The 72,089-nt window shown below is 32.1% G+C and overlaps 4 protein-coding genes, 1 non-coding gene and 1 pseudogene across 5 annotated transcripts; 4 read left to right on the top strand and 2 right to left on the bottom strand.

Annotated features, from left to right (window-relative positions):
• Nucleotides 1-10,957: 10,957 nt before the first annotated feature.
• LOC112496294 (small nucleolar RNA R71) lies at nt 10,958-11,064 on the bottom strand. Its single transcript, XR_003062799.1, has one exon. It is a non-coding gene; the product is annotated as a small nucleolar RNA R71 (small nucleolar RNA).
• A 556-nt stretch (nt 11,065-11,620) lies between these two features.
• On the top strand, nt 11,621-12,807 carry LOC107174648 (uncharacterized). The gene is made up of 3 exons (XM_015525702.1): nt 11,621-12,194; nt 12,302-12,429; nt 12,517-12,807. Exons 1-3 carry the CDS (start codon nt 11,621-11,623, stop codon nt 12,805-12,807), a joined length of 993 nt encoding a protein of 330 aa, XP_015381188.1.
• Nucleotides 12,808-38,879: 26,072 nt separating this feature from the next.
• LOC102608884 (PTI1-like tyrosine-protein kinase 3) lies at nt 38,880-44,847 on the bottom strand (annotated as a pseudogene).
• A 1,845-nt stretch (nt 44,848-46,692) lies between these two features.
• Nucleotides 46,693-51,682, top strand: LOC102609083 (nucleosome assembly protein 1;2-like). Its single transcript, XM_052443689.1, has 15 exons — nt 46,693-46,856; nt 47,107-47,191; nt 47,294-47,355; nt 47,455-47,639; nt 47,795-47,918; nt 47,996-48,036; nt 48,268-48,352; nt 48,473-48,538; nt 49,077-49,169; nt 49,584-49,671; nt 49,774-49,835; nt 49,939-50,123; nt 50,236-50,344; nt 50,433-50,476; nt 50,964-51,682. Exons 2-15 carry the CDS (start codon nt 47,161-47,163, stop codon nt 51,058-51,060), a joined length of 1,272 nt encoding a protein of 423 aa, XP_052299649.1. The 5' UTR covers nt 46,693-46,856; nt 47,107-47,160; the 3' UTR covers nt 51,061-51,682.
• Nucleotides 51,683-54,276: 2,594 nt separating this feature from the next.
• LOC102610255 (thaumatin-like protein 1) lies at nt 54,277-55,230 on the top strand. Its single transcript, XM_006493492.3, has 2 exons — nt 54,277-54,442; nt 54,542-55,230. Exons 1-2 carry the CDS (start codon nt 54,388-54,390, stop codon nt 55,222-55,224), a joined length of 738 nt encoding a protein of 245 aa, XP_006493555.1. The 5' UTR covers nt 54,277-54,387; the 3' UTR covers nt 55,225-55,230.
• A 5,134-nt stretch (nt 55,231-60,364) lies between these two features.
• On the top strand, nt 60,365-62,277 carry LOC102609374 (thaumatin-like protein 1b). Its single transcript, XM_006493490.3, has 2 exons — nt 60,365-60,531; nt 61,235-62,277. The coding sequence occupies exons 1-2, from the start codon at nt 60,480-60,482 to the stop codon at nt 61,915-61,917; spliced, it is 735 nt and encodes a 244-aa protein (XP_006493553.1). The 5' UTR covers nt 60,365-60,479; the 3' UTR covers nt 61,918-62,277.
• Nucleotides 62,278-72,089: the final 9,812 nt, after the last annotated feature.

The raw sequence follows: 72,089 nt of genomic DNA, 5'->3' as shown, positions 1-72,089 counted from the left end.
TGTTGGAGTACGGGTTGTAATTCGATGGTTTTCTCATTACACCTATGGCATTGGCTTGATCTGAGTATGAGTCATGGTCATGTGGCTCTGTTGATTTAGCAGTCGAGAACGATGCTATTTGTCGAGAGAGACTTTCAACCATCTCCTTGACTTCTTTGATTCCCGAAGCTGACTCGCCAATGTGAACCTCATTCACTCCTTTAATTCTTTTAGTATTCCTGAGTGACCGACTCCATTGTTGGGAATTATCCGCTTGTCGCTGGAAGAATTCCCAAATCTCTGATGGACTTTTTGACATTAGCTCTCCTCCACTTGTTGCCATTAGCCATTCTTGCACATTCGGCAATAATCCCTCCAAAAAGTATTAGCATTGGTGCCATTTCTCGTACCCATGATGTGGACACTTCAAGAGTAGCCCATTGAATTGCTCCCATGTTTCGAAAAACTGCTCGTCTTCTCTCTGGGTAAACTCTAAAATTTCCCTGCGAATAGCATTGGTTTTATGCAGTGGGAAGTATTTATTAAAAAATTTAGTTACCATTTGTTCCCATGATGTGATGCTATTGGTAGGTAATGTATTAAGCCATGAACGAGTTCTATCTTTTAAAGAAAATGAGAATAGTCTAAGTTTAACATCATCATCTGAAAAATTCTCATATCTAAATGTTTGACAAACAGCATGAAAATCATTCAAATGATTATATGGGTCCTCATTTTCTAAGCCATAGAATGTGGGGAGACAATTTAGCACACTAGGTTTTAGTTCAAAACTCATAGCAACTACATTTGGGTATCTTATACATAATGTGCTCAAATTAGCTAAGAGACTAAAATAGTCCTTAAATGGCCTCTCCTGTAGTGCTTGTAAATCCATTTTATTTTTAACGTGTTTGTGTGTGCGCAATGTTTTTTCTAATTCAAGGTCTATAGGTTCAAGATTAAGTAATAATGACTTACGACCATGCATGCAAAGAACAAAAAATAAATGGGAACAAAACAAATAAAAATAAAGAAGAAAGAGAAATTACGTTACTAACCTTATCACGCTGTTAAAACCTTTCTATAAAAATACACAAAAACAAATACGTGAAATAAATTAACTAAAAAAAATTAGTAAGATAAACAAAAATTACAAAGAAGAAAAAAATAACTTGAAATTAAATTACAAAATTTTAAAGAAGAGAAAAAGAAAAGAAATACTAACCTTTAAATGCAGATTCACTTTTTTTTTTAATAAGAAAAAAATACAAGAAAAAAATAAAAGAAATTATTCACAAAAATTAATTTTACGAATTAAAATAACTTACCTCCCCGGCAATGGCGCCAAAAACTTATTGTGCAAATTTTATTGAACTTGCAAGTGCACGAATCTATTGTAGAATATATCAATGGTGACGAATGTCGATCCCACAAGGAGGTGGATTTTAATTATATATATAATTAATTTTGTATGAGGGTAATTGGATTTGTGTGAAAATTATTTGGATTATCCTAAAATTCGAATTAAGATGGCAAGAATAAATTGAAGTAAAAATCTATTAAATTAACGTACTTGGGTATCTGGATCCGTATCAACATGCACCATGGGCTAAATATTCCTTATTAATACCAATTAAATCATGAGGGGGGAATCCATACCTCATGAACCACACCCTAATCAATATGGTGCTAAGGGCTTATCGTGCCAAATAATAATAACCTTGTACTAGAGAGCCGGTGAAACCAAGGCGATATCTAGACAAGATTATTATTATTTGTCGACGAGAAGTCAAAACATCCACAAAAACTAGAGGGAAGAGAAAATAAATTTACCAAATAAAGCCCATGACACATGTTGAGGCTTCACCTTCAACCCAAGCTTGAAAGAAAATTAGCTACTCATAATTGAACCAGAGGCAAAATGGAAATTTATTAAAATACATAGAAAATACAAGATGGGAAGGAATTACAGAAAATGGATCCCAAAAATGGATTCAGAGATATCCAATTAGGGGGGGGGAGGCCTCCTTTTTATAGATACATTGAGTAAATCATGGCCATCGGATTAAAAACAGTTTGGACGTTCAGGATTGCACCACGTCATCAGTCAACAGTACGCGGTTTGACCACGCGGTTTGAACAGTACCACGATTTGACCTGGCTTGAACAGTGACGCGGTTTGGTTGAAAATAATCCTGTGTAATGCATGTACCGTACGCGAGATTTTTGGTCCACTGATATGCTGCCACGTCACCATCAATAGTACATAAGAATTTTAGTCCAACAGGATCGTGACACCTCATCAGTCAATGCCACATCATCGATCCGTCAATGTGAACAATGTCGTGAACAGTAACGTAAACAGTACCGTACATGTGAATAGTACTGTACATGTGAACAATGCCATTTTTCTTTTTATGTTCCTCCTAAGGTTTTCGACTGTCCTGAGTTCAAAAGTGATGTCCGTTTTGCCGTCTGATCTCTCGTTCATTGTGAAATGACTATGATGCCCCTAAAATACATAAAATACTTCATTATAATACAACACACATAATTAAATGACAAGAAATTTAAATACATAAAAGTAGGAATGTTAGTGGAACTTGAAGTGTAAAATGACAATTTTCTCCTTTATAAATATACATTTTCTAACACTCAACATCAACAAGACGCGGTTTGAATAGTAATGCGGTATGAACAGTGAGGCAGCTTGAGTATTGACGCGATTTGATTGTAAATAATTCCATGTATATGCATCTACCATACGCACGATTTTTTGTCCACTAACATGCTGCCACGTCACCGATCAACAGTACATAAGAATTTTAGTCCAATAGGATCGTGACACCTCATCGGTCAATGTCGTGTCATCGGTCAATGCCACATCATCGTTCCGTATATGTGAACAGTGTCGTGAACAGTAATATGGACAGTACCGTACATGTGAATAGTATCTTACATGTGAATTTTGTCATTTTTCCTTTTATGCTCCTTCTAAGGTTTTCGACTGTCTTGAGTTTAAAAGTGATGTCCGTTTTACTGTCTGATCTCTCGTTTATTGTGAAATGACCATGATGCCCCTCAAATACATAAAATACTTTATTATAATACAACACACATAATTAAATCACAAGAGACTTTAATACATAAAAGTTAGGGATGTTAGTGAGACTTGGAGTGTAAAATGGCAATTTTCTCCTTTATAAATATACACTTTCTAGCACTCAACAATGGACTCTATCAAGTTGAAGGTCTAAACACAGTCTGTCATTCAATTCAGTCTCATGCTTTGTTGTCTTCTAAATCTGTGTCTGTAGTCAACTCCAAGTTTAATCCTTTATCTATGTTTTCACAATGTATTGCAGCAAATGCAACACCTTCCTTTGCTGTAAACTCATTTTAAATCAATAAAGATGCCAAAATGGCCTTGTTTTCTCATTCTTCAAAATCCTTTGATTGCAATATTATGCACAAACTGTTGGGGCATCCAACAACTCATGCCTTAACACAAGTAATGAAAATCTTTGATCAAACATTCAATCTAAATAAACATGTCAGTATTGATTTTTGTAGTGCATGTCAATTTGGGAAAAGCCATATGCATCATTTTCCATCTGTAGACACAACCATAACAGAACCTTTAGAAATTATCCATGTAGACCTTTGGGGACTGATGTGCTCATAATTTATCTATTATTTTAATGCTTCCATAACTTAATTTTATGTTAAATTATATTTTATTATATTAATTTTGATCTTAATTTTTATATTTTGTCATTGTAGGAATATTAGGAATATTCATGAGAAATGAAGCTCAAAGAAGAAACAAATTGGAGTATAATGGAAATAATGTGGAAGCAAAAGGGAAAGAAATAAAAAGACAAATATGGCAAGCACGTGGGGAAGCATTAAAGAATTAATTGGCAATTTGAATGATTCACGTGATGGGCTTTGGCTTTGCAAATTGGCCAATTAATTGTACAAGTTAAGCATGCATGAACTAAAGTGGCGGTTGGGATTTTGTTTTCCTTTCCATGTGTTGGACAAAGACCAGCAAACAAACCAATCTCAATCCCCCAAGATCCACTCGACTTAGCCTTAATCAAAGAATCAAATAAGATCAACCAATGCTACGTAGAACAACTTATTAAAGAAAGAAAACAGAGAAACAATCATACACAATCAAATGCAAAATAGGTTAAGTGGTTCAGCCACCAAGTGACCTACATCCACTGTGAAGGAGAGAAAGAGCCTTTACTGATTCAGTGTTTACAAGATACAAGATGTCTCGAAAACTATCACACTCTTGAATTATCCAATAATGAAGCAAGGACAGCTTATATACACGCCTGAATTGCCCTAGAAACAACCCCCAGAAGCCAGCTCACCAGACCTGGGTTTGTTGCTAACAAAACCCAGAAATTTCCCACTGATCTTCACAGCATTAACAGTCTTTCAAACTGGTTTCAGTACACGTGTAAAAGCTTCACTCAAAATGCAGCCTTCTTCAGTCATTTAGGATAAGTAAAGCATGTGCAATATCACGTGCTCAACTTACTTATTTGGCTGATCCACCAGGCTCGTCATACGCCTCACCAGTGTCACAAAACCAACATATCATCCAGTTCAGAACATCTAAACTGACATGTCGTATTCAACTACAACTTCAAATTTACAGTTCACTTCTCAACATTCTCCACCTTGAGCCAAATCTGTTACTCCTCTTCCTTCTCTATCACCATATCCCTTGCAGCTTAGATCCTACAGACACCAGCTGAGTTCACACAGAACTCAAACTTGGCACCAGGTAGAGCTTTGGTTAACATTTCTACCACATTGTCATCAGTGTGTATTTTCACCAGTTTTACCACTCCTTTAGACACTTCCAGCCTGACAAAATGAAGTTTGATGTCAATGTGTTTGGTCTTCTCATGGTGTATCTGATTTTTGCTTAAACAGATAGCACTCTGACTATCACAGTGAACTATTATTTGCCTCTGTTCATCTCCAGGTCAGTCGCCATTCCTTTAAGCCAAATAGCTTCTTTAATTGCATCTGCTGCAGCAGTATACTCAGCCTCAGTTATTGACAGAGCAACAACATTCTGCAAAGAAGCTTTCCAACTTATAGTGCACCTACTCAGTCTGAACAAATATCCAGTCAATGACCTCCTCTTATCAAGGTCTCCAGCATAGTCTGAATCCACAAAACCTTCTACATTGATCTCATTCCTTCCATCAGTTCCATATATCAAACCATAGTTTATGGTGCCATTAAGGTACCTCAAAATCCACATCACAACCCTCCAATGTTCTTTCCCTGGATTTGCCATATATCTGCTTACTACACTCACTGCATAGGAAAAATCAGGTCTAGTCAAGACCATTGCATACATCAGACACCCTACTGCACTTGAATATGTAATTGAGCTAGCTTCAGATCTTTCAGCATCAATTTTTGGACACTGTTATGATGACAATCTGAAATGAGCTGGTAGTGGAGTTTGAACTGGCTTAGCTTTTCCCATTTCAAACCTCTCAAGCACTTTTCTGATGTAGTTCTGCTGTGATAGAATCAGGGTGCCATTCCTTCTATCTCTAATCAACTCAACACCAAGGATCTTCTTTGCCTCACCAAGATCCTTCATATCAAATGAACCCCTCAGCTGTTGTTTTAGTTTATTTATCTGATCCATATGTTTACATGCTATCAGCATGTCATCAACATATAGCAACAGATAAATCTCACTGTCATCTCCCACACCCTTATGATACACACAGCAATCAAAAGGGCACCTCTGAAAACTGTTTTCATGCATAAACCTGTCAAACCTCAAGTACCATTGTCTTGGGGATTGCTTAAGCCCATATAAGGATTTTCTGAGATGACATACATGATCAGGTTTTCTTGGATCTACATATCCTTCTGGTTGTTTCATCACAATCATTTCATTTAACTCACCATGAAGAAAAGCAGTCTTAACATCCATCTGCTTAAGATGCATGTTTTTTACTGCAACAAGTGCTAGTAAGATCCTTAAAGAGGTATGCCTTACTACAAGAGAGAAGATTTCTGTATAATCTACCCCTTTCTTTTGTGTGAAGCCTTTGGCTACAAGCCTGGCTTTTTATCTCTTTGGCTCAACTTCTGGTATACCATCTTTAACCTTGTAAACCCACTTACAGCCAACTACCTTCTTGTTTGGTGGTTTTTCAATTAAGGTCCAAGTGTGATTCTTGAATAGTGACTGCATCTCCTCATCCATAGCAGCCTTCCATTTTCCTGATTCATTTCCTTTTACAGCTTCTGAGTATGTTCTTGGTTCATCTGTGTCAAGTTCATGTGCTGATGTTAATGCAAATGCAATCAGGTCTGCATGTGCATATCTTTTAAGTGGTCTTATAACCCTTATTTCCCTGTCTCTTACAAGTTGATAACTCATGTCACCTTGGTCATCTTCAGATTCAGCCTCTGATTCAGACATATTCTTATCAGCTTCAGATTCTGATTCAACAATGGTCCTCCATTTTGCAGCTGTAGTTGATGACTCCACCTCAAACTGAGACTTGTGGTTCTCACTCATGGGGTAATTTGGTTCAGTCTTTGAGGCTTCTAAGTGTTTGCACACTTCAGCTTCATTGAAGACCACATCTCTGCTGATTATGGCTTTTGGTGGCTTGAAATCAGTGCACCAGAGTTTGTATCCCTTTACCCCTTCTGGATAGCCATTAAACACACCCTTAAGAGCTCTAGGTTCCAACTTCCCTTGCTTTGTGTGAGCATATGCAGGGCATCTAAATACCCTTAAGTTTGAATAGTCAGCTGGCTTACCTGTCCAAAGCTCAATTGGAGTTTTGAAGTTGATTCCAAAAGATGGACTCCTGTTAACAATGTAACAGGCAGTGGATAGGGTCTCTGCCCATAATGACATAGGTAGCCTTGATTGAATAAGCATGCACCTTACCTTATCAATCAAGGTTCTGTTCATCCTCTCAGCTAATCCATTTTGCTGAGGTGTATGTCTCACTGTTTTGTGCCTCACAACCCCATTTTCAGCATAAAAATCATCAAACCTTTTGTTGCAAAACTCTAACCCATTGTCAGTTCTCAACCTTCTAACTTTTCTGTTGGTTTGTGTTTTTACCAAGGTCTTCCAGATTTTGAATTTCTCAAAGGCATCATCCTTGGTTTTTAACACATAAACCCACACCATCCTTGAAAAGTCATCTATTAGAGACATGAAGTATCTAGCTCCACCTAAGGATGCTGTCTGTGTAGGTCCCCACAGATCAGCATGGATATAGTCTAGGGTTCCCTTTGAGTTATGGACTCTAGTACTGAATTTTACCTTTGAAGACTTGCCTAATACACATTCTTCACAAAACCTCAAAGTCTCTATTTTGTCCTTCCCTAAGACTCCCTGCTTTGACAGTTCCCTCAGCCCTCTTTCACTCATATGACCTAACCTTAAATGCCACATCATTGTTTTATCTAAACTCTAGTTTGAGACCCCAATAGCCCTTGTAACTGCTGTACCTTGAAGCACATACAGGCCATTGCTTAAACTTCCCTTCATTAATACCATTGACCCTTTCATCACCTTTAAGGTACCTGATTCCAGCTTAACAAGACAACCCATTTTATCTAACATGCCTAAGGAGATTAGATTCCTCTTCAGGTCAGGCACATGTCTTACATTAGCTAACTCGCTGGTCATACCATCTAACATTTTCAGTCTTATTATGCCCTTCCCAACTACTTTACAGATTGTATCATTCCCCATTACTACTACTTCTCCATCATAGACTTCATAGTAAAGGAACAAATTTTTATTGGGGCACATATGAAAGGAGCAACTAGAATCTAGAACCCAATTACCTCTGGTTTGGTCATCAGTCACAAGTAAAACTCCACCTGAGTCATATCCATCATATTCTTGACTTTCTGAAGCAACAGCAGCATCTCCAGTTTTCTCCCTTGTATCTTTTGGCTTATTTTTCTTTTCGGGGCAATCCTTCTTGAAATGGCCTTCCTTGTGGCAGTGGAAGCATTTCATGTTCTTGGACCTGGATTTGGATCTTTTCTTCTTGCCCTTGTTGCTCTCTTGAATCCCTTTTTGTGGCAGCCTTGGAGCTCAAAGTTTCCTTCACATCTACCATTGTAAGGGTCTGCCTCCCATACTTTAGTGTGTCAACCAGATGTTCAAAGGAGCTTGGTAATGAGCACAGCAAGATCATTGCTTTATCTTCATCATCAATCTTTACATTTATGTCCTCAAGATCAAGAATGATCTTATTGAAGGCATCAATGTGATCTGTTATTGATGACCCTTCTTCCATCTGTAATGTGTACAGTTTTTTCTTGGTGGCTAATCTCTTAGCCATTGATTTCTTGGTATATAAATCTTCAAGCTTCTTCCATAACCCTCCAGCTGTCTTCTCACCACCAACTTCTCTAAGTACTCCATCCCCCAGGCTCAAGATTATAGCACTATGAGCTCTATCCAGCACATCAAGTAGATCTTCAACAGAAACCTTTCTTGGCTTCTTTGAAGATGATTCCTCTGCAAGAGCTTCATCCAAACCTTGATGCACCAGCAGAGCTCTCATCTTGAGCCTCCACAGGTGAAAGTCATTTTCACCTGTGAATTTTTCCACCTCAAGCCTAACTGATCCCATTTCCAAGATTAAAGAAAGCAGTGACTGCTCTGATACCAATTTGTCAGACAAAAACCAGCAAACAAACCAATCTCAATCCCCCAAGATCCACTCGACTTAGCCTTAATCAAATAATCAAATAAGATCAACCAATGCTACGTAGAACAACTTATCAAAGAAAGAAAATAGAGAAACAATCATACACAATCAAATGCAAAATGGGTTAAGTGGTTTAGCCACCAAGTGACCTACATCCACTGTGAAGGAGAGAAAGAGCCTTTACTGATTCAGTGTTTACAAGATACAAGATGTCTTGAAAACTATCACACTCTTGAATTATCCAATAATGAAGCAAGAAATAGCTTATATACACGCCTGAATTGCCCTAGAAACAACCCCCAGAAGCCAGCTCACCAGACCTGGGTTTGTTGCTAACAAAATCCAGAAATTTCCTACTGATCTTAACAACATTAACAGTCTTTCAAACTAGTTTCAGTACACGTGTAAAAGCTTCACTCAAAACGCAGCCTTCTTCAGTCATTTAGGATAAGTAAAGCATGTGCAATATCACGTGCTTAACTTACTTATTTGGCTGATCCACCAGGCTCGTCATACGCCTCACCAGTGTCACAAAACCGACATATCATCCAGTTCAGAACATCTAAACTGACATGTCGTATTCAACTACAACTTCAGATTTGCAGTTCACTTCTCAACACCATGTGAGGATTTAGGGCGCATAATAAAAGCACTATAAAAGCTATACTTTCGGGAGAATTAAGGGAACAAGAAGGCAACCGCACAAGAAGAATTGAAGCCAAGAGAAAAAAAAAGAATAGAGCAGCAGCCGCAAGTCTTGAGCAAAAACTGAGAGTAGCAAGAACAATTTGGAGGAGGAGGAAGATGCATTAATTCTTGAGTTTTTCTTTCCCTCTTCTCTATTATCTTGCTTGAATGTTTCCAATTAAATTCATGAATTCTCTTTATATTCCCATGAGCTAATTTATTTTACTAGGGCTACGATGTCGCCTAACTATGAAGATTTAATTCCATAAATCTGAGTTATTTTTAATTTATTATTCCATGGTTGAATGTTCATTATTGTATTTAATGCTTTTAAATATATGGCCAATATTTAAATGATTTGAGGATACATAATGAGATCGAGAGGAGATTTATGTATTTTTGCTTTGTGTAATGGATGCCATGAATTGAACGAAAGACAGAGATGTGACAACATGATTTATGTAGTTTTTCTAAGAATTTCCATAGAGTTTAATGAATCTAAACATATTTAAATTCACATAGAGATATAGTGGGTTAATATGTGTAGGTATTTTTGATATTGCTCGAGAGAAGATATTGAATAGATTAGGGAAATTCACTGTCAACATGGGTAATAAATTTTAATAGTATAGATGAAGGATTAAATTGGATTGGTTACGGTGAAATCAGATGTCCTAGTGTCTTAATCTCTTGGTGATTTCTATTACTGCATGCATCTTTATTTAATTTTTAGTTATTTTATTCTATTTAATTTTAATTTTAATTCGCTTATTTGATTGTTCAAATAAATTAGGGTTAGAATAATTTCGATAACTAATAGGATATACAATCTCTATGGGACGATACTCTACTCTTTATTATATTACTTGTGCCGACTAGTACACTTGCTAATTTACGCATCAAGTTTTTGCCGCCATTCCTGGGGATTGTTTGGATTAGTATCGATACTAACTAACCTTAGTTTAATTTGAATTTTATTTTTATTGTTTTTTTATTTTTATTTTCGTTTTCTTGTTTAATTTTATGAGACGTTCAAGAAGTTTTGGTTTATTGCCTTTTGATCGAGAGATTGAACGTACGTGTAGAAGGCTTAATAGAGAAAGGAGAGAAGCTTTACAGGAGCAACAACTAATCATGGTTGATGAAGCATTACATGAAAATGAGGATGCGAGACCTTTAAGAGATTATGATGTGCTTATAGTTAATGGTGCTCGTTCAAGCATTGCACGCCCTGCCGTCAAGCCAATAATTTTGAAATTAAGCCAGCCATAATCCAGATGATTCAGACGTCAGTACAATTTGCTGGGATGCTAAATGATGATCCAAATGCTCATATTGTAAATTTCTTGGAAATTTGTGACACATTTAAGCAAAATGGTGTTTCAGACAATGTTATCAGGCTAAGGCTTTTTCCGTTCTCACTGACGGATAAAGCAAAAGAGTGGTTGAACTCACTCCCTGCTGGAACAATCACTACATGGGATGGTTTAGCACATAAGTTTTTAGCAAAGTACTTTCCTCCAGCAAGAACAGCCAAGTTGAGGAATGAAATCACAACCTTTGCTCAATTTGAGATTAAATCATTATATGAAGCGTAGGAGAGATACAAAGACCTACAAAGAAAATGCCCACATCATGGTCTACCAATTTGGCTTCAGGTACGAACATTTTACAACGGTTTGAGATCCAATACCAGAACAATGATTGATGCTGCAGCTGGAGGAACGTTAATGGGAAAAACACCAGAAGTAACTTATGAATTATTGGAAGAGATGGCATTTAATAATTACCACTGGTCTTCAAAGCGATCAATGGCAAGGAAAACTTTAGGAGCCCATAATATTGATGTTGTGACTGCTTTATCTGCGCAGATGACTACTTTATCTAATAAGTTAGAGCACCTAAATGTCAGTGCTATTCATACTCAAGTGTGTGAATTATGTGGAGGGAACTATACCAGTGTCAACTGCCAAGTTGGAAGTCCTTTTGTGTCGTCATCTGCTGAACAAGCTCATTATGTGTCGAACTTCCAGAGGCAACAAAATAACTTATATTTAAATACCTACAATCCTGGCTGGAGAAATCACCTGAATTTGTCATAGAACAACACTCAAAATGTATTGGCACCACCTCTAGGGTTCCAACCACAAGAAAAGAAGTCAAACTTAAAAGGTGCTCTTACCCAGCTTACAACAAATATGTCTCAATTCATGACCAAAACAGAGACAACTTTTCAGAATCAATCTGCATCAATTCAGAACCTCGAGGTACAAGTGGGTCAGATTGCAAACTTGCTATCCAGTAGACAATATGGCTCTCTTCCAAGCAACACCGAGACAAATTCAAAGGAGCAAGTTAATGTAATTATACTTCGGAGTGGTAAACAACTTGATGAGCTGCGAAAAGAAGCAAAGAAAGTTGATGAAGAACAAGTTGAAGACACCACCAAGGTTTTAAAGGCAGCAAGTTTAGAAATACCACAACCTCAACCAGCAACACCAGTCAAGGCCTATATTCCTCCAATCCCTTTTCTTCAACGTCTCCGGAAAAATACCATAGATAAGCAATTTTTAAAATTTCTTGATGTGTTTAAGAAATTGCATATTAACATTCCTTTTGCAGATGCTTTGGAACAAATGCCGCTTTATGCCAAATTTATGAAGGAAATATTATCCAACAAAAGGAAATTTGAGGAGCATGAAACAGTAATGTTGACTGAGGATTGCACCGCCATCTTGCAAAATAAATTGCCACCAAGGCTGAAAGATCCAGGTTGTTTTAATATTCCATGCATTATTGGAAATTGTTATTTTGATAAAGCTTTGTGTGATTTAGGTGCAAGCATTAATTTGATGTCTTTTCTATTTTCAAGAAATTAGGTTTGGGTGAACCTAAAGCAACAATTGTTACCCTACAATTGGCAGATATATCTATAAAATACCCAAGAGGCATAGTTGAGGATGTGCTTATGAAAGTTGACAAGTTTATATTCCCTGCAGATTTCATTGTCTTAGATATGGCCGAAGATATAGAGTTACCTCTCATTCTAGACCGACCATTCTTAGCTACATGAAGAGCTTTGATTGATGTTCAGGAAGGGAAATTGATTTTAAGAGTTCAAAATGAGCAAGCCATTTTCAATGTGTACACACATATCAAGTATCCAACTGAACTCAAAGATTGTTTTCAAGAAGACACCATGGATAGAAAAATGGCCAAATCATTGAAGGATAAGTATCTATCTGACCCTCCTGACATTTATACAATACATAAGCAGTCTATTAATGAAGATCCATTTCCTTATTTTCGTGGGAAGATGCCTAATTGCAAGAACTTTGTGCAAGGTCCATCCATATCATCTCCTTGCATCCACAAGCCTCCTTGAATGATCTCTCCAAAGACAGTCAGGCTAATGACTATAAATTAAGTGCTTCTTGGGAGGCAACCCAAACTTTCTAAACTTTATTATTGTCATTTTTTATTTTTCCTTATTTCTTCAGTCTTTTCTTTTACTTATTTTATTTTGTTTTAAGATTTTGCACAAGTTTGGGGGTCGATAAACATCAACTTTCCACATGCCTTTCAACGACTCAGCTACAACTTTACATCTTCAAGTGCAAAACCGGGGGAGTTTCTCTTTTCCTTTTCTTTTTCTTTACATTGAGGACAATGTTTATTTTAAGTTTGGGAATATTTGCCTTTCATTTTTTTTCATAAAAAAAAAATTTAATGCCTATGATAAGTATATGGTTGAAAATGAATATGGTTCTTAGAAAGGGATTAATATTGTCTTAGTTTATACTTGATTCTTGTGTTAGTTTCTTCTTGATTGTGATTCTTTAAATATCTTGGGCACTCATATCAATTCTTTTAGAATTTTGACTTGAGATTTGAGATTGATATAGCCTGAGTTGAGAATTTTAGATTGAGTAAATGATTCTACATTACTTAAGTTTACCCAGGCACCATAGTCAGAAATAGCTACCTATAACCCTTAAGAGTGAAACTATCATTAAGTAATTTGGGCTTATGTACCACCAGTATGTAGAGGATAATCTACCATGAGAAAAAGGCTATCTTAAGGGGTAGAGTGAAAGCTCTTGACTATGAAAAAAAATAAATAGAAAAAAAAGCATGTGCTCCAAGAAAAATCAAAAGAAAATGCAAATTTATGCCTGTTTAAAAAAAAAAGATCAAGATGATGAGGTTAGTTTGACTTACTCTGTTTATCATTCAATACAAGTGTTGTTGATATTGAAGATTTTTAGAATGAGTTTTGATTGAATTGATTCACACACAACACATGAATACAATATGAGATGAGGCTAACTATTGAATTAAAGTTAAAATTTTGACAATATTTTTAATTTTCTTTGAGCAATATACTTTATGCAATCTTTGAGGTATTTTTTATGATGTTTGTGGGTATCATCACTGGAAACCCTCACGAGACTATAACTCGTCCACTAGGGCCGCCTAGGGGTTTAAAAGCTTATTGCATACGCTAAATGCAATCACGATCACTTGCGAAAGTGGTTTAGTTAGGATTTTCTTTTCGTAGTTTTTATTTTAATTTTTGCTCAAGGACTAGCAACATTTTCCATTTGTAGACACAACCACAACAGAACCTTTAGAAATTATCCATGTAGACCTTTGGGGACCATCTCCTATTTTATCTTCACAGGGTTACCAATATTATCTATCCATTTTAGATGATTTTACTATATTCACCTGGATTTTTTCTCTTTTTGCCAAATCCAAAGCCCTGCAAACCTTCAAAGAATTCAAGACAATGATTGAAATCAATTTGTCTAAAAAGATAAAGTGTTTACAAACTAACTGGGGTGGAGAGTTTAGGTCATTTACTACCTACTTAGCTAAACTTGGCATTCAGTTTAGACACCTTTGCCCATATATTCATCATCAAAATGGAAAGATTGAAAGAAAACATAGACATATTGTAGAGACAGGTCTCATGTAACACTCCATTAAAAAAATTATTTAAAAAAAATTGAATTTTTAATATATATACGAATTCTAAAAGTTTAGCACAATCCAACAAAACTTTCTTACAGAAAAGTAAGAGTCATACAGAGATTTCTTAGTTTATTTAAAAACTTAATTATTACATAAAGCCAAGATACTTATTCTTATTAACACAAAGCTAAGCCCATCATAAAATCCCAAGGTCGGTTATGCCCATATGCACTTCGTCTTGGTTAGGACTTGGCGCCAGCTTGCCCTACTCATCGTTACTTGCAATGTAAGGACTTTATAAGCTAATGCTAAGTAAGTAACACTTGGATGCATGTATATCTTATTATGCATGATCATATTAAGCTTTAAAAGAAAACTCATAAAAATACAAAACATCTTCATTAGGGCCCTAGGTATGTTGTACTACAAGGCTGACACTTTTATTCTTTCAACAATATGCCCTTGGGCCTTATTAATTGATCTTTTGTGCGTTACGTATCGCCGTCCCCAAAAGATTTTTTTTACTTACTTTGAGGGCTTACCCTCCTTAGAAACTTTGCCATCTCGTAGTACAACAACCTATTTCTCATAAATCCATTTTTCTGAAATGTCTTCTTCATAATATAATTCATGATATGCATGCATTCTATGCAACTTATGTCCTAACATTTGAAGTTCCTAAATGCATAATAGAATCAACACACACAATACTATCTAAGAACAACATTCTTCAATATAGGCGGCATAGCTGACCATAGCATAATTAAGTATAAGCATCACATATTAGGCGGCAGAATCGACCATAGCATCACATATTAGGCGGCAGAGCCGACCATAACATCACATATTAGGTGGCAGAGCCGACCATATAAGGATTTAGAATACAACTAATCATGTTATAATAACCATCATAATATAAAGGAATTATTAAAACTGAACCTAAGAATTTTGTCCCTATATTGCAGTTGAAGTGTTACTTACCTCTTGACCTTGACTTTTCTAGACCTTTCTAAATTGAGGATTTCTCTACTCTTGATATTATGACTTAGAATAGAAGAGAATGAAATTTATGGGTTGGATTGAAAATGAAAGGTGGTGGGGGTATTTATATGATTTCTTAAAGCTAATGGATGGCTAGGATTTTGTCACCATAACTCTTGATCAATGGTTGAGATTAACCTTCATAATTAACTTACTAAATTCTAGAATTCTTTAACTTTCTTTACACTTCTTCTTACATCATCGCTTATGTCATCATTTCTTATGTCATTACTTATGTCATCATTCCTTAAAATTAAATATTATAAACTCAAAGGACTTGTTAGCTTAAAAATAAATTCTAATATATTTAAGAAAGTTGTATCTTACATCTCACTCTTCTTGCTCAAGCAAATCTACCTCTAAAATTCTGGTGGAATACCTTTCACACAGCCACATACCTCATTAACAGACTTCCAACTACTACCCTTAATAACATGTCACCTTTTGAGATGTTGTTACATAGAAAACCTAATTATTCTCATCTTCGAATCTTTGGTTGTGCCTGTTATCCCTATTTGTGACTTTATAATCATCATAAGCTCTATTATAGAACTAGCAGATGCATATTTTTGGGCTACAATTCATTACATAAGGGCTATCAATGTCTACATTCCTCTGGAAGAGTTTACATCAGCAATCATGTTATTTTTTACGAGTCATCCTTTCCATTTCAATCTGGAGTTGATTTTTCCTCAGTCTCACAAATATGTATTCCTACTATTTGTAGACAAACAAACTGGATAATGCTAATGAAGTTATGACAATTCTGGACATTGTTTAGGTAAACTGTGCTATATGTAGCACATTTTTTTTTTTAGTGCAGAACCTAAATTAAAATTTTCTAGTAAGAAACATGCAATGATATGACTCATTATACATTATTTTTTTTTCAACAAAAACGCATAAGCTAAGAGACTGGGGATTTGATGAACATTGGAGTGATCTTCTTCTATACTCTTTGTGCTGAAAATATTGAAAACGAGGAACTTGTTTAATGGGACTTTATCGTAACTTGTTTGATTGGAAATTGCATAATTCTTTTAAGTGGAGGGATTAGGATTTATTTTCTTATCTAAATTTTTATCGATCATTCATGTTTATCTACTTTGATAAGTTGGCAGTACATAAAGTGGTTTGACATGTTTTCTGACAGTTGTTGCATGTAAAACTAGTCCTGTGGATATTATGAACAAACTATTATACAATATATATGGCATCTATTTTCTATAATGGTGATTCATTCCTTTTAATCTATAAGTTTTACAAGAATCCATCACAAGTGAGCGTCTCAATATATTTATTCACCCTTAGAATTTTTGGATTTTTCTGTTTGGCACGTCAGATGTGATTAGACTTTTGAGCATTAACTAGCAAATAATGTCAGAATAATTGATTGGTAGAACTGATTATAGCACCATGTGGGCCAACCATTTTTGAACGATTTCCCAATCAGCAAAGTCCTATGATAAACATTTTCACCAAGGCATCTCTTTGGTAAAGACTAGTAGCATTTTACAGTCAATGTTTTGTTCCTTTCTTAGTTTTATAAATAATGGCAAGGAGTACTTGTTATTTAATTGCTTAACGTTGGAAATGCAATATGCTTCAACCTTTGTCAATTTGGTGGAGTATCCTAAATGTCCAAAAGTATAATATCTTATTATTAAGCTTGAACATTTTACAAATACAAAGCCCATTCAAGAATGAAAAAATCTAGAAAAAGAAAACCTACTGTATGCTTTAGATAATCTACAAAAGTAGAAATAGGTATATTCATTCGTAATCATTCTCTATCTTGCTACAAACTCGACAAAAAGCAATGTTGCTGTACACTTAAAAATACTTTTTTTGGGTCTTTAGCCATACCTATAAATGGCACTGATAAGTATATATGAATAATGCTATGTTGCAAATGTTATGTCAAAAGGTCTATCCCGAATGAGATGGCATGCAAGACAACATTAATCTAGTGGTTGATGAATTTCTTCAATTTCTAATGCCATCTCATTTGGGATGAATCTTTTGGGATACCAATTGGGATTAATGTAGCATAACTATATATGCGTGTGTATGAGTGTGTGCATATTAAATAACTACAATTGTATAACAGATCTTAAGCTTGTGATTACCCATTAAGAATGCAAGTTCCATGCCTATTTACAATCATTCTTCCACTACTCTTCTAAATTATATGCAATATTCATCCTTAGTTAATGTTCTTTGTAGGTTTGTCAGAATTTGTCAATCAAAGTTGTAAACTTTTTTCAAAGATCATTGCAAAATCCTTAGTCTGGTAAGACCTTCACCTTGCCTTTCCTAATGTTCCAGTGAATGCACATAATTTCACAACTTCAACTAGTTTAATTCGAATTTCTACGTTATAATATGTTTATTTCACATTTTAAATGTTAGGATGACTTCTAGGGTTTTATTTGGCCGTTCAACTTCTTACTGTTGTTTGGTCTGGAATTTCTTACTTACTATATATGGTTTTAATGGAATCTATTGTCTATATTATTATTTCATGTGAGCTTAATCTAACTTCCTAGTTCTGATCTAGAAATGATGAACATAAACAAATCATCATTTTTTGTATTGTTTTACATCTGTTGTCTATTATGTCTTCAGCATGGTTGAATGTTTTTTCTTTAATATGATTGCAAAAGCTTGTTTGCTGAAAGTTGAGAATGGCTGAAATATCTTGAATGAAGTTGGAGATGGTAGTTTCATGTGAACCTTTTTTTTTCTCCTCCTGAGAAGAGTTTCATGTGAACCTTTATTTTTCTTGTTGTGTCTAATATATTCATGTATAGGTTCTTGCGTTAAAGTTGCCAAGGATCAATCACCTTGATATCTACACATGCCAATTACTGGATTGAGGAGTTGCTAATTGATTTTAATGTAGTTTTTCTTTTGGTGAATGCCTTATTCTTTTCTTCTTTCGTCAATATTATGATTTTGTTTCCACATTTTAATAGAAGTTATTAAAATACCTATGTTTAGTTAGACCCTTTTTTTATGAGGAAATTGCACTGCTTATATCATGAAATTAGCTTAATTATACAAATATGACATCATACTGAGTAATTTTTCCAAATTACAAGCATAATAGTAATCCAGTTATCTAGAAAAAAAAATCAATTTCTTTCTATTTGTGCCTTGAACTAAACTTTGTTTTAAGTAAAAAGCTAATCATTGTCTTATCCCAAAAAAAAGAAGCTTAGGTAAAAAGCTAATCATTTGTTAACATTTATGTATCCATAATATTGATTTTGATGATAACAAGCAAAATTAAGAATGATTAAGTTTTTAAAAGCTCAAATTATTTTTTATACATTTTAAATAAATCATTATTTTCACATTATAAAGGTTTTATATTTAATGGAAAAATGATTTTATAAAATTAGTTGTTTTTCAAGTTTATGGTCTAATTAAAAGAGTTTTGAAAACTTTGAAATTAACAAGTATTGCTTGGAATTCTGGAGAAGGACTTATTTGAAACGTTTCATAGCGTTTAGACAATATCATCATTTCAAAAAATTTTGGAAATAACAAGTATTATTTGGAAATTTTGAAATTGGACCTTTGTGCAAAATTTTATGACGTTTTGGGCCATATCGTAATTCTATAAAGTTTTGGGTCAAAACTAAAATTTTAAAAAATAGTTCACTGTAGCAGTCACTATAGCTAAGCGGCTAACCAGATTTGACAAGCGATAGACTAGATTTTGGGTAGTAGCTTACTGGAATGAAAGAGGCTAACCAAATTTCGAAAGCAGCATGCCAGATGTTCTAAAATTCAAATATTTGTTGTAACGGTAACATAAAAGCGGCTAATCGGATTCCAAAAGCAGTAAGCCAGTTATCATCAGAAAACTCATAACGACTAGTTTTTGGGCTCAAACTATATAAACTCAAATCCAATTCATTTTTGGTTAACTTGACAAACATAAACAAGTACACACAACATATATTGAGCTTTAATTTTGTAAATCATCATAGATTAAATCTTCTTTGAGTTATCATTTGTATATCCACTCTAAAAGAGAATTGTTTGTTATAATTTTCATTTCTCATCAAATTCTGAGTGTACAAGTGTGAGAAACACTTGCGGTGAAGAGATCAGGGAGATAATCTCTTGATTATAAAGGTCAATTGACACCTTAGAAGTCAATTGTAAAAGACTTGAAGGCTTGGGAGAATTGGATAGTGAAATCCTCAACCCAGTGAGCTTGGAGGCATGGACGTAGATGAGGATTGCCGAACCACGTAAAAATCATTGTGTTTATTTTCTCTTCCCTTACTCTCTTTTTATTGTGATTTATTGAATTTATTATTTTTTATTCCATTAAGGCATTAGATTAAATTGTTGTGTGGTTTGCTTAACTTAAATTTTAAAATCTCAATTCACCACCCTCTTGGGTTGCCTAGTTAGTATTTCATTTAGTATCAGATTAATGTGCTCTTGTTTAGACTTAACCGTCTAGAGCTAAAGATCAATGGCAACCCAAAATGACTCAACCTTTAGAGAATGACAATCCATAACTGGACCACCTTTCTTTGACGGTAATGACTACCCATATTGGAAAACTAGGATGAGAATTTATTTGCAAGCTTTAGATTATGAAATTTGGAAAGTTGTTTGTAATGGATTATTCATGCCTGACTAAAAATAAAGTAGGAGATGATATTCCAAAACCGTCAAGTCATTGGAGTGAATTAGAAAAGAAAAAGATGTTGTTAAACTCCAAGGCAATGAATGTATTATTTTTTGCTTTAGATAAGAAAGAATTTCATAGAGTTTCTAGTTGTGAAAGTGCTTATGAAATTTGAAAGAAACTTGAAGTTGTATATGAGGGAATAAATCAAGTCAAGGAGTGTAAAATTAGTAGATTCACTAGGCAATATGAGATGTTTCAAATGGAATCATATGAGAGTGTTCATGATATGTACACTAGATTCATCGATCTTGTGAATTCTCTTGAAGCACTAGGTAAGATATTTAATAATAGTGAAAAAGTGAAGAAAATTATTAGATCATTGCCGAAAGAGTGGAGACCAAAGAGAACGACCATAGAAGAAGCAAAAAAATCTTAATACTTTATCTCTTGATGATCTTATTGGTTCACTTATTTCATATGAAGAAGATATAGCTAATGAAAGAATTGATAAAGATAAAAAGAAGAAGATCTTTGCTTTTAAATCTTCTATAGTTGAAAGTGTTGATGATGGAAGTGACTTTGAAGATGAAGGCATTGAAATGATTGCTAGAAAGTTTAGAAGGATTTTCAAGAAGCAAATCAAAAGAAGAAACTTTAGAGATCTTATGAGAGAAAACCTTAAGGTGGAGAAAGAGAAGAAAGAGGCAATTTTTTGTTTTGAATGCAAAAAGCATAGCGATATAAGATCGGAGTGTCCACTTCTCAACAAACTCAAGAAGAAAGTCATGGTGGCTACTTGGGACGATAGCGATGAATCGCAAGAAGTGTCAAACCTAGCACTTATAGCAATAAGAGATGATGAACTTGATGAGGTAAATATTCTTCCTACTTATGATGAGTTATATGATGTTTTAAAGAATTGTATGATGAATTGATGAAAGTTGGTAAAAAGAATGCATGTTTGAAAAAGAAAACGGTAAAGTTCACAAATGAAAATGAATCTCTAAGTGCAAAGATTAGTTGCCTAGAATTAGAAAATAAAACATTGCATGATAGAGTTGCATTATCAAATGAGAAACCTAGCACTTCACATGAACATATAGAATCACATGTAGATTATTTGAAAAAGGAAAATGAGATGCTCAAGAAAAAGAATATTGAACTTAGTGATGTTGTCTTGAAATTTACAAATGGGCAAAAGATGTTGGATAACTTGCTTAATTCACAAAAATGTGTGTTTGAAAGGAGGTATTGGTTATAAGCCAAATTTGAAACAAAAGTATTATAAGAATTACTTTGTGAAGAGTACCTCCATTAACAATCAAGTTGTATGCCACCATTGCAATCAAGATGGTCACATAAAAAATAGATGTTTAGTTAAAAGAAATGCATATTATGGAGTAAAATGAATTTTGGGTTCCAAAAGGAACCATTCCTAACACTCAAGGACCCAAGAGTATATTGGGTATCAAAAGGCACAACTTGAATTTTTTTTTTTTTGTAGGTACCATAATCAAGAAATGGTGGAGAATTTCTTGATGAGAGCTTGTAAGAATAATCATTCGATTATGATCTAAGATAAAATGATGAGTAAGATAATTTAATTGCTTTGGTAACAATTCTTGCCATATTATTGTGTGTAATCATGATGCATGGTTATATATACATATATGATGATAGCTTGTCAACTCATCATGATAGATTTGTTTGATTTTAATGATTATGAAATGCCTAAGCATGATAAATGAGTGATATGCTTGAATTCTCAATCTTTGAATGCTTACATATTTCATGATTGTATGATGTATATGCATGATAGATGAGTTATATGTTTGCTCTTGTATGCATTTATGTTTCATGTCATTTATTCATCTTCCTTATTTGTTCATCACTTATGTATGTGTGAATTCATTTGTCATTTATTGTATTATATCATTATTCATTAAATTGGCCTATATGGGCATTTATAATAATGGATTTGATCATTTGTTCTTTAGCTCATAATGATGGCTTTTCTTAATAGCTATGTTGATTTTGATGATCTATATATTGTCATTATGTACTTATGCTTTACTTAAGTTTTGATGATAAATAATGTGCTTTGATGATTACATTGTATTTGATGAAATTTGATCTTATGCAATCTATGATTGGTGAATGGATGCATTTTTTGTACTTTATCGATGTATTGTTGAATATACATTACTTGTTTTAAATGATATTGAAAAGGGAAAAAATACATATACTTCGAGAATTTTAAGCATATAAGATTTTTTAAATTATATTGAAATGTCACATTAGATCTTTGATGAGTTTAGTTGTCTTGATTTCTAAAATGTGATTATTAATTATGGAGCTTGGATAGTTGATAATATGTTCTTAAAACTTTTGCATGACAATTTGGTAAACAAATCAACCTCTTTGCGAAGAACAATTTTCAAAAATTCGGCATGAACATGGGATGATGAAATTTATTAATATCTCTAATCATGTTATTAATACTATTAAAATTGATTTCTTGATGATTTTGATGATTGATGATTATATGTGTGTTGCTTAATGAATTAATAGAGTTGTTGGTTTGTTATAATTGTTTAAGCTTATATGGAAGTGGTTTTAACCATGTTGTGTATTTGAGGATTTGTTCATTTTTAAAGAGAGACTGTGTCGAAATTTTTACTGGCACAAAATAGGTAATATCTTCATCGAATTATTTTTTGATGATATTGTTTCGATTGCATCTCTCTATCTTTTCTTTTTTATGATGAAGGGAGGGATAAATATGATATATTTTTAGATAAAATCATTTTGGTTAAAATTTTAAATTGGCCATATATTTAGGGGGAGTACCCAATATGATTTTGGAAATACGCATTTTGAACTTTTTTGTTGTCCAAAGGGAGAGACAAAGTAATATATCATTTCGATGTTGTCAAAAGGAAGAGAATAATATGCACTTTGAGTATTGTTTTGATGATTGATATGTGATTATGGTGATGATTTTGATGATTTTGGGATATGGTGATGATTTTGGGATATGATGATGATTTGATTACATGGTTGTTTTATATGATAATTTTATGTTATGAGTTGTTGATTTGGTCATTGATGGAATAATGGTTCATGATATTTTTATGGTTGATGGATTGTGTGATGATTTGTATATGGAGTTGGTTTGTATCATGATTTCTAATAATTTGGGATTAATAATATTAAACTTGTATTTGAGGTGATGCTTGTTGTTAGGGGGAGATTCAATCAAAATTTTTACTCGGACAACCTGAGTAACAAATTTGCTACTCTTTTTCTTTTCCACTAAGTTTTCTTTTTGATGATGAAGGGGGAGAAGAATACATGTATTTAAATTTGTTAATTTAGCTAAATTTAGGGGGAGCAATTTGTGCAATCATTCTTTAAATACATGAAAAGTTTGTCATCATAAAAAAAAAGGAGATTGTTAACATTTATGTATCCATAATGTTGATTTTGATGATAACAAACAAAATTAAGAATAATTAAGTTTTTAAAAGCTCAAATTATTTTTTATACACATTAAATAAATCATTATTTTCACATTATACATGTTTTATATTTAATGGAAAAATGATTTTATAAAATTAGTTGTTTTTCAAGTTTATGGTCTAATTAAAAGAGTTTTGAAAACTTTGAAATTAATAAGTATTGCTCGGAATTCTGGAGGACTTATTTGAAAAGTTTCACAGTGTTTGGGCAATCTCATAATTTCAAAAAGTGTTGGAAATAACAAGTATTATTTAGAAATTCTAAAATTGGACCTTTGTCCAAAATTTTATGACGTTTTGGGCCATATCGTAATTTTATAAAGTTTTGGGTTCAAACCATAAATTTAAAAAATAGTTAACTATAGCAGTCACTGTAGCTAAGCGGCTAACCGGATTTGACAAGCGGTAGACCGAATTTTGGGCAATAGCTTACTGGAATGAAAGCGCCTAACCAGATTTCGAAAGTAGCATGCCGGATGTTTTAAAATTCAAATATTTGTTGTAACGGTAACATAAAAATGGCTAACCGGATTCCAAAAGCGGTAAGCCGATTATCATCAAAAAACTCATAACAGCTAGTTTTTGGGCTCAAACTATATAAACTCAAATTCAATTCATTTTTGGTAAACTTGACAAACATAAATAAGTGCACACAACATATATTGATCTTCAATTTCGTAAATCATCATAGATTAAATCTTCATTGAGCTATCATTTGTATATCCACTCTAAAAGAGAATTGTTTGTTATAATTTTCATTTCTCATCAAATTCTGAGTGTACAAGTGTGAGAAACACTTGGGGTGAAGAGATTGGGGAGATAATCTCTTGATTGTAAATGTCAATTGACACCTTGGAAGTCAATTGTAAAGAACTTGAAGCCTTGGGAGGCTTGGATAGTGAAATCTTCAAGCCGGGTGAGCTTGGAGATGTGGACGTAGGTGGGGATTACCGAACCACGTAAAAATCATTATATTTGTTTTCTCTTCCCTTACTCTCTTATTATTGTACTTTATTGAATTTATTATTTTTTATTCCATTAAGAATTAGATTAAATTGTTGTGTGGTTTGCTTAGCTTAAATTTTAAAATCTCAATTCACACCCCTCTTGGGTTGCCTAGTTAGTATTTCATTATTCTCTTATCCCAAAAAAAGAAGCTAATCACTGAAATAAACTTCAGAATATAAATCGGGTTTGAAATATTAACCAAGTTTCGATCAATCGCAAGCCAGAAAGTTCACAGCAGATTAAACTGAAATCTAACTCATACACACATGAACATGTGACAAATTATTTTGCCACAAAAAAATTGATATGTATTTATTTAAGTTTAGCCTCATAATCTTCATTCAAAAACCAATTACAACTAAAACAAATATTTCAAGAACCAATTAAGCTCACCTTACTAACTTGATTCAATCAAGTTAGTTAAGGTCTACTGAGAGAATTGACTGATTGAGAGAGATTCATATTTGGAAATGAAGAATAGGGATTCTGTTTTATAGTTTTTCATTTTCTTTTTCTTGTCTTTTATGATGACATTGAGACTTGAGAGCTATACCTTTTTTACTGCCTTTGACTTGAAAAAAAATGAATATTATATAAAAAGGGAACGACGTAGTTTTAGTAAATTTTTAAATTTGAACAATTTTTTGTTGTTAATGATGTAATAATTGTTATAACATTATTTTTTTCAAATAAGTCAGATAAAATTGATAGATTTATGATTTTATTATAAAATATTTTTATACACACCTATATATACACATAAAATTTATATAGAACCACAACCACCTTGTACACAAAATATGTACAGCTGATATCACAAAAAAGATTGGATATACAAAACTATTAAGTGTGTTCGTAGATCGGATTTTGCGGATTGGGCATCAATCCATATTCGATCTACAATTTTGTGAATTATAAATTTTCAATCCAATTTAATCCACGAATTAGTAAAATTTAATTCAAATCCAATCCATATATGTATAGATTAGATGTGGATGTGACCCAATCCACCATTTTAAGGATTGGTTTGTGGATAAAAATTTGTAATTGTGTCCAATCCACGAAATAATTAAATAAAAAATTCAATGCACAAATAATTTTACTACAAATCAAATTCAAAATAAAATTACAAAATCTAATATAAAATTAATTTTGTTTATTTACTTCTTTTGTAGTTTATATTATTATCAAAATCTAATATAAAACTAATTTTTTTATTTAGTTCTTTTTTTTCTCAATTTAATCCAATCCGATCCATCAATCTATAGATTAGATTTCTGTGGATCAAACTGATTGAGCAAACCGTATTGGATTCTAAACACTCCTAAAAACCATCATGGATTGTTGGTGAATTTTAATCAATTACTATTGATGTCAATGTGCAAGTGTACACAACAAGTAATAAAGTGATGAATATTCAAGATCGTCTCCACAAGGACTGATGTTACTAGAAAGGCTACAGCAACCACGATAGTGCAAACTTCCTTTATTTCAAAGGGAATCTAATTAAAGTTAATTACTACTTAAATAAACAATTATAAGAAAGCAAAACAAATAAATGTAGTAATGAAGTAAATTAGACGAATTGCGTAAACAGAATTCAATAGGAATAAGGTAGCTGAATGATCAAACTCTCTTCATGGGCTGATTGTTTTGTTCAAATTAACACCAGTTGCTACAACAATTCCTAAAGCCTGGGTAGAATTATTTTGCATCCTCAGCTGTCGCTTGTTGGACTTCTCATACCCTTAAGCACACTAACAATGACAAGCTGTTATTCCACCTAAGGCATGGCATTAAAAACTTACACTCTCTCTACCCTACAAGGTGAATTTCTATGTCTAGTTCTTCACAAGTCTTAATTCAAGTGTGGCCTTTTGGGACTCAAGTAAACTCAATCCAGGAAACTTAAATTAAGATCAAGTATTGCTCTAATAATTTTCACTAAGACAAGCCCTTTTGCGGCTCTCTCTTAACTTAAATCATTAAATGAGAGGTCAACCGAAATAATGATTGTAATATAAGCTATTAGAGTAAAATGCTACAGCAATTTTGTAGCAACTCATAAGAACAGTCAAGATCTCATTGAGATTGTTTGTCACTCAACTACAATCAAATTTAGTTCATACTTTGAAAAAGAAAAGCGAACAACAAAATAATAGCCATGAAATACATCGTTTCAATCAAAGAGTAAGGAAGGGAACAAGTAAAGAACGATGAAGATTGAATCTAAGTAGTTCTGCGGGTTTCTTTACTGGTGCAGACTTGTTTTCCCTTGAATTCTGATTTTTCCTTCCTTTCCTATCGGTTTCTTCAATGTTATTTCACTGCCACCCCTTTCATATGATATGTGCCCTTTTTATAACTGAAACTTAGGGTAAACAGAAGTCTAGGGCGCGCATAAACTAGATTAGGAAACTGCAGATCACAATTTTGCAGATATCCTGTGCTAAATTCTCTCTGTCCTTATTCCAGGATTGCTACAGCAATGGTTGCTCCAGAAATAGCTACAGCACTACATTATTCAAAATTTTGTTTCAATTCTTTTGTAGCCATATTCTTTCTTATTTTTGCAAGCCTAATGCATCAACATTCCTTCCATTAAATATAATCTTCTGGACACCTACAATTATGCACACGATTTGAGCACGAATTACTCTAAATTAAGCAAAATTTATTAAGATTAAACTAAAATGAATGTTTATGCAAAATGTAACAAAAATGCAATAGAAACACATCATTTACTCTCTAAGTAATCTTGATTCAAGTCTAGAATTGTCATAATAACTCTCATTTCATAGAGTTATCATGGATCCACATAATTGAAAAAAACAATAATGGTTATCACTTTTCAGCTAGTGTCTTCATGCTACATCAATTTGTTCACACTAGTTTGGTATTGAGTGTTAGAAAGTGTATATTTATAAAGAAGAAAATCGTCATTTTACACTTCAAGTCCCACTAACCTTCATACTTTTATGACTTTTCTGTCTCTTGTGATTTAATTATGTGTGTTGTATTATAATTAAGTATTTTATGTATTTTAGGGGCATCATGGTCATTTCACAATGAACGAGAGATTAGATAATAAAACGGACATCACTTTTGAACTCAGGACAGTCGAAAACCTTAGGAGGAGCATAAAAAGAGAAAAAATGGCATTGTTCACATGTACGGTACTATCCATGTTATTGTTCACGACACTGTTCACATATTCGAACCAATGACGTGGCATTAACTAATGAGGTGTCATGATTTTATTGGACTAAAATTCTTATATATTGTTGATCGGTGACGTGGCAGCATGTTAGTGGACTAAAAATCGTGCGTACGGTACATGCATATACACAGAATTATTTACAACCAAACCGCGTCACTATTCAAGCTGCCTCATTGTTCAAACCGTGTCACTATGTAAACCGCGTGGTCAAACCGCATACTGTTGACACGTGGCGCAATCCTAAGCGTCCAAATTGTTTTTAATCTAATGGCCATGATTTACTCAGTGTATCTATAAAAAGAGAGCTCCCCCCTAATTTGGCACCCCTGAATTCATTTTTAAGTTCCATTTTCTGTAATTCCTTCTCCATCTTGTATTTTCTACATAGTTGAATAAATTCCCATTTTACCCGTAGTTCAATTATGAGTAGCTAATTTTCTTTCAAGCTTGGGTTGAAGGTGAAGTCTCAACATGTTTCACGGGCTTTATTTGGTAAATTTACTTTCTTTTACCCTCCGATTTTTGTGGATGTTTTGACTTTTCGTCTACAAATAGTAATAATCTTGTTTAGATACCGCACTGGTATAACCGGCACCCTAGTGCAAGGTTATTACTATTTGGCACGATAAGCCCTTAGCACCATATTGATTAGAGTGTGGTTCATGAGGAGTGGAAAGCCCCCCCATGATTTAATTGGCACTAATAAGAAATTTTAAGCCTATGGTGCATGTTGATGTAGATCCAGATACCAAAGCACTCAATTTTAATAATTTTCTCTTCAATTTATTCCCGCCATTTTAATTCAAATTTTAGGATAATCTAAGTCACTTTCACCACAAATCCAACCACCCACCCACTTAGAAAATTAATTCTACACATAATTAAAATCCACCTCCTCGTAGGATCGACACTCGTCGCCATTAATCTATTCTACAATAGATTCGTGCACTTGTGAGTTCAATAATATTTGCATAAGTTTTTGGCGCTATTGCCGGGGAGGTAAGTTATTTTAATTTGTAGAATTAATTTTTGTACATAATTTCTTTTAGTTGTTTTCTTGTACTTTTTTTCTTATTTAAAAAAAAAAGTGAATCTGCATTTTAAGAAGTTGTTAGAATTGAAGTTCTTAAACTATTAGACGCAGGTATAATTTACCCTATTTCTGATAGTTCATGGGTCAGTCTAGTGCAAGTTGTCCCTAAAAAGTCAGGAGTCACAATAGTTACCAATGCTGATAATGAATTGATACCCACTAGAGTGACTATAGGGTGGCGTGTATACATTGATTATAGAAAGTTGAATTCTGTCACACGTAAAGACCATTTTCCTTTACCATTTATCAATCAAATGCTTGATAGATTAGCAGGTCATGAATTTTATTGCTTTCTAGATGGCTACTCAGGATATAATTAGATTCCCATAGCACCAAAAGATCAAAAGAATACCACTTTCACTTGCCCTTTTGGCACTTTTGCATATAAGAGGTAGCCATTTGGATTATGTAATGCACCTGCTACATTTCAACGACGCATGTTAAGCATTTTTTCTAATATGGTTGAACGATTCCTTGAAGTCTTTATGGATGGCTTTTCTGTCTTTGGTGATTCATTCGATCAATGTTTACATCATCTAACACTAGTTATGCAGAGATGTATAGAGAAGAATTTGGTCTTAAATTGGGAGAAGTGTCATTTTATGGTAAAACAAGGTATTGTTCTCGGTCACATCATTTCGAGCAAAGGTATTGAGGTTGATAAAGTCAAGGTAGATCTCATTTCCAATCTTCCTCCACCTAAAACAATCAGAGAAGTAAGATTTTTCCTTAGGCATGCTGGTTTTTATAGACATTTCATTAAAGATTTTAGCAAAGTTTCTAGACCCTTATGCATCTACTTGCTAAGGATGTACCTTTTATCTTTGATGATTCATGTTTTTTGGCATTTGAAAAACTAAAGCAATTGTTTACATCATCACCCATCATTCAGCTCCCAAACTGGAACTTACCATTTGAGTTTATGTGTGATGCATCTAATTATGCAGTAGGAGTAGTATTAGGACAAATAATTGATCGAATTCTCCATATTATTTACTATGCTAGTATGACATTGAATGATGCACATTTGAACTATTCAACTACTGAAAAAGAAATGCTAGCAGTAGTGTTTACATTAGAAAAATTTTGATCTTATCTAACTGGTTGTAAAATAATTGTATTCACAAATCATACTGTTATTAAGTATCTTCTCACAAAGAAATATGCAAAAGGTAGACTAATTCGTTAGGTGTTACTTTTACAGGAATTTGACTTGGAATTAAATATAAGAAAGGCACAGAAAATGTTATGGCCAACCATCTTTCTCGTCTCCATTTTGACACAATTACAAAACCATTACCATTGAATGAGTCATTTTCAGATGAACAATTGATGAGTGTAGAAGTATTACCATGGTATGCTGATATAGTTAATTATCTTGTTACAGATCAACTTACAGAGCATTGGACTAAGTAGGACAAAGCCAAATTTTTTACGGAAATAAAAAATTTCTTTTGGGATAATCCTTATTTGTTCAAGTATTGTGCAGATCACATTGTCAGACGATGTGTTTCATAAAGTGAATTTCAAAACATCATTTCGTTCTACCATGAACAAGCTTGTGGAGGCCATTTCAGCGTTAAGAAAACAACTACTAAAATTTTACAATGTGGTTTCTATTGGCCAACTATATTTCGAGATGCTTATACTTTTTGTTCTTCATGTGACAGGTGTCAACGAATGGGGAGCATTACACGAAGGAATATGATGCCACTAAATCCAATTTTAGTGGTTGAGATTTTTAATGTGTAGGATATCGACTTCATGGGACCCTTTCCCCCTTCTTTTAGCCATCAATACATATTGATTGCTGTTGACTACGTATCAAAATGGATAGAAGCAATTCCATATAAAACCAATGATCACAATGTGGTGATAGGATTTTTGAAAAGCAACATTGTTTCACGCTTTTGATTCCCTCGAGCAATAATCAGTGATGATGATGCCCACTTCTGCAATAAATCATTCAAAACTCTCTTGACAAAGTATTCCATCACTCATAAAGTGGCGACCCCATATCATCCTCAAACCAGTGGCCAAGTTGAGATCTCCAATCGAGAAAAAAAGTATATTCGAAAAGACGGTGAGGCCAGACAGAAAAGATTGGTCATTAAGACTCGATGATGCATTATGGGCATATAGAACGGCTTTCAAGACCCCGATTGGGATGTCACCCTACAGGCTAGTGTATGGAAAAACTTGCCACCTACCTGTGGAACTCGAGCATCATGCCTACTGGGCCATCAAGAAATTCAACTTTGACATGCAGCAAGCTAGCTCAGAAAGAATATTACAACTAGTAGAACTTGAAGAAATTCGCAATGATGCATACGAAAATGTCAAGATTTACAAACAGGGAATGAAAGTCTTTCATAACAAACAAATTATAAGAAAATCTTTCACTCCAGACGACTTCAATGTGTAAAATTTCATCTCAGAAGCCAGATACGATTTTGCAAACACATCATATTTGGGAGCTACAACTACCAGAGTTAGTATCTCATGTTGAAGATTTAGAAAGATAACTCAGAGACATTAAGGGAGGTATCTACGACATCCAGTTGGAGCTTGAGGTAAATTCATTAAGAGGACGATTGTAATTTTCTTTTTATGTTTTAGTTTGTTACTCTGTTTGTGTGTTTTAGTTTGTTACCCCAGTTAAGTGGCGGATAACAGTACTCCGTGACAATCAAGTCCGTTACTCAGTTTCCCATAATACCTGATATTCTGAGACGAAGGTATGGACAGAAACGATAGTTTAGCAAAGCTTCACAATCGATTCCCTTCGTTTCTTCAGAATGCCCTCCTCACAATCTATAAAGCTCGGTACGAACGCATGCGATTGCTTATGAGGAAAAACATACCTGCTAACATCCGCTGGTTAATCGAGGCCAAAGTACGATTGGCAAGTGAGTTGCCTCCTAAATTTATTACATACATGCCTAGTTGTGGTAAAGGAAATTACGCAAGAAAACGAAGAGCTTGAAAACTTTCTATTGCTTGTCATAAGTGTGCCAGAATGATATGCGATAAAAAACCATGTTCTTTAGGAATGGTGTCTAATAACAGGGAAGATAAGATTCAATTCATTAGGGATGGCTTGAATATAGAGTCATTGGATGGTATCCTTTTGTCTCTTGAAACGCATCCCAGTGGATATGTATACGGAGTAATTCTCTAGTTATGACCATTATTCCAGAAAGAGCGTGCACGATATAGTCTCGGGAATCTGACTATAAACGACTATATTTGCTAGTTTATAAGAAAACTGGATGGGAAACCCATCCTCGACCCATAGAGGGCGTTCAAGTCATTTCTGGACGTAAAACCAGAGGAAGATGTGAGCCACAGTCACAACTACTAGTAACTATCCTTTTACTTCACTGTTATTTTATCATTTGCATTATTGTCTTTAATAATTTTATTTTATCATAGTTTGTTTTTTCCTTTTTACTGTTTCTTTTTTTAGTCTTAAGCAATGTGTTTTACGCGTTAATTGACAAAGACATGCTACCTCATACACAGCTGTGACCCACTGTCACCAAGATTCTTAAATATGATTTTTTATTAAGCACTCACAAATTTTTTTTGAGAAGTATCCCAATGGCAGCTACTCCCAATAAACAATTTAAGAACATTTGTGTACTTTCTGGATTTAATTATGGCAAAATTAAATAGTTCATTGAGGCAACCATAGATCTTGGTCGAAGTATAGTAGAGAGAAAATTACACTTGGTGTATAGAGGAGGTAACCGAGGGTTATCAAAATTGGTCTAAGAAGCTGCTTTTGTCAGAGGAAGCCAAGTGTTAGGCATCATCCCAAGAGCCCTAAAACCTTTGAGAAGTTTGTCTGACTCACCGACTGGAGAAGAGTTAGTCGTCTCAGGTATGCAAGAGAGAATAACTTAAATAATAAATCATGCTGATGGTTTTGTTTTCCTATCAGGAGATCTTACAACTCTAGAGGCACTTATCACAGTAGCATCTTGGGGCCATCTGCACATTCACCAGAAACTTATCGGTTGGTTAAATGTCAATAACTTTTATGATTACTTCATCGCATTTCTTAACCATGCAATAAAAAATTATTTCATTCCTTCCACAGCGAAAAAAATTTTCATTTGTGCCCATACTGCTAATGAGCTATTTGATCTGTTATAAACTTATCGACCAGAGCCAAATCCCAAGACCTTGATGTTGGAGTGTCCAAATAATGATGGTAACAGTAGCCGCAGTAAAAAGTACAAATTAGATTTAACTCTCCGCTTGTAAATATTTTCTTTTGTATTGCACCACTCAAGTGATGTCTTCTAAACTCTACTTTTTTGTTTAAAATATTGAGGACAATGTTTCGTTCTGGGTGGGGGGAGGGAATAATAGTAGACAATTGTGGAATCTTGGTGAAGTTTTTTACTAATATTTTGTTGTAGAGACTGACCGTGACTAACTTTTTGTGTTGAAGATGGCTGAATATGGAGTATAGTGACTCTAAAAACGCATCTTCTTAGTTAAAAAAAGATCCAGAAATTTTCTTTTTCTTTATTAAGTTTTGACAATCATTTTTTTCTAACTTCTTCTTTCTAATTTCTCCTTTATAAATATACACTTTCCAATTTTTTATTCGAAAATGACTGAATATGGAGTGTAGTGACTCTAGAAACGCATCTTCTTAGTTAAAAAAAATTCAAACATTTTCTTTTTCTATCATTTTAAGTGTAACCTTTCTAATTAGTTTTTCTGCATCATTTTCACCCTTCTGCATGCATATTTTCTTTTCATATTTAGAATAGGTTGTGGGGTAGAATGTCGTTTGAAAAAACAATTTTGTGATTTTTTGTAACATTGGATGACATGATGACTTTCAAATTTTAGTATTTGTATTATCTTTGATCTTAAGTGATGTTACGCCATGTTTGCTACTCTACATGTTGATGTCGGAGACAAATATGAGTTGCTTGAAGGAATGCACATGTCATAATGAATACCAAGTGAGTTTTTGAGCCTGTCATTTTTATTTGAAAGTAACCCTTTTTGCTCATTCTTCATACAACTTAGCAGTTTATTATTTTATACATGATCTCTAGATTTCCTTTGAGTCAATCCTCTAAAAAAAAGAAGGTTAAATAAAATTAAGAAAAAAAAAGAGAAAAAACTATGTTGGTACATCTGAAGGTCCATCTAACTAGTAGATATGAAAGATTATTTAGAGCTCTAAAAGACAATGGAAAGGCTATATTTGACCCGTTTGAGCCTTTCTAGCCATCATTTTTGTGAAATATCCATAGTTAACCGTTTTGAACCTTAAAAAAAAGACATTTTCTTTGTCAACTTATCATCTTGACCTACTCCGATTTGGAGTATTACTCGATGTCTTACAAGTTCCATCACCTATTCATGTTTGAGAAAAATGTAAATAATTATTTTGTTCAGTAAAGCTGTGCCATAAAAAAATTGTTTTAAAAAAAGAAAAAAAAAGATAGAAAAAAATAACAATAATAATAAATAAGCGAAATGCACCTTGTAATTGTTAGCCTATATGGCTATAAATGTTAATTTTGATGATAACAAATCACATATTTTGGTTGAACAAAAAATTTATGTATTGTGCTTTTATAATAAGAAAACGATTTTATGGAGTTAAGTTGTTTTCAAGTTGTGGACTAAAATGAAATAATTTTACAATCTTTGATTTTAATAAATATTGTTTTTAATTTCGGATTTAGACCTATTTGAAGGTATTTAAATATTTTGGGTCATTCTATAATTTCACATATTGTGGGTGATATCATAATTTTAGAAGGTTTTGGGATTAACACAGTAGTACTTAGAAATTCCAAAATTAGACTTATCTGAAAAGATTCATAAAGTTTTGGGCCATAATATAATTATATAAAATTTTAGGGTCAAACTATAATTTTAGAAAATAGTTCACTGTAGCAGTTACTGTAACAAGCGGCTAACCGGATTTTGGGAGTAAGCTTCTAGAATATAAACGGCTATCCGGATTTCGTAAGCGGCATACTGGATGTTCTGAAATTCAAATGTTTGTTGTAACGGTAACATAAAAGCAGCTAACTGAATTCCATAAACGGTAAGCCGGTTATCACCAAAATATGCATAATGGCTAGTTTTTGAGATCAAACTATATAAACTTAAATCCAATTCATTTTCAAGCTCACCAGTAAGAAAATAAAAAAAGCACACAACATATATTGGGCTCTCATTTTCGCAAATCAAAAACATTGAATCATCTTTTGTTCTTCAATTTGTATATCTACTCTTTAAGAGAGTTTTTATTATAATTTTCATTTCCTCATAAAATTTGTGAGTGTTTAAGTATGTGAGACACTTGATTGAAGAGATTGTGAGATAATCTCTTTGTTGTAAAGGTTCATTGACACCTTGTAAGTCAATTGTAAGCTTTTGAAGCCTTAAAAGGCATGGATAGTGAAATCCTCAAGCTTGGATCACTTGGAGGCGTGGACGTAGGCGGGGATTGCCGAACCACGTAAAAATTCGTGTGTTTGTTTTTCTTTTCCCTTACTCATTTATTATTGTGTTTTTATCAAACTTATTGCTTTCGAATTTATTAAGGCATTAGATTGGATAGTTGTGTGGTTTTGTTAGAATAAATTTTAAAATACCAATTTACCTCCCCCCCTTCTTGGGTTGCACAACTTTTATTTCAGTAATTTCCAAAAGATCTCTACTTTTTCTCAAACATATATTTTGTTTTCCTTATTTCCCCTCCTTTGTTAGTCATGTCCCTAGCCTACGTTACGTCCTAATAAAAGTCCTTGATTTTAGGGATCTATAGTTTGAAGTAGAAGCAAGTTATATGGGCTTAAAAAATGTAGTGGTGTATTAAAAAAATAAAAAAATAAAAAAATTGGGTTGACTAACATTTTGTTTGACTTAAGATCATATTATTTCTAAGCTGTGGGCATATTTCTTTCATCTTGGTAAGAGCGTGTGATATTAATTAATTTAGCATTCATTGGAGTGACTATTGATATCTACACATGGCAATTAGTGGATTGAGGAGTTGCTGACTGATTTTAATGTAGTTGTTCTTTTGGTGAATGCCTTATTAATATTATGATTGTGTTTCCACATTTTATGAGGAAATTGCACTGCTTATATCATGAATTAGCTTAATTATACAAATAGGACATCATACTGAGTAATTTTTCCAAATTACAAGCATAATAGTAATCCAGTAATCTAGAAAAAAAGAAAATCAATTTCTTTCTATTTGTGACTTGAACTAAACTTTGTTTTAGGTAAAAAGCTAATCATTGTCTTATCCCAAAAAAATAAACTAATCAATGAAATAAAACTTCAGAATATAAATTGGATTTGAAATATTAACCAAGTTTCTATCAATCGCAAGCTAGAAAGTTCACAACAGATTAGACTGAAATCTAACTCATACACATGAACATGTTACAAATTATTTTGCCCAAAAAAAAATTAATATGTATTTATTTAAGTTTAGCCTCATAATCTTCATTCAAAAACCAATTACAACTAAACAAAATATTTCAAGAACCAATTAAGCTCACCTTACTAACTAATTCAATCAAGTTACTTAAGGCTTACTGAGAGAATTGACTGATTGAGAGAGATATTCATATTTGGAAATGAAGAATAGGGATTGTGTTTTCTAGTTTTTCATTTTCTTTTTCTCGTCTTTTATGATGACATTGAGACTTGAGAGATATACCTTTTTTACTGCCTTTGACTTGAAAAAAAATGAATATTATATAAAAAGGGAACGACGTAGTTTTAGAAAAAATTTTATTTTGAACAATTTTTTGTTGTTAATGATGTAATAATTGCTATAACATTATTTTTTTTCAAATAAGTCACAGATAAAATTGATAGATTTATGATTTTATTATAAAATATTTTATACACACCTATATATACACATAAAATTTCTATAGAACCACAACCACCTTGTACACAAAATATGTACAGTTGAGGTCACAAAGAAGATTGGATATACAAAACTATTAAGTGTGTTCGTAGATCAGATTTTGCGGATTGGGCATCAATCCATATTCGATCTATAATTTTGTGAATTATAAATTTTCAATCCAATTTAATCCACGAATTAGTGAAATTTAATCCAAATCTAATCTATATATGTATAGATTAGATGCAGATGTGACCCAATCCACCATTTTAAGGATTGGTTTGTGGATAAAAATTTGTATTTGTGTCCAATCCACGAAATAATTAAATAAAAAATTCAATGCACAAGTAATTTTATCACAAATCAAATTCAAAATTAAATTAAAAAATCTAATATAAAATTAACTTTGTTTATTTAGTTCCTTTTTATTTTATATTATTATCAAAATCTAATATAAAACTAATTTTTTTATTTAGTGCTTTTTTATTTCAATCTAATCCACCAATCTATAGATCAGATTTTTGTGGATCAAACTGATTAAGCAAACCGTATTGGATTCTAAACACCCCTAAAAACTATCGTGGATCCACATAATTGAAAAAAAAAAATAATGATTATCACTTTTCAGCTAGTGTCTTCATGCTACATCAATTTGTTCACACTAGTTTGGTGTTGAGTGTTAGAAAGTGTATATTTATAAAAGAGAAAATCGTCATTTTATACTTCAAGTCTCACTAACCTTCATACTTTTATGTATTTAAGTCTCTTGTGATTTAGTTATGCGTGTTGTATTATAATTAAGTATTTTATGTATTTTAGGGGCATCACAATGAACGAGAGATCAGACAGCAAAACGAACATTACTTTTGAACTCAGGACAGTCGAAAACCTTAGGAGGAGGATAAAAGGAAAAATGGCATTGTCCACATGTACGGTATTGTCCATGTTACTATTCACGACACTGTTCACATATACGGACCAATGACGTGGCATTGACTGATGAGGTGTCATGATTCTATTGGACTAAAATTTTTATGTACTGTTGATCAGTGACGTGGCAGCATGTTAGTGGACCAAAAATCGTGCATACGGTACATGCATATACACGAAATTATTTACAACCAAACCGCGTCCTTATTCTAGCCGCCTCACTGTTCAAACCGCGTCATTATGCAAACCGCGTACTGTTGACACGTGGCACAATCCTGAGCGTCCAAATTATTTTTAATTCGATGGCCATGATTTACTCAGTGTATCTATAAAAAGGGGGCTCCCCCATGATTTACTCAGTGTATCTATGGTGCATGTTGATGCAGATCCAGATATCCAAGCACTCAATTTTAATAATTTTCTCTTCAATTTATTCCCACCGTTTTAATTCAAATTTTAGGATAAGCTAAGTCACTTTCACCACAAATCCAACCACCCACTTAGAAAATTAATTCTACACATAATTAAAATCCACCTCCTCGTGGGATCGCCACTCGTCACCATTAATCTATTCTGTAATAAATTTGTGTACTTGCGAGTTCAATAAAATTTGCAAAACATTTGGATAAAAGTTTTTGTGCCTCTATGCTATTGATTTCAATAATTTTTTTTCAATTTTATCTTCAATCACTATAAGAAAACAGGTAATAGATGACGGAAAATAACTATCATAAAAGAGGGCGCATGACAGACAGTTCATCCGTCATCTATGTCACTGTCACTAATTTATGATAGAATATTTTTTCATCATGAATTTATGATGGTATTTCACAGTCATATATCCATCACATAATATTTAAATATAAAATTAATTTAATTAAAATTATTTTTTTTAATTTCGTGCCTTTTTTTAAATTTTTGGTGGGAATTCAATTATCATTTTAAAATTTTGGCGGAAAATTTTTTGTGACAGACTTTATGATGGATATTTCCGTCATAGAGTTATATTTTAAAAAAAATTATATTATAATTATAATTTATTAATCAATTCCTGTTTACAGATTTAATTAATTGATAAAATGAATATGGGAACAAAAACTAAAAACAAATAATATTAATTAAAATCCATTCAATCCAACTAATTCAAAAGAGATACATATAGTATCCAATGTAATCACCATGAATACATAATAAAACATCTTAAATTAAAAAAATCCCAAATATAAAACAACACAGTTAAGTTATAATCCCATAAACCAAGCCACAAAACTTCTAAAGATTAACGGAAATATTCCAATAGCAAGACTTTAAGCTTGACTTCGAGCAGTAATGCCCTCTTCCAGTGGGAATACTCCAACAACCACACTCTAACACTCCAATGCAGACACTCAGCAACACTCCAACCCATACCCAGCAACCCACCATCTTCTAATAGCACTCTAATTCCAGCCACATACCCAGCAACATTCCAAACCAAACCAGCAAATAAATCTATACAAAGTCAATCAAAATTCCCAATGTTATCAAATGCATAACATCTACACTACAATCCTTAACAACAACCATTATAAAGGGATTAAAATCTCAGAAACATCAATATATTTTATTTCGTTATAAACCATCTCTGACAGAGCAGTCTAATTCAATAGAACATAACTCATTCCTAAAAACCATTCTGGTTCAGTAGACAGTACCCATTCTTAAAAATCATTCTAGTTCAACAGAACATTATCCATTCTTAAAATTTACTGTTTTACATTTACTTAGTGTCATTTTGGATAGGATAAAAGTCAAAGTCACAAGTTTGGGATCAATCAAGGTCATATGGTATATAGAAATTTGTCAGTAGTAATTGCATTATCTTTGATAGTTAGAAGTACTGAACCAAACCAATCATCAAACAAGGAAATAATGAATTAAGAACAGAGAAAACGAATAAATAGGATAGAAGATTTTCAGAAGCATTACTCTGGAGCGTGATAACTAAAGGTTCCCAAAACTCGAGTAGAATGAAGGCGAGCTGCCATATTAGGGGCCTGATTTGAAAGGTTAAAATCTGCAATCTTTGCTTTGAAATCTTAGAAGAAAAGGACATTGCTAGATCTGATATCTCTTTGTATTATTGAAGGTTGAACCTTCTCATGCAAGTACTCCAAACCCCTTAATGCATCAACTACGATTCTAACCCGTGTCATCCAGTCAAGCACTGGACTTGGTTGTGCTCCTTGAACTCCTTTTTTGCATGTAATTACATGTATAATCCAAATCAGCTCATCCTATCTCCTAATCAAGAGATCCCATTGTAGCAAATTCATAAGCAAGAACACGGAGATTTCCTTCAACACAGTAACCAAGCAACTCGACAAGATTTTCATGCTTCAATCTTTAAACAATTGAAACCTGATATAAAATAGCGGGACAAAAACATATGCATTAAAAACGTAAATTCAGCTATCAATAACAACAAAGCAATAATAAAAACAATATGCTTCTATGAAGTTTCAAATATACCTGAGTCAAAAATTCAACATTTGACTCAGGCTCAGAGGAAACATCAAGCTTTTTAACAGCCACTGCTTTGCCATTTTCTAAGTTTGCATAATACACCCTTCCATATGATCCCTCACCAATCAATGCCTTTGATCCAAATTGTCCGTCTTTTCTTTCAGTTCATCCAAAGGCAATGCAGGCACTTCAATAGGTGGCACTGCCTTCTGCACTTCAGGTTTCACAGGAGCTGGGACCTTTTTGTGGTGCCTTAAAATGTGGAAAAATGATTGAGATAGGACAAGCGTGGAAAAACAATTGAACCTAGTTACAGATGTATGCCTTTATTCATAAATAAGAAATCTATTCATATCCTTTTAACCATATGAAATTATGCCAATAGCTATTTTTGAAGGCCTTATGTGAAAATAAACTTAATTACAATAGTAAATATATACTTAGAGTCACAATGAAACTAGTTTCTGCTAATCAAATGATATATCAATTTTCTGCAAAAAGAATAGAATATCTACTGCAATAAGCTCTCACAAAACAATTTTGAATTTCAGTTTAAGCGCAGCCACAAATGAGGAAAAGTAAAAGGTATTAATTGCTGAATCCTTGACATCAGTACCCATCTTATCATCAAAACAACTATCATAACCAACTTTTTCTCATCTCTAGCAATTGTCCAACATAATATTAAAAATCAAGTGCTAAAATTATCAAGAATTTCCTATCATAAATATGAATTTTAATTTATCTTATTAAGCTGTAAAATGCGAGATCAAAGCCATGTCCAAATCGTTCTATCTAAATATAAAATAGTTAAAAGTTCAGAATCATTACAAATTATTAAATGTACCCAAATATAATTGCAAGACCAATTAAAAGTGATGCTATAAACAAGGAATTCAGAGTATTACATCTATTCAAAAGCTGCTTCACTATTCAAGAATAAATCGAGACAACAAGGCCAAAGAAACATACCATCTGGATAATTCTTTGGGCTTTTCAGGCACTCATTTTCATGAGATGGATAAGACTCCTCTACTTGACAAGTACAATGAGCCAGCGACGCATCTTAACAATCTTTTTCAAATAGAGATCGTCTTCAGGACCTTTATCCAATCACACAAAGTAACCTGGAGAAGGTGCATGTGCCTGCACACGTTACACACGAAATTCCGCACCACAACCGAACAATTAAACAAATTAATCATAAGCTAACATTCAAAATGAGAAAAAGATTTGACAGTAAAATGATGTATAACCATAAAGCGTTAATTTGACATTCAAAATTGCTGCAAAAGGGTATTTCGTTTCAGAAAATTGGGGGGGAGGGGGGGGCAACTAAGTTCTAAATATACCATTCACAACCCATTAATAAAGAGAGGTAAGGGGGAAAAGAAACACATTACAGAGACCCCAAATAGCAGAGTCTGGATACTCTACATAAACTACAAACATTCCAACATCATTGCAACAAAAATTTGCAAAAATGAAATGAAAAAGCAGAACATAACCGCAACTTTATAGTATTCAGATAGACAAAGATGGAAGGCAAAAATAAAAAGAAAGAATGAAAATGTCATTTGAAACCCCTCCAGTAGAGGATGCCCCAAAAATACAACATGAACTCGGAACATTTTGCTATCACTCACAACCTAACAAAGAGAATATAAATTACGAAAAAGCTGTCAAAGCAAGAAGAATAGCTCCAACGACATTAGAAATGCACCAGAAGCTTTCAAAGCAAAACTTCTCCTAGAAAAACTAAGGTCCTTAGTAGAGTAGTTACTAAAAGTGACACATAACAGCACAAATCCAAACCATAAATCTCAAACACTCACCAAAATAAGATAAAAATTTAAAAAAAATAAGATAAAAAAATAAGAATTAAAGAAAAAATATTTAAAATTGCCCATTGGAAGCTCATGCCTCTAGTCTGTGACAACTGTAACCAGCATGAAACACGCTTTATTGCCACTGTACTGCTTCTTTTTGTGGTCATCACATGCCGTCAGCTCGCGCTGGAACCTCACATGCAACTAGTAGAGCCATGAGCACCGCCACGCTTTCGCTGCATCAAGAAATGCAGCCCAATTCGAACGCTTCCGCCATGGTGGCTATGGATGTGAGTATCTACCTAGGTCGATTGAGAGTGGCTGTAAGGAGGCTAAGGTTTCAGGTGGTTTTATGAGAGAAGAGTTTGGTGTGAGAATGGGTGGGAACCTCAACACTTAGAAAAAAAATCGAGGGTTTCTATTTAATTTTAACTTTTTATTTTTATTTTAATAGCTTGTTTTTTATTTTATAATAAAATTTTTTAAATATTTAACATTTTATAAGCAAAATATTATCGTTCCAACTTAAGTGAAACGACAACGTTTCTTGATTCATATAATATTTTATTTCAAATAATGCCAAAAATTTCAGTAAAAAAAGCTCCAAAATGAAGTCAACATTAAAATTCTATCATGAATTCTTGATGTAATATATTCTATCACAAAGTCGTCATATATTATTGACATAATTGCTATCATGAGTCCATCATGAATACTTGATAGACACAAAATCTATCACGACTCTATCATATTTTTATGACGTACGTCATTTCCATCACAAAGTGTCTGTCATCTATTGCTAGTTTTCTTATAGTGAATAAAGGGACATTTTTGAACATATTGAACTGTTTTGAATTGAATAGTATCTTTGTATATAGGTCATTCTTATTGCTTTCACCTAAGAATGCTTGAAGAGTGATGATAGAGTTATAAACTCTTGTATAAACTTATTTTATATAAGTTGGTGTGGTGTAAATTCATTGATTGAATGAACGTACAAAAAAATAAAAATAAATAATGCGAGCTAGGAGCTATTTAATCTAACCAAATAATATATGTTACATCAGTTTGTAGAAAATAAGTTTGTACAAGAATTTGTATGATATGATTTCTTTTTTCCAAATCCATCATGTATTTATGTTTTTTGGCTAAATATCCAAACTAAAAAAAAAAAATTAATGATCCTTACCCACTTTAGATAAATAAAAATATAAATTAAGATGCATTGATATAAACTGTAGATCCATCAAGTATTCAACAGTTAGGTTCATGCTTACTATAAATTTGTTACTATTATTTTAATTTGATACTATCTAAAATTGTAAAATACACAAAAAAGGTTTTGGAAGACTTTCAAAAGGATGCCAATAGGCAATAGTCCAACACTCTAACTAATTTCACATTAGGTTTGGATTGAGCAACTGAACTAAACTAATGAAAATAAATTATGATTAAGTGTGAAATAAGATAAAATATTTCTAATTTACACATAGAACTAGTGGATTGAACGAAAAAGTAGTAAATTAATGTTAGAGATAAATTGATCTTTAGAACCATAAAAAGAACAAAAACTTAGAAAAATAATATAAAACTTGTAAATTGACATTAAGTGTGAAATGAAACAAAAACTTTGTAAAGTGCACATAGGACTAGTAAATTGAAGGAAAAAGTGGTAAATTAATGTTGAAGTGGTAAATTGACCATTAAAATTATAAAAAAAACAAAAAATTAGGAACGTGTCATAAAACTTGTAAATTGACATTAAATGTGAAATGAAACAAAAAATTGTAAATTACATATAAGACTAGTAAATTGAAAGAACAAGAGTAAATTAATGTTCGAGTGGTAAATTGGTCTTTAGAATTGTAAACAAAACAAAAATTTAGAAAAATGACATAAAACTTGTGAATTGACATTTAGTGTAAAATGAAACAAAAATTTTGTAAAGCACAGATAGGACAAGTGAATTGAAGAAAAAAAATAGGTAAATTAATGTTGAAATGGTAAATTGACCTTCGCAATTGTTAAAAAAAAGTTTTGAAAAATTACTTAAAATTTGTAAATTAATATTAAATGTAAAAGGAAACAAAAAATTTGTAAACCACAGGACTCGTAAATTTAAAGTAAAAATGGTAAACTAATGTTGGAACGGTAAATTGGTCATAAGAATTGTAAAAAAAAAAGTCTAGAAAAATAAATAAAACTTGTAAATTGATATTAAGTGTGTAAAATAAAATAAAAAATTTATAAACCACACATAAAACTAATAACCTAGAGGAAAATAGGGTAAGTTAATGCTGGAAATTCATTTCAATGATCAGGCCTGACTCGACCCATTGCCATCGCTACGAACACACTATTGATTCGTTATGAACTCACCAGTTAGATTCATACTAACTCTAAATGTGTTACTATTATTTAAATCCCGTACAAATCTAAAATTGTAAAATATACAAAAAGATTTTTAAAGACTTCAAAAAAAAATTGCCAATACTTAAACTCTCTAACCAATTTCACATTGGTTTTGGGTCGGGTCAACCCAACGAAACCCAGCGAATACAATGGTAAATCCAGGCGTGGATCGATATTTAGTCCATGTTCGAGCGCATGCATTAAAGCCATAAGCAAAGCAAGCAGTAGAGATCTTTTGGAAAATTACTCACTTGCACAGAGACATGATTTTCAGCTTCTCTGCTTCCAATTTCTTCAGCTTTTGCCATTTCATTAAAAATCTCGACCAAATGTAATTAGAATTGATTACTAAGTAGAATAATCATTCAAAATCAAACCGCACATCCAAAGAGCTCAAAAGTTTCATTATGTCCCCTATAAATTCATCGCACCACTATTCACCAAGTTTTCTCACAACTTTCTTGCAAAACAAACACAAGCACGAAAGCTACAAGAAACGAGAAAATTAATCAGGGAACAGGGTAGAAAAGTAAGAAAATTGGCATAATTTTGTCTGAAATTTTGTAAAAGATGAAATACTATAAAACATCCTGAAGATCCAAATCAAGACCGCTACTACTATTAAGACGAGACGAGACAAGACAAAAGACATCATGATGAATAACAACGCAATTCGCATGCAAAATAGTAAAAGGTGACCCGTGGAGGGCATGAAGAGTATCGTTGTCCGTTAAGCCAAAGAAACAGCACACATGTTACTGTTGTTAAAAAGAAACCCAGATTCTAAAGGAGACGCCAGACGAAGCGAGACGAAGCGAAACGTAACTAGCGCGTCTCCCTCTTCCCATCTCTTCCCCTCTCTTGGAGTCTTTCATCGTGTATTTTGTTGCGGAGTTGAGCTTACATAACATACGTGGCCTACGTTGAATTGCGGAGGATTAATGAAATTGCCACGTGGTGTTGAAAAATCTCTTCAGCTGTGGGTGAAACGTAAGCTCATACGGTTGGTTGTCGTGTCAGAAGGAAGGAAGTTTCTTCGTCTTTCTGAGGCCGCGGCCTCTTTTCAATGAAACTGAGACTCAACATGGAGTTTCCTTGAGTCGTTTCGCAGTTCGGTCCAGTACGTACATGCATGTCAATATTCAATTGAAGCTGTGCGTTAAAATTTTCACGACCTTTTCATTCTCATCGAATAACTGTTTATTATTATTATTATTATTATTATGATGCCGTTTCTTTTTAGATATATTATTGGATATGGAAAATTTTTTTTTTCGGATATGGAAAATCATGCACGCGCAAACTTCTTTTTTTATAATTTTAATGCAAAAAACTTTTTTATAATATAAATTAGAATTATTTTTAAAAATTAGACAAAGTTGAAATTATTTTCCGAGTAAGATCCTATTTCTCTAGAATTTGAACACAAATGACCATATCGAAAGAAGGCAAGTTGCACAAAGCGACGTGTCGGAAATTAAAGTTTGATTTTCCATAGATAAAAATATATCCTTTCCCTTGTGGAAAACGATTTTAACTTTCTAAGAGCGGCCACGTTTCTACATTTTAAACCAAAATTCATCTTTTCCTTTCGCCATCTAATTAATTTTAGGGTTTTAGCATCCTAATCCTTTCTCTGAAAAACCGTCATTTATCCTCCACGATGTGCAGTGACGAGAAGGATAACGATCTCCGTGCATGTAACCTTAGTCTTCAAAACTCTAATTTCGGTTTAGTTCATCAATTATTAACTACCTGATCTGACTCTCGTTTTGTTTTGGTTTCCGTGTAGCCCTTGACAAAGGGGCTCGAGCCAACCTCCTGGCCGTTCCAAAGGTAATTAAGTGATGATTGTCTCATTTATTTTTTGCTTTTTTAGTAAGATTAGTATTATATATGTTTACATTTAGGGCTTTGATTGTTTAATGGACGATTAATTGTTATTGTGTAGGATAAACTTGAGAATTTGACGCAGAAAATTGAGGCTCTCAGACAGATACAGGCACGTGCATGATTTGTTATTTATATTTTCACTGCCACATTGTGTGCGCTATAGATTATGTCATCACTATCTGTGTTATATATATATATGTACATGTTATTCTGTTGCTACATGTTATAGATTGACCGTTTTGCCACTTCATGGTAATTACTGATGGTTATAATTGCTGAAAATCTTGACAAGGAGAGGAGGTTAACATGATGATTCTTCTATAAGATACAGAGGCAACGTGATGAATTGGAAGCAAAATTCCTCAAGGAGAGAGCAAGGCACGAAGCTGAATGTGAAAAACTTTATCAGCCTCTGTTCACCAAGGTATCATTTCATGCCGTCCAATCTAAAAAATAATTTGGGTTTCTTTCTTTATAGTCTGGTGTGCTCTTGATGCTAGGTGTTTAAAATAGTGCCATAACTATTCTAGTTGTGCAAGGGCATTGTTGCCCTTTGGCTTTTAACATTTAACTTGTATCATGTGAGCCTAATTAATTTGTCTGGGAGAATGCGGAAGATTAGTTCATCTAATTTCCTTTAGACACATTGATTGTTGCATGTACTCTACTTGTAGAGATTTGACATTGTCAACGGCCTTGATGGAGTTCAAGGGGCCGCAAATGGAGCAATGGACCTCGGAGAGGATAAAGCTAGCAAAGGTACTCTTTTAATATCAACATCGGAATTGGGGTCTTTCTCTAAGGTGTATTTTGGCAAATGACGTCGTGGATTATATTTGATTGTTTGCATGCAAAATGGAGAGAAAGGAGTGCCTAATTTTTGGCTCACTGCAATGACAAATAATTCCTTACTAGCTCAAGAAGTAAGTTATTTGAGCATAATTTTTTTTTTTTAAGTTGCTGCCACTATCAAGGATTTGCGTTCTTAAAACCTTTTTTTTTGCAATATACCTTGAAATCAGATTACTAAGGCTGATGAAGAAGCTCTCAAGTATCTTATAGACATTAAGTCGTCCAGGATTGTTTGTTGTCGTGAATTCAAGCTTGAATTCTTCTTTGGCCCTAATCCATACTTCAAGAACTATGTCTTGGCAAAGAAGTTCGTCATGATTGATGAAGTTAAACTTATTTTTGATGAAGCAATAGGGTAATTAACTTCTATTCTTTCCTTGCAATTATGTTGCGAGCTATATCATTTGGAATCCGTAGTAAGATCATTGAGATTTGAGAAGTCTTGTTCCCTACTGTTATACCTTAGATGATCAAAAATTTTGTTCTTGTTGTTCTGTTGGTGTTTTGTAGGACGAAGATTAAATGGTATCCAGAAAAATGCTTGACAAGAGAATGCTCAACACGGAAGCCAAAGAAAAGTTTTTTCAATTTTTTCAAATCACTTGAATTCCCTGTATATGACGAATCTATTGATGTAAGATTCACATCATGACTTGTGGATAATTGGTTGTTTTATTTTCGGTTCCTTATCTTTTTCAATTTCTTGAATAGGTTAAGCTTCTTCATCAATTGGAACATGATTATGAAATTGGGTATGTAGTCTTGATACCTCTTTTTTTAAGCCATGTAAATCTTCTTGATAATGCTCCTTGTCCGCTGTACAGTGATTATGATATTAGGAATTGAGTTTTTATACCGAGCATGGTGATTATATTTCACAAATATGTAGTTTAGGTTTGAAGGGTTGAACGTATTTGAACACTTTGGAGTTTTTAACTTTATGGGGCTTGTAATGGATTCCAGAGTTCTATTTTTTTATGTAGTGTGACAATTAAAAAGGAGATTGTTTGCCATGCTATTTCATGGTTTAGTGGGGATGCAACTTGTGGGAGACGGACCAAAAGGAAGGTATGTTACTGTAGTCTTTTGGGTCAGTCAAATCCTTCAATAATTCTAAGATCAAAATGAGGTCAATAGTAGACCTGAGTATTTCATCATTACCTGATGTAAGGATCATTGATTTTACAGATTGAATTTGATAACCCTGCAGCTGAGAACTTGGCTCAGAAAAATGAGTCTCTCAGAAAGATTGAGGCAAGTTCTTTTTTATTTTAACTGGGTCATTGATATGATGTCACTTTGTGCTATTAGTATGGTGTGGACATGATAAATTGTGTATTTCAAAAATCTTTATTTTTGGATATATTTGGTGGGTAATAGGAGTTGATTGACATTTTTGCCACTAATTCAATGTAGTAAATGGTTTATGATTATCTTGTTAATAATATTGACCAATGCCTTAAAATGGAAAGTCATATTGAGTACGGCAGACAGTTCTCATTAACTTCCCTCTACAATGTTGATATACATTATATTACTAGTTTCTGACTCACTTTATAATGGTAATCAACTTGGTCAGTGCCTCAAATGACAATTTGACATCATTATAAATATCATGTTTGTTTATTTCATAAATTTACTGTAAAAATTTCCACATTTGAGGAAATTTCTTCAACTTTGGTTTTCGTTTATGTTGTTGGGTGTATTTTGCACCCTTCATGGTTTTTTCATTTCTTAATTGCTCAAACACTCGACAACAAGATGAGGTTGATGACTCTTTAATGATTTACAGATTGAGCTTAATAAATTGGAGGCAGAATTCTTTGAGAAGAGAAGAAAAGAGGAAGCCAATTATGTTAAATTGTGTCAGCCTCTAGACACCAAGTTATCTTACCATCTTATCTAACAAAATTTTCTGCTTTTGTATAGGAAGGTGAATATATTTACTTGGGAATTAAGAATATCCAGACCCATTTAATGTAACGATGGGGTAGTCTCTTTTATGGGATATTTGAAGAGAAAAAAAGAAAGGCAAAGAAAAGGAAATTGTACATTTCTTTTTTTGTTTTACCAAAAACTGCATTGGGTTTCCTCTTCTGTGGGCCACATACTGATTAGCCTGGTGTGCTCTTGAGGCTATGTTAAAATAGTGCCATAGACATTCCTGTGTGAGGGCATGGTTGCCCTGTGTCTTTTTACATTCATGTGTATGTTATGCATGACAGCATGAGCTTTCTCTCGGATTATTTGAAGCTTGATTCATGTAATTTCCTATAATCCAATTGGTTGTACCGTACAGAGGTATGACATTGTCAACGGTGTTACTGAAGTGAAAGGGGCTCCTAATGATGGTGCAATGGTCCAGTCAGAGGATAAAGCTACCAAAGGTACCCTTCGAATATCAACATAGGAATTATGAAATTCCTTTAAAATTATTGTGGCAAATGTCCTTGTGGATTTATATTTGATTGTTTATGCTCGTAATGCAGAGAAAGGAGTACCTGATTTCTGGTTTATTGCGATGAAAAGTCACCATGGGCTTCGTCAGAATGTAAGTTACTAGAGTATTTAGGTTTTTTCTTCCATTTTTTATTTTTATTTGTTTTTGCCATGGTCAAGGATTTGTGTTCTTGAAATATTTTCTTCCGAATCAGATTGCCAAGCATGATCAAGGAGCTTTGAAGTATCTTACAGACATTAAGTGGTCTAGGATTAATGATTCTGAGGGGTTTAAGCTTGAATTCACCTTTGGCCCCAATCCTTACTTCAAGAATTCTGTCTTGGAAAAGACTTATCGCATGATTGATGAAACTGATATTGTTCTCGAGGAAGCTATTGGGTAACTTACTTTGAGAGCTATAGTGTTTGCAGTAAGATTATTGAGAATAAGTCTTTTTCTATATTGTTATACCTTGATCTAAATTTTGCTTGCTGGTGCTACTGTTGTGTAGGACGGTGATTCATTGGTATCCAGGACAATGCTGGATAGAGAAGGCAGAGAGATCTTTTTTCAATTTTTTCGAACCACTTGAGGTGCCTACAGATGTTGAAGGTTTTGAATGATTTTCATCATGCCATTTTTAAAATTAATTGATAATAATTTGTTGTTTTATTCTCCATTTCATTTTATTTCCTATCTCATGAACAAGCTGAGAAGCTTCGATATCAATTGAGATGTGATTATGACATTGGGTGTGTACTTCCGATAACTCTTTAAGCCATTGAAATCTTCTCGATGGTGTGCTGTGTTGACTGTATAATGGTTGTGACATTGAGATTTGAGTTTTTATAACATGCATGGTCATTTTAACTTTGCAAATATGTAGTTTATGTTTGAAGTGTGGAACTTATTTGAAGAATGGTGCTTAGGTGTGGGGATGTCCAGATGATTTTGAAAAGCGAATGGAACTAAAAGATAAGGAAAAGATGGACTGCAATGCACTATGTTTTGTCGCTTAGTGCATTTGAGATTTTTTTTGTTTTTGGGTCTTTTAGCTCCGTTTGAATGATTTTAAAGTGAAGATGTCTGCTCCTTATCGCTACTCCATATTTGAATACTTTGGATTTATTTTACTTTTTGGGTTTTTCCATGCTCTTTCTTTTATTTGGACTTATAATAAAATTTGAACTGCCATTGTGCATTTGTGACTGACTGCCCAGTTCTATTTGATTTTTCTAGAGTGGCATTTAAAGATGAGCTTATCTGCCATGCTGTTGGATGGTATACTGGGGATATTATTCGGAAGAGGATGGCTAATCTTAAATTTTTGGGTTGATCTTAAATATTTCTAGTGGCAGTTCTCCAGAATGGCCAACTGTGATAAATGTTCAGTTGTGTGGCTCAGGAGTCTTAGATTGGAGTTCTTTACCATTTTTTTTTTTAATTTAGATCTTGAGAATCCTTATTACTGTACTTTGTTGGGTTGAGAATGATAAGTCTTTTAATTTCATTCATGAATTTCTCCATATGAATGTTTCAAGAAATTTCATTATTATGTAGGCAAACGATTCCTGCCAAAGGTCTGTTACCTCAGTACATATGGCAAGGCCTGCTATGGTGCCTTTTTGCTATATGGTGATTGGGCGAGGATCGTGTGGGTTTTTTAAAAGGATAAAGATTCAGTACTGAGCTGAGTTTTTGCTGAGCACTAAATCAATGGTAGTTAGATAAAAAAAAAAAAATAGTACTGAATTTTTAAATTTTTCAGTAAAAACTTATCTCAATATTGAATCCTAATCCTTTTTAAAATTTTTCTTGATTGTTTGTCTTCATTCAGCCATGTTTCATCGACATCTATTTTTTAATAGTTATCTGCTACAATGCAGATACAGATGGTGCAAAACTTGACCGGGTTCTTACCGGTTGATGATTGAATAATTTATAGAAAGTTATTTTTAGTGCTGAGGAAATAAAAGAAAATGAAATAGAAAAGATTAAGGAAATTGTTAAATAATTAACATCTATTTAACATAAAAAAATATTTGAGCATAATTATAATATTGCTCTTTTAGTTAAAATACTAATATATCGTTGATGTTTCAAGTTGATTTCAAGTCTTTAATTTTGGTCGATTTTTTTTTTACTTATTCGCATATTTTGTTTCAAACTTATAATTCACTAGTTTTGTATTTTTATATTTTCATAAAATTCATTCAATACTAGTATTGCTGGTTAAATTTTAAATAATTTAATTTTTTGTTAAAATTTTTTTACCTTATTTCAACTAATAATTAACTATTTAATATTTTCACAAAATTCATTCAATACTAGTATCGCTGGTTAAATTTTAAATAATTTAATTTTTGTTAAATTTTTTATCTTATTTCAACTAATAATTAACTAATTTTGTTTTTAATATTCTAAACTTATAATTCACTAGTTTTGTATTTAATATTTTCACAAAATTCATTCAATACTAGTATTGCTAGTTAACTTTTAAATAATTTAATTTTTCGTCAAATATTTTTACTTATTTCAACTAATAATTAACTAATTTTTTTTAATAGTCTTACATTCAATGTTAATATTTCAGTTAAATTTCAAATAAATTCATTTTTTATTGGATGAATTTTATGGTTATACCTCCATTGGACTCACATGTTTCAATTAGTTATTCCACTGTCATTACGTTGAATATTTCAATTACTCGATAAGATTCTAATTAATTGGGTTAAATTGTTAAATTTATTTTTATAATTTTACTTTGGTTGGACTAGTTCTTGAGTTTTGTTAAATTTTTTAGCTTATAGGATAAAATGTGTTAATTTATTAGTCCACCAATTTTGTGTTTAATATTTGTATTGAATTCATTAAATACCAATATTCTATATTAGATTTTAAGTTAATTCATTTACGTTGAATAAGTTTTTAAATTTGTTTCTATTTTCTGCTTTTGGGTTTAATGTGTGTCAACTAGTTATTCTACCATTTTTGTGTTGAATATTCTGATTTAACTTATTAATATTTCAAATATTTGGGTTAAGTTTTTTTTTATAATTTTACTTTTAGTGAGGTACTTTCTAATTTAGGTTAAACTTTTTGTGTCATAGGTATGTTACAGTTATTTGTCCATTAGTTTTATATTAAATATATTTATTAAATATTTTTGGGTTAAATTCTAAATAAAATTATTTTTCATTGAATGAGTTCCTAGTTTTGATAAATATTCTCCCTTTTGGGTTTATGTATTTCAATTAATACTTCCTCTAATTTTCTCTTAGATGTCCCTATTAATTAGGTAGGATCCCAAAAATTTAGCTTAGATACCAAATTTATTTTATAAAATTTGGTTTTGTTTGGATTAAACCTTAATTTGGGTTGAACTTTACTATTACGGGTTTAAATGCTTCAATTTTTTTATCCATCAATTCTATGTCCAATGTTCCTACTAAATTCGTTACTGATATTTTTTATTAGAATCCAAATAATTTTATTTATAGTTGGATGAGTGATGAGTTCATATGTTTGCCTAGACTTTCTCCCTTATGAGTGTTGGTTAAAATGCTTTGCAGTGGAAATTATTAGATTGGAATTCTCACATAACATATAAAATTACTATAATTTAGAAATCGTATCTTTGCTTTTTTGCACTAATAATTTGGGCATTCAAATCACTATCTGTCACCCAAAGATTTTTTAACTTATGTCTTAAGTTTGATTTGCACTTAACGTGTGAGCGCCTCTATCACTACTAAAAGCAAGTAGTAATAAAAGAATTTTTTTCTTAAACTTAGAGAAGAAATTTTACTTTTTCTTTGATTTTGTATATTGCGGCTTTTTTCTTTTTTTTTTAAAGTATTTTTATATCTTTTGGTGGAAACCTTAGGCCTTATATATATCTACTAAATCAAATTAGTTTGATTATTTAATTCTAAATCTATGCTTACATATCATGTGTACAGTGTTGCTGATATTGATTTGATGTGCACAAGCCTCTATATCTAACGCACATATCATGTGTACAGTGTTGTTGATATTGATTTGATGTGCACAAGGCTCTATATTTAACGCTCGTTACGGTATATATACAAATACAATTTTATTCTTTTTGATGTTAAAACTAACATGGAGTTAACGGTTTTTGGAGGGTAGATTGACGTTTTCACACTTTTGGAAGATGAATTGAAATATGTCAATATAATAAGAGGGTGGGTTGAAATTTACCCTAAAAATTAAAGACATGCTGCAAACGAAAATTAATTGTGCATTCAATTGCATATCTTGGAATTTGCAAATGAGCATCGCCAAATTAAGCCAAAATATAATAAAATTGGAAAAAAAAAATTGTTGAATTTTAAGTTTTTTACTTTACTTTTATGGTATAAGCAAAGCCTGTAAAGAGCAAAACATTTATTGGGATATATAACAGATATTTGTCCAGCCTGGCGACTATAATATAAACACAATATATTAATTCAATGGATATGCTTTTGACATCACAGTGATTTCCTTTCATTTTGTAGTTAACTCATTAATGAGTTGCAAATTTTATATTATGGTTGATTCTTTCCAGAATATGTTCCTGGCTTTGCTTATAAAAATAAACAAAAGGATACCTTCCCATTCTAATTGCTAGTTTTCTTACTCAGAAAACACACAAGTAATGGAAAACAAAGCTTCTATTTCCAGCCTGCTCCTACTTTTGTTGATCATTTCTGGTAAGTCATTTTTGTGTACACACACAAAAGCAAAAAGGTAACCCAGGAAATGGAATGGATGGCTAATTTTGAATCTTTTTTTTTTGCTTCCTTTTTCAGGTGGGCAGTCTGAAGTAATTCTTAATATTGAGAACCAGTGTTCATACACGGTGTGGCTTGCTGCATCTCCATCTTCTGGCGACTTCAACTCTGAGCATGCACCTGGCACCCTGGAAATATTTAGCATGCCGGAACCATGGACCGGTAGCATTTGGGCGCGAACCAAATGCTCCAATAATGAATCGTTTTACTTTTCTTGTGAGACCGGAGACTGCGGGACAGGCCAAGTTGATTGCCAAGGGCCAATGCCCAGATACCCTGTTACCTTACTCAATTTATCAATCAATAATAAATCTGAAGTGTCGTACGAAGTGAACTTGAACCACGGGTTCAATGTTCCGATCCGGATCAGACCGGATGGCGGGACGTTGGTGGACAGGTCTGGATCATCATGCCCTGTTGTGGATTGCATTGCGGACTTGAGCAATGTGTGCGCTCCAGAATTGGTGGCCACAAACAAAAATGGATCGTATGTAGCATGCAATAGTCCATGTGATGCGTTAAGAGATGCAAGATTTTGCTGTACTGAGAATTTCAGTGGCCAAGCTTGCCAGCCTAATCAGTATTCCAAGAAATTTAAGCAGCTGTGCGGTTTGGCTCACACCTATCCGGCAGATAATAACCCCCCTACGTATTCATGTGGTGGGGCTAATCGTTATAATGTAACTTTCTGCCCCCTTTAAATCTTTTATTAGGTGTCGTACAATGTTGTTATCTATTTTCGTTTATGATATCCTAAGTTTTTGCCTCAACAAAATTGAAGTGGGTTTGTTAGAGAAATTGTTGGACTAAGAAATAAAAAAACTTAAGCCTGAATGAGGAAATTACGCGTAAGGATATTCAAAAACTTGTGATTCGCCTTTGCTTTCAAATAAACGGTTTGACTTGATAGATATGGGCCTAATAATAATATATAATAGAATTGAATTATTGGGACCCTGTAAAATTCTCTTAAAATCTCTTTTTCAATTATACCCCACTTAATACCAAAACTATTCTTTTTCTAAATAAATAATATTGTCATTTGTAAGTAATCGAAACCCCACTTTTCTCTCTCTTCGTTGATCAAGACTCGCGTTTGGGTCATCTTCTAAAACTTAAACGAGATTCATACTAATGATTCCTAATTATAACCATCTCTAAAATATTATTTTGGCAATAAAAGTCAATTATATATCAAACCAATTTTCAGTTCTACACTTCAAATAAAACTCTTGATTTTTTTTTCTCTTTATCTCAAGTATCAATATAAAATGACACACGCACACACACACCACACACACACACACACGCACACACACACACACACACACACACACACACACACACACACACACACACACAAGAAGAAAAGAGCTACTGATTTATTAAGAAAATATCATCCTGCAACTTCAAGGAAAAAAGGAAATTGAATAAACTAAATAACAAAGAAGAAATTTGAAGGAAAAAAAAGAGAGAAAAGAGCGCTCTATTCTAATTAGTTAAAAACAAAAGACTCAATATATTAAATATTGAGAGAGAAATATAATTTATTAAACATTTCTGAAATTTTTTACTGTAGAAATTGAATAAAGAGGGGGAGAGAGGGACTGTTCTAGGACACTAGTGTTGTTATTAGATTATGAATTTTTAGTTTTTTTAATGGTAAATCTTTAGGACGAGTTTTTTTCAAGACTTTCTAGGTGTGTTAATTACACAATTCCATTCATAATTTTCTTTAAATGCAATTTAAATTGAATAAGGGTTTTATCATCCTTAAATTAATACTTGTTAAATTGATCTCAATTAAATAATAATTTTTGTCGGTCTTGACCCTGGTGAAAAAATTTACCCAAAATTTTATAATAAATAGAAATCTGACATAAAAATAAATGCAACTGTATATACATTTTAAAATAATTTTAATATTCAAAAAGTCTTTTTGTTTTTGTAATCTATTAGACCTATTTTATTATAATAAAGTAATTTTTATTAATGAATAGAAACATAATATTTAAATAATAAATTAAAATTAAAATTATTTTTGAATACTATGTAAAAAAATAATTTTAGTATTATTAATCGGGAGATATTTTGTTACTTGTAAATTTATTTGACCCACAAATTTATTTAAAATCTTTATAATAAATAAAAATATATTATTAAAACAAATATAATAATTTAAAATTTAATATTATTTTCAATGTGAAAATAATTTAACATTATTAGTCTACTAGATGGATTATGTTATTTATATTAAATTTATATTAATTAAAAAACTTTAAAGTCAATTTTCTAACTAATATGTTCAAAGGGTATAGTGGTAAAAAAGAATTTTTGTGTTCCTTTCTAAAAAATTTGGGGATCTTTATAATTGTTTTTCCAAATCTTGGGAATATAGATGTCTTTTTCCCAACTAAAAAAAACCAGCAAATTCTTTGTTTCAAAACAAAATCCATCAACAATTTTGATCTCTAACCACAATTTGTATCAAACGTTCATCAACCACATAAAACCAAAACCAAAATAAAATACATCTCACTATCTTATTCCTTATCTTCTCTCTCTATAAACTTTTAGGATTGACAAAATCAACACGGAATTTACATCAAATCCTTCATCACTAACATTCTTCGCCACTAAGTCCTTCAGTCATTAGAGGTAATTGACAAAAGCATGCATTGAGCTATGAAGATCGACCATTGAGGAGTCTTCTCGTGGTTGCAGTTATCCATGAGACCAGCGAAAGTGATAATAGTGTAATGGCGGCTATGACACTACAAATTGGGTTTGATTGAGTATATATGAAATAAGGCTTGGATAATTTGTGGACTAAGTTTGATTATGTAAATTTGTGAAGATAAATTTGATTTTAATTAAGGAAGAAATTATGATGTTAAGTGTAGTTAATTAAATATTTGTACTAAAAATTAGTTTTTATTTTTTTAATTTTTTTTGTTCTAGAAACATATTAAATGTCTAAATTACCCTTGTGAAATCATCGATTATAAATGACAGTTGACATTTTAATGGACGGTAGATACAAATTGCAAACTTATGGTGGAAATTCAAACAAATTTAAGCTTTCAAAGTATTTTTTTATAGTAAACTTGATATGGATGACTGATAATTTTTCATTATTTAGCATATTAAATATTTAAATTACCCCTGTCATGATATTAAACAGCAGTTAACATTTTATAGACGATTGATTCAAATTATAAACATAAGATGAAAAATGAAATAAATTTAAATTTTCTTCATATTTTTAATAACAGAACAAATTAAATTAAGATCGATGAATGATAATTTCTCAATAAATATAACTTCAAGACAGCATAAAAGTCACAACTTAAGTTAAATCAGAAGGAAACAATGACTAAACACAACGTGTGAGCAATCACGCGTACAGCCAGCATCCTAGCATTTTCCTCACGTCAAGACATTTGCGTACTTTTCTTTACCAAATCGGGGGCTCCGCTGATAGCGGTACAAAGAGAACTCCGTTTAGACTTGATTTCTTCTGTTAGAAAGTTCAAGGGTGTTTTTCATGGAAGTTTCAAAGACAGAATATCTATTATAAAAAAAAAAAAAATTTAACGAAACGTATGTAACTCTTACAAAGTATTCTATTAAAAAAAAAAACTTTTACAAATTATTGAAGTCATGAGATGTGAGCCATTAGGTACATTGCCACTCATCACATTTGGGCAGTTCTGGCCACATTTCTCAAATGCAATGAAATTTAGAAAGAAATCATGAAATAGATTGTCAATTTCTGTTAGTTCTCTTCAATTAATTACTGCCGACAAACTATATTTAGTGAGTCAATGGATTCTGGCAAAGATACACAATTGTTTTCATCATATTGCACAATCTAAATTAGTTCTTACATTCCTATCGTTTGGCTCAATGCTTCCAACAGATCACTATAATTTGTAAAATTATCCCATTAGGCCTTTGCATATCAAATTTTTTCCTTAATTTTGATAGTTTTTCCGTTAAACAGTTTGGACAATTCAAATGAATAACATAAATCATTGTCAATTATTCAAACTAGAAAATATTAAAAATAAAGATTATTTTCCAAAGTTATTCAAATTAACACTATAATTATTAATTAATCATGTAAATGTTATTTTCTATAAAGGAAAATATTTGAATACTTATGAAAATTTTAAATAATTTTGTAATAATAATATCACTGTTAATTAGTTGATCTTCTAAATTTAATTAGAAAAAATATTTCAATTGTTTCTTCATTTTTTAGAATTTCATGTTGATTAATATATAAACATACAAAAATAATTATTTTGAAAAGAAATAACATGCTAACAGTTTTATTTATAATAATAAGTTAAAACTTTCTTTTTAATTTTGGAGTAAAAGGAGTATTATATTTCAAAGATTAAATTAAAGATAACATTCTAGAATGTTTGAATAATTTTCCAATCAAACTAAAGATCTAGAATGCTTAAGAGCAAATTTAGGCAATACATTAGTAGGATGATTATAAAATCTTGCAATATTTGAAGTTTGAAGCTCTGCGGCATTGAAATTAGTGTTTGTACCTTTGAGATAATCCAAAACAACTCTATACGTGTATGACATGCGCTTGAAACAAATTGAATAACTTGTAATGAATCCAAATCCACCATAAATAAAGACAAATTAGTCTCGCTAATGGGTCGTATGCCAAAGCAAAAGACTTTCAATATGAGCATTATTGTAGTACTTTTTATTTCTCAAATTAACTTTGAAAATAAATTAAAAAATTATATAATTCACAACGATTTTTTGTTTGAAATAAGTTTTTTTTCATTTATTTTGAATTATCCAAATTCATTAACGGTAAAATCATTAAATTATTTATAAAAAAAAGGAAAGAAAGAGAGGAATAAGATATTTAATAAACTATAAGGATATAATGGACTATTAAATCAAACTATATACTTTCTTCTGACAATCGAGTTAGTTTGGCTTGTTACAACAGAATTAATGGATTAAAGTTTGAATGTTCCTCGTACCAAATTTGACCGGAATTTATTTAATTGAATACAGTAGGACCTACTTAGGCCCCAAGTTCTCCTGGGAACTCAAGGAAGCCAGTCTGGCCATTTGAAAAACAATTGATTACTAAAATAATTGAAGTATTCAGATTTATTGACGTTAAGACAACAAAATGCAATTTTTCAGAGTTGTGTGTAGAGATAACTTTACAATTATAATATAATAACGTTACACTTAATTTCCAAATTAAATCTCATTATTTTCATTCCAAGTGTTGATGCATATGTCACTCATACATTGAATGATTGATTTATAAATTATTGATTGGATATTATTTCTGTTTGTTATCTAATATATGAATATCACTTCACTTGAAATTAGAAGCAGCTATAAAGATTTTGGAACCCTAGGAAATAATTTGTTTTGGGCCTTTTCATCTTATGATTAAAATAAAACTTTAAGTTACATTTGTATGATGCTAAGTCTTCAAATTGATTTTCAAGACTTGGGAATGTACGTGCATTTATTTTGAAATGATTACCAACTTATCTATTTGTCAATCACAGATAAATAAATGTGACTAACTTGTTGTTTCCAGAGGCATAATCGTTTTCAAATAATTTTATTTAACTGGTTAATTAAATTTAAATTCTAGAAAGTTAAAAAATTTATTTGGAAAAGTATGAACCATGCCGACACATGGGCGATAAGAACACGGCATTATCCCGTTTGACGCTCTAACATTAATTTACGCTTTAAAGTTTAACCCGAAGTACACGGCATTATCCCCTGTTGAAAGTTGAAACCTCCAAGATTTTAATATCGGAGCACAGGATCAATGCGTCTTTTCTTAACTCTTAAGCCAGTAAGCCTATAAATATCAATCTCTGCTTTGTTTCCAGCATAGAACTCATCAAATAAAAGTTAATCAAGCAAAGCCTCAGCTTTCATGATGAATACCCGAGCAATATTTTGCCTTACCTTCTCCTTCCTCATCTCTGGTAAACAACATTTTCTTTTGATATTTTATTTATTCGTCTTTAATTGATAAGCATAGCGTCTCATGCATGGATTTCACCAGTGCATTTCCAAGTCATCAAGAATACTCTGCATGTTCATATTGGTTTGGCAATTTTTATCAATCTTAAAAAAATCAATAGCCCACTAAATGATTGTTATCAGTTTTATGATTAATTACGGTCATTATGTAAATTCATTTTACCATGATTTTTTATGGCTCAGATCAAATTTCAATATTAATATTATCTTTGTACTTATTGTAAAACTTTAAAGTGGTCCAAAGCGTTGCCCATAATCACGAAATGAGTCGAAATATCTTGTAGTCATGAAAACCACATCTTGAATCTTGGGTTCAAAACAGAATTTATGAAAGAAAAATGCTAAAGAGATAGAGAGCTGGTAAAAATAATGAGAAATTAATACAGTTTTATGGTGTTTGTAATTAAATGCGTAAACCAGCATCGATTTAGTTACAATTACTCTATTTTTTTAGTGTTTTATCTAAATTGTCTAAGAATTAGCATATATATCGAGAAAAACTTATGTGGTGCACCTGCACACTAAAGACCTGCTGTTAGGTCTTGCTGTGAGACTTCTTAGTGGACGGACGCTGAGGTGACCTACCCCACAGAAGTTTCTCTCAAACGTCACCTAATAAACAACTAATGCGTATATTTTATGCAGGGGCGCACTTGGCAACGATTACGTTCACAAACAACTGCCAAAACACTATTTGGCCGGGAGCCCTAACCGCAGATGGAGGTGCTCAGCTGTCAGAAAATGGGTTCGAGTTAGCATCCAAAGCAAAAAAGACTCTCGATGTTCCTTCCCCTTGGAAAGGCCGTTTCTGGGCTCGAACACAGTGCTCTAGAGATTCCTCCGGCAAGTTCACTTGCGCCACTGCAGATTGTGGCTCAGGCCAAGTCACATGCAACGGTAATGGTGCAGCCCCACCGGCATCTCTCGTGGAATTCACAATTGCTGCAGACAAAGGACAAGATTTCTTCGATCTTAGCCTCGTTGATGGCTTTAACTTGCCTCTTTCAGTTGCCCCACAAGGCGGTTCTGGTGCTACTTGCACGACATCTAGCTGTAAAGCCAACGTGAATGCTGTTTGTCCATCAGAGCTAGCAGTCAAAGGATCCGATGGGAATGTTATTGCTTGCAAGAGTGCATGTGCAGCTTTTAATGAACCACAATATTGTTGCACTGGGGCATTCAATAAACCTGAGACTTGCCCACCGACTAAATATTCTAAGATTTTCAAAGACCAGTGCCCTCAAGCTTATAGCTATGCTTATGATGATCGCACTAGCACATTTTCTTGCACTGGTGGTCCTAATTACGATATTACTTTCTGTCCCTGAGAGATATTAGTAAGTAACGGAGGTTGCCTAAAACTTTCAGCTTAAAATTTTAACATAATTTTAAGGTAATGATATCATGCAATATTTAATAGTAGATGATGAAAATAAAAGATAATTTTTTGTGGTATCAAATTCATTCATCATCTCTGTTAAATAAATTGCATGAAATCATGGACTCAAAATTCATGTTAAGATTTAAGTTAAAATAGCACCATCAATCCTCTGTAAGCTTGAAATAAAAGTAATAAGTTGTCACATTGTATCAACAAAATAAGTCCTGACAATGGACGACTTTCTATGCTAATATTTGTCATGGTGTATGTATGACAAAACATAAATAAATAAGAGAAAGTTATCATATTTATCTTCTTATTTCCTTTTTTTTTTTTTTTTGGGTTTCAAAGAATGATGTTGACAGTTTCTTTTCTTGTTAGGGTATCCCCCGATTTTGACTACCAAAATTTTCTTTATTTTTAATATTAAAATTGTAAAAATATTATATTTTAAGTACATTATCAATATTTTTTAAAATCTTTTCTACTTTTAATAACATTTTTAAATTCTATATTATGTAAGAATAGAAATTATTTTTGTAAGTTTTTATTAAATTATATATTAAATAGTGAATATTGATATCTCAAGTTCATTATGTAGTAATATCAAAATAAGTAGTTCTTTCGTGAAAAACTACTGGCGTAAATAAATTATTTAAACTATGAAAGAAAATATTCCATCCAAAGCAACGAAATTTACAAACAAATTGGGATTTTGTTTTTAAATGGGTTAGGCTATTTGCTTTCTATTAATTACTTTGAACACTATTGCTCTATACATTTATCTGTTAAATTTAAACAAATTAAGTTTTACTTAGCATACTCATCTATTAAATTTAAATAATTAAATTTTACTCTGAAAACTTTTTAAAATGCAAAACATATCCTTACTCAAACTTATTAAAGTAATTATTTTTATTTATTCAAAACACCAATAAAACCATTTAGTACTCAAAGAAAATTCTTAAGAAAAACTTAGCATATAACACCGAGATCAAGTTAAGTTGTAAAAAAATTCTTCAACACAATTATTGACAAAGCGGAATCGATAAAGAACAAAGTTCTGAAAAGATAGCTGAATATTGATGAAAGTTGTTGAAAGACTAGGTTAGTAGGTTTTGTTCTTTGTTACACATAAAATGCAAAATAACTAGAAGAGGCAAACTAGACATAAAATAAAATTTTAATGTTTACATATACCTAAAAAAAAATTGTAAACAATAAAAATGGAATTTCTTGTCGATCTAGGAGGCCAATTAGCTCTAAAAAGTAAATGCTCATTTAGTCTCTATATTTCAACTTAAGCATTAATTTAATCCTTATATTTTAAAAAAATACCTCAAGACACCCTTATTATTAAATATGTTACACTTCCACCATTACGTTTTCTTTATTTTTTTTAATACTCCTAGGATATTTATAAAAAGAAAAAATTACTGATTTATCAAATCAGTCTTAAAAGTAAAATAAAAATGAATGTAGTAAATCTTTGTTATTATTTCAGTTTCAACATTAATTTTATAAATTAATTCGTTCATAAATATTATTAGTAAGATCATTGTAAGGGTATTAAACATATTTAAAGTTGACTAGTATTAATTAATTTAAAAAATTTTAATTAGCAAGATTGTTGTAAGGGCACAGAAAATACCAATTTTTTATAATGATGTTTCTTGATTAATTCTAATAAATAATTATTAGTTAATTTGCTAAATAACTTGATGCGCCATTGAATATACCATATTTTTACTGGCAATGTTCCCTTCCCATGACCAAATCACCAACTGCAAACTTCTTCTTTCACTGATCACTACTAGAAAAATGGGGTTTACTGAAACCAATTTAGTGTCAGTAATAACTTTTACTGACACTTGTTAATTGTGTCAGTAATGCTCCAGCCAGAACACATTGACACTAATTTTTGATGTCAATGATTTTTGTGTTAGTAATTCATGTTACTATAGTATCACCAAAATAATGATACTATGACGTTAGTACTTAATGATACTATTTACGTGTCATTCATTCGTGTCACTATAGTATCACCAAAATAATGATACGAAGTGTAAATATTTAATGATACTATTTGCATGTCAATATTTAAAATTGAGTCAGTATTTAGTGATGTTATTCTGCTTTTGGTTAGTAATATATTTTTATTTTAATTGTATTTTTCCAAATAAATATATTAAATAGATCAAATCTCTCAACACAATTCACATAATAAATATCTCAATATATCACTTAAATTAATATAATTCAACTACACCACTGTTCATTTCAAAAAAAAAAAAAAACTACACCACTGTTTGGAAAAAAAAAGAACATAAATATCAAATTAAGTTTTCAACAAGTTTTAAGCAACAAAATACTAAATTCAGTTTCAATAAACATTAACCAACAAGAAAAAGCACAAGAATGTACTGAATATCCATACGTGGCTTTTTTTTTTACACCTACAAGCACATAAAATCAATTAGAACACCACAAAAAAAATAAGTCTTGGAGATGTGGAAGCAAAAGTGGTCGTAAATTACTCATATATTACCTCGCGATTGTAGATTTTAATTAACTTGGCAACATGTGTAGCCTATTGATCATGTAGTTGCGAGAGCTCTTTCCTTGAGTACTCATTAATTCCCTTGAACTTTAATTTCAAAACAACAAGTTATTCACCAAAAATTAATTTGTAAACTTCTTAATTATCATTCATTTAAATATATCCGTGTGATAACAATTCAAAACACTTTACGCACTTGAAATGAACTCCAACAATGTTACTCTTCTATCCAAAATTATACAGGTAAACACTAAATATCTTGAAAACCATGCTAATAAGAAAAATATCTCAATGAGTGTTGATCTACATTATTATATAGTAATGTATAAAGCCGAAGCAACTTGTGAACACCAACACTAACCACTTTAATGCAAATGTGGATGTAGATATAAAACCTCAATTGGTATATCTTCATCAAAGTGAAGTACAAGCAACAATATTGTAACATGTTGCCACTAATAACAACTTTGCAACTAACCCATTAAAACGTAAGCGAGTGATGAGCAGTAGAAGATGGACATGTAAAAGTAGATATTTAGAAGGTTTATAATTAAGCACTTATAATAGTAATTCGGAAAAAATCCTAAAATTGAAACAAAAGAAGCTTTGAAAGCAAAACAGAAGATGAACAAACAAGATGGGCCCTAATGGCTTTTTATTAAGTCAAGTTAATTCATAAGTGAAGTAACTAACAAAAATTAAGACTTAAAATAACAAAATGTCTTCATATTGTTTAATCATCATATAATTTTTTTAATGTTTAAAGCATATTTATAGAGAGAAAACACTCAATTTTACAACCTACTTTTGAATTAAAATTTATCCACAAAAAAAAACACAAAGCTAAAGTTTTAATTAAAAAAATAGTGGTACTATCTATAAATTATGTTGCTTGAGTGGAGTTAGAGACTGCAAATACTAGTTTTACTAATAAAGATTACCGTCAGTTCCATCTAATTCTATTAATTCTACTAAAACCAATTCTACCAAATACAAGCCAACCTTAAACTATAATCTTGTAATGAGCCATTTCACATTATAAAGTCTCTGATTCTCTTATTACATGGCAAAAACTATAACAAAAATTATAAAATTACAATGGTCCCAATCAAGTTATTTCTAAACAACTCATTTTGCCAATTGTAAATCGACATTGACCAAAATAAAGAGCCCTATAAAAAGACAAAAGGCCCATCAAGGCCATGTTATTCTACTGTTCGTTTTCATTTCAACATGGGAAGAACCAAATAGAAAAGGGAAATAACCATTTGACTCTCCTCCCTGTTTGAAATTTCAATGGCGTGGGATTCTCTTTGAAACTTCCATTGAAAACTAAAATCAAACATAATTTTCATACCCCCCTTCATAGCAATTCAAATCTAGTTGAATAAAGTACATGAAGACAAATGTATAGCTTATGTGTATCCATAGTTGTTAATATTACAAAAGGGTTCATGAGTCCTTCTCACTCTGTAATAGGCAACTGCAACTGCAACCCACTCAAAAGTCACCTCCCTTTTTCTTTATTACATTACAATATCCACCATGACCATCTACACCTATTTGCCTCTACTACTACCAGATGTCTAATGCTATTGCCTTTACCCTCCACTTCACTTTTTTGTTCATGACTTTTATTTTCCCATCATGCCATTTTCAATTAAGCACATTTTTCAATTTAAAGTCATCATGGATAACCTAGATATTTCTATTAAGAGATGCCAATAACATGTCAATAATCAAAGACTCATTGCAACAATAATTCTACTACATGTTCAAGCGCAATTCTTCATCAAAATCAGTATAGTCAATGTAGGTGGTAAGTAAATTCTATCTCGTCGCATGTATAAGTAATAAATTGGCGATAATGGAATGAAAAATAAAGTTTCTTTATAAATATTTCGAAACAAATTTGATCTCATCAAAATAATAATTATAACAAAATTATTTAAATAAATCTTCATTTGTAATTGCAGTCAATTAGAAATTAAGTAGAGCACGGAAAGAAGACCAATGAAATAAATTAAAAAAAGGTAGAGATTAAGGTAGTCATGAGATTGAGCTTACCTTGAATATAGATTGAGGTAGTACGGAAGTGACGGCGGAGATTGAGGCAGTACAACAGCGACCACAACGGCTAAGAAATGATATCAGTGACGAATGGCTGAGCATTGATGATGGGTGGAAGCTGTTATGACCTAAGGGTGATGACGGTAGTGGATTTGTTACCGACGACAACACGAAATCATAACTCACGACAGTGGATTTCCAACTTTGGTGCACGAGAGATGATGACAGCAAAAGAGACTAGACTTTGGTGCATGGGATGTCGACGGCGTCGGCGGTGTGGTAGATTTAGGGTTTTTGTAAGCTTTCTTTTGTAAGTTTTGATTCACTTAGACGAAATGGGGGAAAGAGATCAGTTGGGGATTTTGCTTTTTAATTTTTGTTCTTTAATCTTTTAATATAATATTTGGGTCTTAATTCTATAGGTCTGATGGTTTGCGGAACAAACGTAAGTATTTTATATTGTAGAAGTCTTAGGCTCGAGTTCGAAGTTTTACAAATTTTATTTTTTTTTAAATTTTTGATACTTTAATGTTAGTGATTTCTGTTATTTAATTTAATGACACACTAATATCACTAATTTATATAATACTTGTTTGTTAAAAGCGAAAGATGGTGCATATGTACATAATTACTGACACTTTTTATAAAGTGTTAGAAAATTAAGTGTCAGTAAAAGTCATTTTTGTAGTAGTGGATGATGATCTGCATCAGCCTTATGTTTATCATTAGCTGCCGCTAAGTTATTGCGCACTTTTGAATGATTAAATTTGCGGCACTTTCTCTACCAAATTCTTAACAGCTTTGCTCAAAATAGGAAGTGAAGGAAGCTGCACAATATCCAAAGCATGGTGAATTGTTTCACCATGCTTTTGTATCACGACAACAAAAATGACTTTTATTGAGGGATAAAAACTCTCGACAATACAAGATGTCCAAATATTTCCTAGGAAGTTATCTATCACCGTCTGTCATGAAAACGCTTGTAGTTAAAGGTACAAAATGCGCAAGCCCTTAGAAAAATTATTTTATACCAAAGAAAGTGTCCCTCGGTAATTAAAAAAATACTTATTGGTACAATTTTTCAAATGATTAAATAAAAATATTTCCTAGAGAAAATGTTATCGGTAATAATTTCCTATGGAAAATGTTTTTGGTAACCCTATTAGTCCATCGTAAATTAGTATACCCATCAATTTTACTTTCTAAGTAATAAGAACAAGATTTGTAGGTAACCATATTAACGAGGGAATTTATACCCCGGTAATAGGAGCAAATTCTGTAGATACAATTATTAACTAGGGAGTTTTTCTTCTATAGTATAATATTTTCAAAGGAATTTCGACGTCGATGAAAATAAGTTTCTATCGAAACCTGAATAACGATGAATTTTGTTGATTGATTGCCTCAACATAAAGTGATTGTAGATAAACATTCATCTCTTGAAAATTATGATTTTCCCTTGGTAACATAATTTCGCAATATTGATTAAATGTTACATGATTTTCAAAAATAGATTATTTATTTCTTTTTGTCATCTATTAAGCTATTCATGCTCAAATTGTATAAGATTGTACTTGAATTTGATGGAAATTATAATAATAATAGTTACACAATCATCTAAAATATAATTAGTTGTTTAGCCATTGTTCAACTATATACAAAATGATTCACTTCATCAATTTTTATCATAATTAATTAACGAAAAGTTAGATTACATATTCTTTCTTCTTTAATATTCCATCAAGTATTTGAATCATCACTTGCAGTTTTTTCTTTATCTATATCTTCTCCAATAGTATCTTGCATAATTTTAAAATTATATTTTGTTACTATAGTATAATGTATTTACAATTAAAGAAAGACAAATATTAACAACAAGATAGGCGTGGGTTGGTTTGGGTTGGGTTTCAGAAAAAGTTAGGTTCAAACCAAACCAACATATATTTTTTTAACCCAACCTAAACCAACCCATTTGAGTTGGTTCGGACTTAGATTTGAGTTTTGTGATCCAAATGTATTTTGTTTTGGCAAATTAAATTATATGAAAATTATAATAATTACTAATTATTACACATATTAATTACTAAATACATATTAATTATTAAATAAATATAAAAATATGAAAAAAATTAAAATATTTCTAAAATATAATGGGTAAAAAATTATAAATAATAAAATTTCCAATAACTTTATCCTAAATCAGATAACATTAGAAAATCAAAATAAAGTTCAATCACAAAAATCATTATTTCTCAATAAATGAGAACATAAACTCTAACTATAAACTTCCACGAACATAATATCAAAAAAGAAAAGCAAGAAAATAAAAAAACTAGTGGTGTTAAACCATTAAAATACAAACTCTAACACTGTCCATAGAAGTCAAGTGAAAGTGATCCATCATAATCATTCTCATCAATAGTACTTTCATCTAGAGCTTCCATGATCAACTGAGTTAGCTTCTTCAAATTGTAAGAATAACATCAATCCAAAGTCATCACTTATGTTACTACACTTGATCCAAACTCTATATCAAATAAAAAGAATTAATAACAAAGGTAGCCATAGAAAAAATAAGTAAATTTTTGTATTTGCTATGATAAACAGTTATCTAACATCATGGCTTCATAAAACTCAGGTTCCTCTATTTTTTGTTCATCTTGTAATGGGACAAAAGATTATGTAACTAATTTTGTAAGCTTATCAAAACTTCCAACATCTTTGGACCTAAAAAACTATGAAATGAAAGAGCAATGCGTCATCTAGTATTAAATGTACATATAAAGCAACTGTAGACATTGGAATTGCAAACACATCCTTTGCTATGTGTCAAAGAACGCCATATTTCATTGAGTTCATTTTCCCCCATGCCAAAATCTAAAAGTCATCATCATGACCAAGTTCACACGACTCCAATAAGTATCTCTCCACTTCATTTTTCATCTCAATACAATTATCTTTTCATATTCCTTGTTTGAACTTTGTAACACTTGAAAGTTTAGAAAAACCCACCATTTTATCCAATTTCTTATTATCAACAATTGACAACTTTTCAAACAACTAAATGATCCACAACCACCAATCTTAGTGTCAAGATCTTTATGATAATGATAAAAATGTATCAAAAGATTTTTCACTTCTTTCGAATTTTCCCAACCTCATCAATAACAAAAATGTCTTCAAAGAAAATTGTCACATATTTTAACTTATAACGTGGATTAAGAATAACTGAAATGAGCAATAAATATTAAAATTGTCAACTGAACCCCAATGTTTGTCCTTTTTTTGGGTACTTGTTGCCATTTTAGATAAGAGACAATCATCAGCTCTTTCAATTAGTGGTGTCAAATCAGAACAAATTGAACACATTTCATGAAAATATAATCTTGAAGTCACATAGATAGAACCACTAAATTTAAAAGTTATATTAAAAAATGACCTAAAAAAACTAGACAACAACATTAGTATTTTCCTAATAATCACTATTAGGTAGTCCTTCGTCCTCCTTGGAATACGAAACATGATGTTAATCATCATCCTCCATTCTCTCAAAAGCTTTTTGAAATTTCATAGTACTCTCCAAAAGTAAGTAGGTGGAATTCCACCTAGCGGACACATCATGAATCACAAGGGCACTACCTTCAATTCTTTCATGCTCAACACATTCAAAATTGGGAGAAGTTGAATTCTGCATAGTACCTAACTCGATTCTCTTCTGCAATTTCCATTTACTATCAATAAAATAAATTGTAATCACCAAATAGTAATAATTTTGTGTAGAAGTCCATGGATCTGTTGTTATACAAACCCTTTGCTTATTTGAAACAAAAAGGTTTCTCAACTTTTGCTTTTCATCCCAAAAAGTTCATACATATCTCTAGCAAGGGTTCTCCTAGATAATAGATCAAAATTTGATTCTAACTACTTACTATACTATTAAATGCCCTCTTTCTCCACAAAACCAAAGGGTAATTCATCAATAATAACCAATCCTGCAAGTTCTTTTCTATATTATCAAAGACATGAGATTTATATTCATTTTTTATTTCACATGAAGATTCATTTTTCATTTCACATGAAGTTGTTTGATTTTTTTCCTCAAATATGCTCAAATAATCATGACAACAAAATAAATGAGACTATAATATGTTAGGCCCAAATTTATTCCTATATTTATTCTTACAAGCATAGTCATTACCACAATAATTACATTTGCATCTATTTCCTGGATCATATTTGGTGAAATGGTCCCATATTTCTGATTTCTCCGATAACTTCTTCCTTTTGCTTTTAATAGTTGGCGAAGTTTATAAAGAATTAGTACCACAACAACTTGAGTTCTCATCCATCTACAATTTAAATAAAAAAAATATAACATGAAATTAGATTAAAAGGAAAAATCATAACATCTCGGTTTGATACATTTCACAAATTATAGTCACACAAATAATTAGCTCACGAGCTGCAGAATAATATAACAATACTAAGTAAAGAAGAAAATACATAACCAAATCTTATACAACTTATGTAAAAGAAGAATGTTTAACTTTAACCAATTGAAAGTGTCGTATAAATAGCTATGAAACATTTGAGAGAATGACCTACCATGGGAAATAATAAAACTCAATCAACCACTTGACAAGTGAACTCTGTGAAGATACTTTTTCTTTTTTCTTTTTGTGAGAAATGTGAACAATTAGTCAGGTGCTGTGTGGATTACACCACTTCTTGGTGCCTACATTGTTGATACTTACATTGGTCATTTTTGAACTTTCACTCTTTCATCTTTAACATGTCATGGTAACTATAATTTTTTCCATTAAGCTTATCTTATTTATTTTATTTGACAGAGTGGGCAGTAGAAGCAAAATTGATAGGATAGGAAAACACTAGATATTGTTCTAGTACCCGAACAAGCCAACATGATTAAGTTACTCTCTAATGAAAGAGCGATTAGATCTTATTCTAATCCAAATGACTCAATAAGATTTTTAATAATGCATAAAGTGAGATTAGATGACGTTCTAATCCAAATGACTCTACAAAAGAGATTTTGATAGGTAATACCAAAGGAAATTTTAAAAAAGGGGTTTTTTTTTATTGAATTATTGAAGTTGAAGTTATGAAAAAAATAAAAAGACAACTTTATTTATAATAGAGTAATTTTGCTTCTCTAAGTTAACTTAAAATGCTAAATAATGTCTTACTTCAGTCTCCGTCTTTTAAAAGAAACTCATTCTTGAGTTTGGATATAGTATGAAGTATGAAACTTATAGTGTAAGAGCAATTCATCTTATAATTCAAACTTGTTTTTTTTCTCATCAATCTTTTTTGAAACTCTGAAATCCATACTTCATCAATTTCCTTTGCTTATAAATTCTTCAAGGCAATGACGACTTCCAAAAATGAACAATGATCAAATAACTCTTGGTCTTCCCTAATTGTTGCTCAAAATTCTCTCCAACAAATTTCACCTTTTCAATCAAATC

Source organism: Citrus sinensis, chromosome 6 (genome assembly GCF_022201045.2).
Source record: "Citrus sinensis cultivar Valencia sweet orange chromosome 6, DVS_A1.0, whole genome shotgun sequence".
Classification (NCBI taxonomy): domain Eukaryota; kingdom Viridiplantae; phylum Streptophyta; class Magnoliopsida; order Sapindales; family Rutaceae; genus Citrus; species Citrus sinensis.
The sequence above is the reverse complement of the archived record's forward strand: the minus strand, read 5'-3'. Positions and strand labels throughout refer to the sequence as shown.

What these genes read in the sequence shown, in the direction of transcription:
- LOC107174648 (XM_015525702.1), top strand. Translation starts at nt 11,621, where the DNA reads ATGTCTCAATTCATGACCAAAACAGAGACAACTTTTCAGAATCAATCT. An exon ending in ACCAAGGCTGAAAGATCCAG is followed by an intron (nt 12,195 to 12,301) that starts GTTGTTTTAATA and finishes TCAAGAAATTAG; the next exon opens with GTTTGGGTGAACCTAAAGCA. An exon ending in TATTCCCTGCAGATTTCATT is followed by an intron (nt 12,430 to 12,516) that starts GTCTTAGATATG and finishes ATTGATGTTCAG; the next exon opens with GAAGGGAAATTGATTTTAAG.
- LOC102609083 (XM_052443689.1), top strand. Translation starts at nt 47,161, where the DNA reads ATGGACCTCGGAGAGGATAAAGCTAGCAAAG. An exon ending in GTTCTCGAGGAAGCTATTGG is followed by an intron (nt 50,124 to 50,235) that starts GTAACTTACTTT and finishes ACTGTTGTGTAG; the next exon opens with GACGGTGATTCATTGGTATC. An exon ending in CAGATGTTGAAGGTTTTGAA is followed by an intron (nt 50,345 to 50,432) that starts TGATTTTCATCA and finishes TCTCATGAACAA; the next exon opens with GCTGAGAAGCTTCGATATCA.
- LOC102610255 (XM_006493492.3), top strand. Translation starts at nt 54,388, where the DNA reads ATGGAAAACAAAGCTTCTATTTCCAGCCTGCTCCTACTTTTGTTGATC. An exon ending in ACTTTTGTTGATCATTTCTG is followed by an intron (nt 54,443 to 54,541) that starts GTAAGTCATTTT and finishes TTCCTTTTTCAG; the next exon opens with GTGGGCAGTCTGAAGTAATT.
- LOC102609374 (XM_006493490.3), top strand. Translation starts at nt 60,480, where the DNA reads ATGATGAATACCCGAGCAATATTTTGCCTTACCTTCTCCTTCCTCATC. An exon ending in CTTCTCCTTCCTCATCTCTG is followed by an intron (nt 60,532 to 61,234) that starts GTAAACAACATT and finishes TATTTTATGCAG; the next exon opens with GGGCGCACTTGGCAACGATT.